This window comes from Vicia villosa, unplaced genomic scaffold (assembly GCF_029867415.1).
Source record: "Vicia villosa cultivar HV-30 ecotype Madison, WI unplaced genomic scaffold, Vvil1.0 ctg.002339F_1_1, whole genome shotgun sequence".
Classification (NCBI taxonomy): domain Eukaryota; kingdom Viridiplantae; phylum Streptophyta; class Magnoliopsida; order Fabales; family Fabaceae; genus Vicia; species Vicia villosa.
Genome location: NW_026705899.1, coordinates 264827 through 336915, shown reverse-complemented (window position 1 = coordinate 336915; position 72089 = coordinate 264827). Strand labels below are relative to the sequence as shown.

Here is a 72089-nt window from a genome sequence, read left to right as displayed (position 1 = left end):
TCAATTCAAGGCTTGCACTCCCTAAGATTACTAACCACACAAAAATATAAACAATATAATTAAAGCAATATGGGGAAGGGGAAAAAGAAACCAACGGGGGAAAGGGAGAATGAAGCCAGCGGGTTTGACATAAGTAATAATTAAAAGCAGAAAAAAATAAAAGAGATTGGAGTTTAGGGTTACCGACTATTTGAGCTTTGGCGGTTGGCAAACCCTGAAAAGGTGGAAAAATAGAAACCAACAAGAGTGAGTGCATTACTAACTCAGTAACAGGTATGGTTAACCCTAATCAAAATATAAGGATAAAAGAAAAAGGAAAAAGTATAAAAACTTAGCTTCGATTGATGAAGGTTGACATTCGGAGGTTACCTCGAGCATTGACTCTGATCATCTGAGAATTGACAGAAAAATAAAATACAGTGAGTGTATGAAAGTTCTTTCATTAACAAGGCAGAATAAATATTTAAAAACATAAAAGATAAAAATAATATGGTATTAAATATAGAAAGAAAGGAAAAAGAAATAATAATGGGAATTTAATCGGGACTTAGCTTTATGAAAGGCGTGGCGCGTAGTCGAAAGGCATCTGAAAAGTCAACCCTGAAAAAGACACAGAAAAATAATATTTTTAGTGTAGGGCAAATTCTCGTAGACCCTGATTCGGGCGTAAATTGAATAAAGCAACACAATCGATTTAATTAATTATTGGTTTTGCAACCTAATTAATTAAATCGAAGGAAAGAACATATCATCAGGTAAAAAACATTTTTATGATTTTTATGAAGGAGGATAAAATAAATAGGAATTATTAAAGATATTTAAATAATTATCTAATTACAATAAATAAATAATAAATATTAAGAAAATAAATAAATATAATAATGTAATAATAAATATAATATAAATAAATAAATATTTATAATAAAAGATATTATAAATAATATAAATATTATTATATATAAAATAAAAGTTTTTTGAAAAAAAAAACTAATTTATATTAGTAAAAAGAAGAAAAACAAATAAAATACAAATATATATATATATATATATATATATATATATATATATATATATATATATATATATATATATATATACACATATAAATATAAATAAATAAAAGAAATTGTGTAATTAAAAAGAAAAAATTTGAAAACTTATCCGGTCAATCCTGTGTGGCGCATGCATGGTGGTCTTTGGTGCACATGTGTCTCCATGGACGTTGGATCAACTGGGTAATCAGATGGATGGCTGTGAAGATGAGGGAGCACCACGCTAGTGTACGTCTTAAAGCATGGGATCTCTTCGTTTCAAACCAAAAAACGCGCGCCTGAACTGACCAATAGGAGCCTGACACGCCATCGCCCCCACCTCTGGCCGTCGTCTTAGACTCTACAACAGTCTATAGCGACGGTTCGTTCCATTGCTAAAAGTCGCTCTCTTACGAATACCTGCAAACGGCCATGGAAATATTTCGCGAGGGTGCCATTGGATTCGTATGATCCTTACGCGTCCCTTTATGGCTTCAATTTGGGAAACAAACACCTGCAGCAGAAAACCCTAAAAACAGAAACCTAATCTCTAACAATGGCATATCTCGATATAATCATGCATTCGTCCAATAAATTACCCAGAATCAATCTATACACCAAAACAAATCATAATATGCAATCAAGACGTATGTATATGCTATGAATCATGCAACCCGAATCAAAAAAATTTGTGACAAAACCTTGGCTTAGGGGAGATATTTCTGGGGGTGTTGATGGCGTGCAAGGGTCCAAATAGCTTCAGCAACTTCCCAGGAATGCAAATCGATCCTTAAATTGGCTGGAGAGTGGCTGCAACTCAGAATTGAATCTTGAATTTTTCTTCACTTTTCAACTCGGTTATAGGGTTCTTCAGAGCCAAAATTCGTAACCCTTGCATCTGAGTGGCTTTGATACTTATATTGGTTGGATTAGGGAAACAAAATTGTGATCAAATCTTCTTGAATCAATCTTTTGAACTGAATATATGGTTTAAATGATGATTGGAATTGGTTAGAAACCAGAACAAATCAAATCTCTTGTAATTATATGATTCATTTTGATTTTAATCACTTTTAATATGAATAAAAATTCATAATAAATCAAATAATTTAAGTAAATCCGTGGCAATTGATTTTTAGGTCTTGGGTAACTTGAGGATCAATATTGAACTAAAATTATTTGGGCCCATTTGCAAAAATATTCAAATTCTTTCACATTTTTCCCTCCAAAATAGTACAACTTTGACAAGGCCTATCTCCCTCAATTTTTGAGGTATGGAGAAGTTCTAGGACTTTTTGGAAACCTTGAAGAGTCCTCTAACCAGTGTTTTTGGTCCCATGTGAAAATAATTTTCCATGCTCCTTGTGTGTCCTTTTGAAAAAAGTGACTTTTTGTTGACTTTTGAAAAGGACCCATAATGTTTTGGTCCATATCTCTCAAATGAAGCATTTCTAGACTTGGCATGTGAGAGACAAATTTGTAGAGAATTCAATTTCCTTCAAAATGAGCTTTGGGATGGAAAATTTCTGATGTTCCATGTGAGAGTTATGGCTGGTCAAAGTTCAGTTGATCTTCTCCTATTCAAACCCTAATTTAGAAACTTTTTGAATTGTTGATTTTTGATCTTTCCTTGATGAACCATGATCAATTCTTGATCAAATGGTGAATGATATTTCAATATGAGGATCTTGACAAAAAATCAAGATCTTTGACTGTACTTTGACCACAGTTGACTTTTAGGTCAACCTAGTCGACTGTTGACCTTCTTAACAATTGAGTGATCAATCTTTTGAATTAAGACCTGAAACTTATCATGAAGATAATGTGAGACATCATGGACCATATGGAATGCCTTGGAGCTATTGGTTCATTGATTTTCCTTCAGAACAACAAAAACCCTAATTCTCTGATCTTTGCTTAGGAGAGTGTATCTTGGAGCTTTGTATCCTGATTTGACTTTTGAATAGGAGAAATAGTATGGGAAAATTTTGGGGTATGACAAAGACAGAAGGGTTTGCCTTGACGAGAGGTCATAACAGCTTCTGTAAGATGCTTGAAGATCATGAGAGGGATGTTGATCTTCCGTTTTTGCAAGGCGTAACACATAAATTGGACATCCCACATCATTATATCTTCCTGATTTTCCTTTCGTGGGAGAAAATTCCCCACAAGGAGTTGGTGCCAAATCCTACCCACAAAGGCAGAAAAAGCATGGTTATGGCCAGTGAAGATACTCTTTAAAACATCAGAAAGAGTTTGGCTGAAAGGATTGTCACAAAGGTCCCCAACGTTCTCACACTTCAGGACTCTGAAAATAATTGTCGCATAGATGACAATGCGGGAACCTGAGACTTCAGAGCAGATGGTAATCTTCCCTTCTCGGTCCATTTAAATGGATGCATGCATCCAGAAGTCTGCAAGCATATTAGGGTACACTGGGCCATCTAAAATGGTAAGATAGTGTCCCAAGTGTTGAGTGGCAAACATTTCATCAAGGTCAATGCCATACTTGTGAAACTCTTCAGGTGAAGGGTTAAATTCTTTGTGGATGGCAGAAATAATGTTGTTGAAAGTAAGAGACATTATTGATGTAGAAGAAAATAAAGAAGACGATAGAGTACGTGCAAGAGTTATGGGAAGGATGTGAAGAAATAATGAAGAATAGAAGAGGATTTTATAGAAGTAACCCACGTTAAGGTGATCACGCAAAAGCGGTAGTGGTGGGCCACGTGTTAGATCCCTAGAGGGAAGTTGTATAGTCCGCCGCGTTTGTGCCTTGGAAGTTGAAACTAAATCATCACACGTTCAGCGCACTTGAGAACTGAATGGATGTTTGGGAAACTGCGTCATGATTGATTGACGGTTACTTGCTTGGGGAACCCAAAAGTACAAGCTAGACAACAACAAGGGTTGACAGTAACTAAACCCTAGCCTTGACATTTGAATTAGGTCAAAAATACCTAGTTCTTTCCATAGCGGAGCTTTCTGGGTTTCAACTCTATCTAACCAAGACAAGTATGATTTATCCAAAGTTGGGCAATAGCGGAATGGCCTTAAATTGTCTGTTATATAGTCCAGTCGGAAAGCCTCCCTCATACCTTTGTTAGAATCCGCAGATTTCTGAGTTGAATCCTTTTTCTTAGACGAATTGGCTTTGCTCACTATAGGTTTTGTGTCAAAGTGACAAGGGAAAAACTTTACGCATTTTTCCAAGTGACCTTCTGGGGCTAACGACCCTAAAAACCCTAGTGTGCTTTCAGAAAGAAGAGATGGAATCATTACCTGAGAAGCCATGATAATCCTTTGTTCTTTTGTAAGTTTTGGGGGTGAAATGTTCTCCTGATTTCCAGTAGTCACGATCCTGCTTGTTGGAGTAGGTTGAAGATTGGAGCTTTTGGAGGAACCTATATTTGCGGTTTGCTTTGAATTCTTGGTTTGTTTATCAGAAGGCATGGTGATTTTTTAGGATTTGTATTCTGAAAAGGGTTTCTGGAAAAGAAGTGGAAAATCGTGAAGAAGAGAGAAGGTTGAGGATGAATTTGCGTGAAAAGAAAGTTGTGAGGTAATAATGGGCTTTTATAGAGTTTAGCTTATGAAGAGTAGGTTATAAATGTCAGAAGTGTTGGGTTACGTGCCAACCGTTTTTAAAGACAACTGTAATTTTACTATTGAAGTTTCCTCGGGAGTGGGAAGTTATGATGAGCTATAACTGCACGCACGTCTCGATAAGACGTTTTGAGAAAGCAAACCACGATTGATTGACAGTTATTACTGTAGAATCAGGAAGTGATCGAAATATAGAATTACAAGAAATGTCTATCTCTTCGTGAAATTCGAAATAGCCATTTATAGGGGGGAATTTGTTAGCTGAAGATTTCGATTAAAAGATTGTGATATCTTGGATTATTTGATTATGATGAATAAATAGTTCTCATGGAGCTATTTAAGGATTTTCTCTTTAAAGGAGATGTTATGTGACCAAGAGTAATGGTAGCAATTCGACAAGTATCCTTCAACATAGGCGCCAGTGTAGTCGAAACAGCAGAGCGGGAAGATTTGAAATTCAAAATGAAGCGGTTTCGTCCAGCAGACGCGTGGAGACATTTGAAGGATAGTAAACGTTCGAAGCGTCAAACGTGGCAGACATCTATGTAGTGACCGTTAGGGTTGAAGTAGTATAAATAGGAGTACTATTGTTTAATTTGATATATTCGAATCAATATACAAAAATTCACAAAATACACTCGAAGTACCGACGTGAGAGAAAAGAGTCTTTGCTGAAACAATGTATGTGTGAAGAACATCATATTTTCATACTTTATGTTATTTGTTCAATGCAAAGTTATACTTAAAAGTTCTTTGTTTATACATTTACTTTATTTCGCTTTAATGTTATTTACTCATTGCAATTTACATTAGCAAGTTGTATATTTTGCAAACTATAGAGATTATTGAATATGAATCAAATCACTAAAACACTATTCGACAATGTCCTAGGATCAATCTAGTCGATCCTGCGAGTAACCAGATTGTTTAAACACTTTGGAAGACTAGCGGTTGTTTGTCAGAAATTACGGGTAAACAGTATCTCATAGATCAAAATTTTTAATCTTTATTTTCTACCTCTAAATCAATATTTTTCATTTTACTTGTATATTCATAAATATTCATTTTCATTTGGATTCAAAAAATATGTTCAAGAACTCTCATGAACTCAAGAACACAAAAATGACAAAATCATGATTCTTAATCATTTCGAGCAAATAAATACACCAGTAAAAGCGAAATTTCACCACGAACATGATTCTATACTTAGTTTTTCATAAAACCTCATAACCAAGTAGAGTCGAGTGTGTTTGTGTTTGACTTTCACGCAACTTTCTTGCTTTGATTTGTCAAATTCACGGTTTGTTTTCCAATTTTGAATACATATTTGAAATCGTGGGGAAATTTCGATTCCAACGGTATATAATTTGTGAATTAATTAGTTGATTTGATTATTTTCGAATTTTTGTGTAAGAACTCTCATGAACTCAAGAACACAAAAATGGAAAAGTCATTATTCTTAACTATTTCAAGCAAATGAATACACCATTAAAAGTAGAATTTCACAATGAACTCGATTCTATAATTAGTTTTTCATAAAACTTTATAACTAAGCCGGATCGAGCGTTTGTGTTTGAGTTTCACGCAACTTTTTTTCTTCGATTTTTCAAATTCACAGCTTGTTTTGAAAATTTGAACACATATTTGAAATCGTGGTGAAATTACAGTTTCAACAGTCTATAATTTGTGAATTAATTAGTTGATTTGGGGATTTTCAAATTTCTTGTTCATGAGATATAATTGAAGATGATCAACACAAGATGGTGATTTCGGGTTTTAAACTGGGTTGAAGTGACTCAACTAAAGGTTGAAGATGATAATTAAATTTTTTTATAAATAAAATAAAAAATAAACTCACTGTTAGATTAATCTAAAGTATAAAAATTACACATCTCTTTTGTAACACTAGATCCATTCCCAAATGACTTTTTAAAGTTGTCATTTTTGTAACTTTACCATAGAAAGCTCCTTTAAGTTACACCTGCTTCTGAAAGTATTTTAACTTTGTCCCTTAAAAGTACCAGAGCTACATCTCATTCATGGACTCAACAGATTATATATCACTATAGTCTATATAATATAATCAGTTTATTCTTTCTACTTCACAAACTGAATCAGAAAAACTACTTCTTATTATGCTTTTGTATTTCAAGAGTAGCTGATAATAATCAAGAAAAAATGGTTGAAACAAAGTTAAGCAGCGTGAAGTATAAAAGATGGTCCGTGGAAGGCATGACTGCGTTAGTGACAAGAGGAACCAAAGGCATTGGGTAATTTCGCTATCTTACTCTTACTTCAAGTATATATATATATATATATATATATATATATATATATATATATATATATATATAGTAGAAATTTATTTATATTTTTCTATTATGATTCTTGAATTAGGTACGCAATTGTTGAAGAGTTAGCAGAATTTGGAGCAGCGGTGCATATATGTTCACGTAATGAAGATGATATTAACAAATGCTTGGAAGAGTGGAAAAACAAAGGATTAATGTAACAGAATCAGTATGTGATATACTTAGTTATGAACAACGCAAGAGATTAATGGAAAATGTTTCTTCTATCTTTCACAGAATGCTCAATATTCGTGAACTGCAGTGAACCAAACTACAAAAATGGTCCAGTTTAGATTTTAATAACCACAATAATAATAATTGAGTTAACTAGTAAAACAGTTTCAATTCAGTTATAAATTGGTTTAAACCGGTTTGTATATATAAACCGATTTAAAACCAATTTGTAGTTATAAACTAGTTTTACATTAAAGATTGTTTCAAAATCAAATTATTTTAAAAATTTGAAAAACTGGATTTTACTATATTTTCAAAAAAACTCAATTTTACTGTATTAAGAGAAATGATTTTACTGTCTTTTAAGAAAAACCCAATTTTATTGTATTTTTTGAAAAAACTTGATTTTAATGTATTAAGAAAAGTGATTTTAGTGTTTTTTCCGAAAAACCTGATTTTATTGTATTTTTAAAAAACTCAATTTTACTGTATTTTTGGAAAACTTGATTTTACTGTTTTTTTTAAAACTTAATTTGGCATTATTTACAAAAAAAAACTTAATTTTACTGTATTTTGAAAATTTTGATTTTACAATATTTGGGAAAAACTCGATTTTACAATATTTTCAAATAACCTTTTTTTACTGTATTTTCCAAAAGAAAAGTAAAATCGTGTTTTTGAAAATACAATAAAATCATGTTTTTTGAAAATACAGTAAAATTTACTTTTTCCAAAATTTCAGTAAAATCAAGTTTTTTAAAAATATAATAAAATCGAGATTTTTTAAAATACAGTAAAATCGAGATTCTTGAAAATACAGTAAAATCGAGTTTTTCCAAAAAAAAATAGTAAAGTCAAGGTTTTTGAAAATACTGTAAATCAAGTTTTTTGAAAAGTCAGTTAAATCGGGTTTTTACAAAAAAATAGTAAAATCGAGTTTTATTAAAAATACAGTAAAATCAAGTTTTTTGAAAATACATTAAAATTTGATTTTTTTAAAAATATAGTTAGATCGAGTTTTTTGACAATACAGTAAAATATGGGTTTTATTGAAAATACAGTAAAATTTACTTTTTCCAAAATTATAATAAAAACAAGTTTTTTGAAAATATAGTAAAATTGAATTTTTTGAAAATACAGTTAAGTCAAGTTTTTTGAAAATTTAGTAAAATCGAGTTTTTTGAAAATACAGTAAAATAAGGTTTTTTGAAAATAATGTAAAATTGGGTTTTTCCAATAAAACAGTAAAATCGAGGTTTTTTTAAAAGACGATAAAATCGGATTGTTTTGAAAAATACGGTTAGATCGAGATTTTTGAAAATACAGTAAAATAAAGTATTCTGAAAATTCAATAAAATCAACTTTTTCCAAATTTACAGTAAAATCAAGATTTATGAAAATATAGTAAAATCGAGTTTTTGGAAAATACAGTAAAATTAAGTTTTTTGAAAATACAGTAAAATCTGGTTTTTTAAAAATACAGTAAAATTGAGTTTTTCTAAAAATACAGTAAAATCTAGTGTTTTATGAAAAATATGAAATATTGATTAAATTTCTGAAAAATGTAAAACAAATATTCTACACAAAATATTTATTTAAAAAATGAAAAATTAATTTATCTGATTAAACCAGTTTATAAAAAGAAACTGGTTTTGAACCAGTTTTAAACTGAACTTGAATTGTTTAAATTAAATGGTTCAGTTTATTAACCATTTAAGTGGATCAGTTTTTATATGGTGCAATGCAATTCAATTCAAGTATACGATTCAGTTAACCATATTTTTGAACACCCCTAGCTAGTATAGTGTCTCAAGCGCCTATTAGTCGTATGGGAGAGACTAGAGAGATACCATCGTTAGTTGCTTTTCTTTGTCTTCCAGCTGCATCATACATTACCGAACAAGTTATTGCTGTTGATGGAGGTTACACTGCTTAGATTGATGCTATTAATTTCTTTGCCTTTGAGTGTTGCATATGTACCATTAGCTATGAATTTTAATTTTCCTTTCTAGGGGGTGGTTTCTTTTGATGTTAATAAAAGACATATTCAATTGGTCTATCAATTTTGTTCTTTAAGTTAGTGACCCATGTTTTTAGGACTTGCTGTTTTATTATGGTGGTGGTTCTATTTAGAATTCATGTATCTCATGTAAGGCTATATAATAGCCATTACTTCACAGTAATAACATAGTGTGTGATTGGTCTGATATGTATTTTGTTTCTTAACATATGGTATCTAGAGCCAGTCATTTTTTATACAACTAACTGTTCCTAAATTCAATGGGTACTATATTCAAATGTTCATGAAAATTTTCCTCCGTTCGAAAGAGTATTGGAGATTAATAGATGAAGGGGTTCCTAAGACTGCATTAGAAACAATATTGACATATTCATAAAAGAAGCGGCAAAATGAGTTGCAGCTCAAAGATTTGAAGGTCAAAAACTATCTTTGTCGAGGATTAGATCGTCCTTTCTTGGAGACAATTCTCAAGAAGGACACCGCAAAGGATATTTAGGAGTCCATAAAAATAAAGTATAAAGGGACGAATCGAGTCAGGATCAATTGCACATACTACGCAAGAAATATGAAATTCTACACATGAAGGAAGGAGAACTAATAAGGACCTTTTTTCGCTCAAATACTTACTACCGTTAATAAGATGAAAGCCAATGGTGAAAACAAAGATGACAGTGTTGTTATGAGTAATATTTTGAGGTCACTGACACCAAAGTTCATCTATGTTGAATGTTCTACTCAGGAGTTACCCAACATAATAGCACTAACCATTGATGGACTTCAAAGCCAGTTGGCTCTACGTGAACAACATATGTATCATTCGATTGAAGATGAGCATTCTCTGGTTGTTAGTTATGGAGGACAATGATGTGTTCGTGGAGTTCGAGGTAGAGGTTCTGGTAGAAAAAGTCATGATCGATCAAAACTACTACAAATAACACTTTTATGACGAAACTTTCACCTCGAACATGCTAAACACTGATAGTATAGGTCATGGGAGCGCGATGTTTGATTTTTTAAAGAAAATAAACAACCTTTTCCCTTGGTTTTCTTTGAGAAAACCGAGGTAACATAGCTATAATTGAGCGCCATGTTTTATCCATAAAAAATAATAAACCTCTTCTCTCGGCTTTTTGGAAAATTCGAGGGAATATAGCTACAAGGGATCTCGCTTCGAATCCCAATTCGTTCACTTAAAGTTTTTTTTAACAATATCTCACTTGGCTTCTTTTCAGATTCCATGTTTTTCTTTGTTAATTAGTAATTCTTAAAATCTTTGTCATATCAATAGATAAGAATATGTAATAATAAAAAACGAAATATTTCATTGATAATAAAAAATAGGACAACAGATAACTATTCCACATATTCAAACTTTTGACTCCATTCAACTTCAACATTATCCCTATTAACTATCTCTAACAGAGAGAAAAGCTCATAAAGAACTATTCCATATGGTATGAGGAAAGTCATTTCCTCCCGAGAGATAAATATCACTTCCTTTAAGAAGTTAAAAATTGTAAGAGAAAAATTAACTCTGATTCTGTGGGTAAGGAAGTACAAGAGATATTTGTCATCCCAAGTGTCGCACGCTCGCGAAAAATGAATGATCGGAATCAACAGAGTCTCCACCGAACTTTATTTATCTCGCGAAGGGAAGGGAAAACATATAGAAAACCCGAAAGAAGGAAAGGATAAGAAAAGGTCTTACGACCAAAGATCGAGTAAGGAAGTCGGTTACGCAAGGGGAAGGTATTAGCACCCCTCACGTCTGTGGTATTCCACAGGATCCACTTATGTTTGTTCTATTCTAAGGGTGTGTTAACTAGTGCTTACTTGCTAAGAGGGAAATGAAAGGATTATAAAAACTACGGGAGGAATAGAGTTATTTTAAATAGTTATGCTCGCTTAGGTCCCGCAACCTAATGCCTACGTATCCCCTTATGAGGAATCAGAGTGCCGTAGTTTGACTTAAATGTTTTTGTTTGTTTGTGTTTTTTAGTGGACGAAGTTACATTCACATTCTAGCATTAGGATAGCCGCTCGTTGAGTGGGGTCTTATGTGTTACCTGTCTGCGATCGAAAGGAAGTAACATGTCCCGATTAAGAAAGCCCTGAAGGCAGGAGAGAAGAGAGAAAATTGTTTTGGTAACTATAAATATTGGTTTGACTCAAGTGTGTTTTTTTTCTGTTGTGGACAGTTAGCAGAGTTAGGGATTAAAATGCTAGGTTCAATTGGTTTGAAGTATTTTGAGGGTTAATTGAGTGGTGCGAACTAATGTGAATCGGATGCGGTTTCAAATGAATAACCGTCTTGAGTTGGTTCCGTGATGTGTGTAACACGGTGGGAGAACTGGCTTTTTAAATGTGCAGATAGCAAGAGTCGCCACCGACTTTTATTTTATCCAATTGGAAAGGCAAAAAGAACAGGAAAGACCTTTTTAAAGATTTTGAGTTCGGGGGGTAGGTTATACAAAGGGAAGGTGTAAGCACCCTTTGCATCCATGGTTATCCATAGGCTCTTAATTGCTTAGCTCACTTTTTGTTTGAATTGTTTGAAAAGAAAGTGTAGTGTGTGATTAGAAAACATTTTGAATAAGGACTTTAACTTGTAAATAAGTGTAGCCTTTTTGAAATTGTTTTGAAAAGAGGTGTATGAAAAGCATTTTGAATGTTTGAATTTGAGTAAGCAATTAAAAGCTACCTACCTTAAGCTAATCTTTCTTGTTCTTTAAGTCTTTCGTTTGAAGGGGCTATCCATACCATATGGAGGGTAGGTAGTCTTTTCATTAAATGTATCGGGTCATCGAGGGTCATCGTTTACCATAAATCTATCAATACTACGCCAAATTTGGCTTTTAGCAACACAGCTACGAAAGCGCTTTTAGGAAAAAGCGCTGCTATAGGTTTCCCTAAAAACAAAACTAAAAAACAAGGGAAAAAAGCGCTGGTATAGGTGATCCTACGAAAGCGCTTTTGAAAAGCGCTGCTATATGCTACCTTATGAAAGCGCTTTTATAAAAGCGCTGGTATAGGCTGGTTACAAAGACGCTTTTGAAAAGCGCTCTCGTAGCTAATTTAAAATTAAAATTTTTAAAACAAAATTAATTAAATAACAGAATAAAAAAAATAAAAATAAAAAGAAGAATAAATAGGAAAAGAGATTAGGGTTTGTGTTGGTTAAAACACGTTCTTTTCTTTTCCTCCTCAACATAAGAACGACACCCTTCATCTTCAACAAAACTGTGATGGCTTCTCTCTTCCTCTGATTGTCTTCCTCTTCTTCTCCGATCAATCACCGGTGACTCAAACCCTTTTTCGATTCCGTTCTCTTTCTCTGACGTGAATCTCCGTTCGTCCTCTTCTTCTCTTTGATTCGAAGCTTTCTCCGATTTCGTGGAGATGATGTTGCTGGGTTCGAAAGCTGAACGCCGGTAATGAAACTGTTCGCGAGTTGAAGATTGTTTTTGTGGTGTTGAACATTTGTGGTTGCTGCGTTTTTGTCTGTTGATACGATCTCCTTATTCTATAAGCCATTCAATTTCCTCTGTTCAATCCCAGGTATAAATCTTTTTTCACAATGATTTCTTGTGTTTATTATTGAAGATAACCTTTCATTTTCCAATCTTTATAATAGAGATTTGTATTTATTTTGCTTTTAGATCTAATTTGAGGTTTTGGGTTTTCTAATTTGAAATTTTGGGATTTAGGGTTTCTATTTCTTCAAATCTGATGTTGCAAGTTGTTATTTTGGATTATATGGTTGCTATCTACTCCTATAATTTGATGTTGCCTAGTTTTTTAATTTGATTCTTTAAACGTGGATGTTAGAGCTGCTACAATTGGACTTATATGTTGTGAATACCGAGTTATTTTACCTTTTGAATGTGGATTGTGATTCATAACTTATTTTACCTTTTATTTTTTAAAGTTTTTAAATATATTTTTGTGATAATGCGTTCAATTTTGTTTGCTTTAATTTTTCATTAGGTTTAAGCCCCATGGTGATAAAATTGGTATAAAGCTGTTGAAGATAGTTTTAAGGATCGAAGCAAGTCAAAGAGGCCCTTTAGTTTTCGTGTAAGTTTCGATGCTAAGCGTTTTCAGAATTTGTAGAACTTGCTATGTCTCTGACAAGTATGTCTTGAACATATATCCTGGATATAGTTGCTTATGAAATAGAGAAAATATAGTTAATATTTTATGGTAATGAAAAGTTTGGATACATACTTTCTTAAGAACTAATGTTTTTATTAAATTATTCTATTTAAAATTGACGTCTAGATAAATATATTTTGCGATTGGGAAGCCTTGTTTGTGTGCAAGCACACTTGGTAGATGTATATTGTAGAAAGAGTTTTTTATATGTTACAAAGTGTTCACCTTCATTAAATTTTCAAATTATTTAATATCTTTTAGAAAGCACCACTTACACATACTGATAGGAAGAAGCTCTAAGAGGAAATTGTCAAAATGAAAGTAATGGTTTGATTTGTTTCTGATTGCAGTTGCCTGTTTTGATGATATTTTATATGTGAATTCAAGGAGAGGTTCAAGAAGGAAACTAAAAATAACAAACCTGTTATTGTGGTGAGTTTTGTGATTTAGTGTTGTTCTCTTTTATTTATGTTAAATTTGAACTTTGTTTTATATAGTAAGAAGATAAGTGTGGTTTGGAAAAGATTGTATGGCTTTATATCAAACTATCTTTTTGTATAAATTTTATTGTAATTTAGTTATAACTTAATGCTAATGAAAAAGCTAATGTGAAACTTGGTTAATTTGTATCTTCCATGCTAGGATGCAGAAGGATTGACACTTTTTTAGGCAACCGATCACTATTGAGTTTAGTAGTTGATTGAACTATCATGGATAGTAAACCTAAACTAATCCTTTTCCTGTTCTTTATTCATATTATTCACCTTCTAATCTTTTTTCAAGTTTTCACGTAGTGACTTCTACATGTAATTTCCTAAACACAACGATGAGGTACAATGCAGTAAGATTTTGGTTTGGGCATGATTGTTATTGTCCCTAACTCAATGCTTTTAGATCATTACAAATTATAAATTAAATTGAATTTCCTTACTCTTAATAGTAAGTAATATAATGAAACTAGTTTTTGCATTGATTTTTAAGTCATATACCTTTTTTATATTAGAAATATAAATTTTGTTCTCATTAGTTGAACTAGTATGATAATCTTACTTACATTTCGAATACTTTATTTTGGTCCAGGTCATCAATTCATTGAAACTCAAAAGTGGACAGTTTTACAACACTCACTTGATCGGAGCTCATAAGTGAACAACTTTACACCACATAAGAAATATTGAGTTTTCAACTATATCATCACATTTTTATATGTGTGGTATTTGCTGTGAGGCTAAGTAGAGAAAGGAAGGAAATGTCTCAAGTTGGATTTTGGGGAAATTTCTTAGGGAGCAAATCAGTATTGTATTTTGTGTTTTGAGAATTTGATTGTAAACTTAGCTTCTAGAACACTTATAAAATTAGTGATGTTTTATTTGTATTTTGATAATAAATATATGCAATACTAATTCATAACTTGAGACTCGGCTTAGTGTATTACGTGATGAGGCCTCTATTTAAGCATCAAAACAAGAGTTAAAATGTTTCATATTAAATGTATTTTTAAAAAAATTTTATTTATTTAATATAATAAATGTATTTCTCAAAATATTAGTGAGAATTTGAGATATGTCAAAATATTATAAATTATAGGTCGAACTGGGAGGCTTAAATTACAAGTTGCACTTTAAAATACTGCGTTTAGCAATGACAGCGCTTTCAAAAACGCTCTTAAAGGGCTACCTACGAAAGCGCTTTATAATTAAAAGCGTTGCTTAAGATAAAAAAAAAGCATAAAAGATACAAAAAAGCGCAACCTACGAAAGCGCTTCTGGAAAAAGCGCTGCTATAGGGGGGCTACGAGAGTGCTTTTTTGGAAAAAGCGCTGCTATAGGGGGGGCTACGAGAGCGCTTTTGGAGTTTCAAAAGCGCTGTCGTTACCTACGGCAACGCTGGCTTTGGCAGCGCTTTTAAGCGCTCTAAAAGCCCAAAAAAAGCGCTTTAGAAGCCCTTGTACGTTGTAGTGCCATACCATAAGAAAGGCAGGAAGTCTTAGGAAAGGAAGTGAATAGTCATTTGTAGGCAACTAGTAAAGATACCTTAGCATTCAAAGGGACTATAATCAAGATCATTTATCGTAGGCAACATCGAAGGGACGAGATCTTTTTATGATGATCTTATTCGTAGGCAGCAGGCTAAGGTATCCCCATATCCGAGGGACTTGACTATTTAATCGAAAGGCAACATAAGAGGAATTACCTTAAAGGTGTGTGGGTGCACAATCATGTGAATTCAATTCAGATACTTTTATCTTGTATTTAGGCGAGCTAAATTCAATTTAAAGGTTACCACTCCCTACTTTACTAACCACACAGTTAATATAAAATAAAGGCAGAAATAAAAATTCCTACGCTATTATAAGGCTTCGGGGAGGGGAATACATAGCCAAAAACCCGGGGATGCGGAAAATATAAAGCAAAAATATAAACCTAATTACTATTACAAGAAAATTTATTGCGACCTATACATACTTTCTAGAATTGAAATGGCAAAAAAAAATTAAAGGCATGCGACATACACAGAGTATGGGATGAGAAGAGAAGAGAAGATCGCAAAGAAATTATAGTTAGAAAAATAAGGTTAGTGAGAAACCTAGATTAAATTACTTAGTTAAAAAACCTAGTGATTAAAAACCTTATGGCTAAAAACCTAATGGGTAAGATAAACCTAGAGGGTTAAAAGCCTAAGCGAAGGTTAATGGATGATACCTACCTAATGGGTTTATAGGGTTTTTAAGTTAAGTCTAACCCTAATTGAATTAGTTATAAACCTAAATTAACTAGTTAATTATTTAATCTAAAATTAGATCCTAATCACTAGGTTAATTAACTAAATGGAAACTAATTTTGAAATAATCTATTTACTAAATTAAACTTTACTAATTAATTAAAAATGTCAATCCTAATTAACTGAATTAAAAAAACTAAACCTAATTATTAAAATTAGCTGATCCTAATTAATAAAATTAACTAATTAAAAAATATAGTTAGTGGTTGTTAATGGGTTGATTTTAAATTAGTTAAATGTTAGTTAAAAAACATAAAAGAAGCAATTAAAAGAAAAAAAATCTAAAAAAACAAAAGAAGAAAAAAAAACATGGCTGAGGATTGCTGGATCAAGTGTGGAGATCCTCTGAGTGTCCACAGTAGGCGTGCGCTTTTGTCCTTTGGATCTTTGTTGCTAATGATCTTGTGGTGCCTGGAAGCGGGCGTACCGTGGGCATGCTTTGGTCATATGCACCGGATCTGCAAGCTAGAAAATACAAAGCAAAAATTGCACAGGCCAGGGTTCGAACTCGTGTCTTTGGGGACGGTCAGCAAAACTGACCACCGTCCGCGCTACACTCTTTAGTTGAAATAATTCTAATCAAAAAATATAATATATTAAATGTAAGCGATTCAAAATTTAAAACGGAATTCGCGCGCCCTTGTATCTTCTTCTTCGTTGGGTCTGAATTTTTACCTGTGGCTTAGCTACACTTTAGCTCCGAATCCTCATCGTAGCTAACCCCTGCAACATCAAAACTCAATAAAAACTAAACATAAATCACAATCAAAGACATAGGTCAAACCGAAATTCAACCCTGAATCCAATGGCAACCTTAGTTTGGGCCAATTTTTCTTAACTCCAGAATCCCTAATTCTAAGCTCTAGTAACCTAGCAATGGTGATTCACGAAACCTGCAATAAAACTCCAATCAAACGAATCGAGTGTGTATGATAGAACTCGAATTAAAAATTTTGAAGCATAAAACGTGAACATTTGGATACGTTTGAGTGTGTTCAGATTGATGATGATGATGATTCAGTTACATCCAAGAAGCTTTAAAGAATCGAATGGTAGGCTTTGTTTGATCTCCAACAAGATCGAACTCGATTCTCTATCTCCTATTGGTTCACGACTTTTTCAGCTCTGGAATAGGGTTTTGGCTCCTCCAAAAAACATATCCTTTGCATCTGGGATTGTTTCATATATATTGGATGCTATTAGGTCAATAACTTTGGACCAAATCTCCTTGAATCCAAGATTGGCAATTGTTGGAGATTTGATTTGTAAATTTCTAAAATATGCTCAATTTCAATCCAATCTCACCGATACTAATTTTCACGAATTTGACTTTAAAATATGGCCCTTAGATGATTGCAATTGATTGGGAATCAAAGGAAAATCAAATCTTTTGAATTTCCTTTCACTTATTTGATTTAAATGGTATTTTAAATGAAATAAAAATTCAAATAAAATAGAATAAAAATAAAATAACCATGGGCTTGAGTTTGGAGGTTCTAATTGGCTTGGGGAACAATTTTGGATCTTAAAATATTGGGCCCATTTGCAAGAAAATTCACTTTGAACCTCATTTTCTTCACATTTTTCTCCAAAAGTCGACCAACTCTGACAAGGCATATCTTCCTTAAATTTTAAGATATGAAAGTGTTATAGGACTTTTTGGAAAGCCCAAGGTGTCCTCTACAAGACACGTTGGAACCTTTTTTGCATTTGGAGATTTTATCTTCATGATATAGGCTTTGAGAAAAAACAGCTTTTTGCGAGCTTCTAGAAGGACCTGTAATGTTTTGGCTCATATCTCTCAAATGGTGCATTTATTGATTTTGTGTCCAATATCAAAGTTGTAGAGAATTGAATTTCCTTGAGAATAAGCTTTTGTTGGGAAATTTCTGATAAAGTATGAGAGAGATATAATCAGTCAAAGTTGGGTTGACTTTCTCCTAGAAACCCTAATTTAGTAACTTTAAGTTTGGATGATTTCTGAGCTTTCATTGATAAATCATGTTCAATCTTTGATCAAATGATGAATGTAACTTAAAAATGTTGATGTTGACAAAAAATCCGGAGTTTTGACTATAATCTGACCACAATTGACTTTTAGGTCAAACTAGTCGACCGTTGACCTTTTGAGTAGTTGACTGAGCAATCTTGTGAATCAGAGCTAGAAACTTGGTGTGAGGATTCTTTGAGTCATATGAGAGGCCTTGAAGTCCACTTGAAGTATCAGAAGTTGATTTTACTTGGAGAGAGGAAAAACCGTAGTTGTGGCTTGTTGTTTAGGAGAGAGGTAAGTGTGCCCAAATCTTGTATAGTCTTGAGCAGTTGAAAGTCATGTGAGCCAAAATATGATGGGAAAATTTTGGGGTATGACAATTGCCCCTGTTCAATTTTCTTAAACCTGAAGATGTAGATTGGCTTGTGTGCCAGTCAGAATCTAAAGGTGGAAGAGGATTGAACACTAAAATGCTCTTCTTTGAAAATTGGAGATATTGTTTATCTGCTTGTACCTGTATCCTGAAAAAGGTAAAGTTAGTCTTTTATGCAGTGTCATGATGCATGTATTATGTGATGAGGTTCTCAAAATAAATGAGAAACTTGTATATTACGCATGAGTTTATGAGATGCTACATGCCATTCATGGATATGTATGTGATATATGATGTATGAACACGACTTATGCCGTTTGGAGTATATTAATGATTTCTTCTTGATTGAGAAAAAAAATCTCCATAACATTGTGATTCTGATGCCTGATCTTGTTTTGAAGATATACAGCTGGGGATTTATGATTTCTGCTTGGGGATGAAAGCAATTTGAATGATTGATCCTAATGCACTCTGACTGGGGATAAAAGAGGTGAATAACCCTGTTTGGAGAAAAGAAATGTATCAGAGAATCGGCAGTGTCGAAGATGTAAACTCCGTTGAGGAACTAAGTCTCTGTTGGGACGAGAATATTTGTAGAAATCTTTTTCGAGGATTACCCTGTGGGGATATGACCCTGTGAAACCGGCTCTGCGGGAAGACATGGATGCCTTGAATGTTGCCCCCAGTGGTTATAGTAACTGTCATTCATGGACTTGTATTGATTGGGACACACCAATGAGTGTTGGTTGAAGTGTCAAACAGGCTTTACATAGCTTTGCCCCAGCTAGTAGGGAATTTGAAGAGATTTTCCTCGTGAGGGCCTTCTGAGATGTGTACTATGGGTGACTTGCCCCTAGTAATCATAAACTGAGGACAATGCCCCTGGTTAATTGGGAAGTATATTCAGACACATTTGGGTGCATGCCCCTGATTGTTTGGCATTTTTGAGAGATTCTTGGAATCTGGACCTAATTCCCCCAGATCGATTGGACAGAACATGTCATGCCCCTTGTATACATTGCTTCAGGAGTGATCTTGTCTGTCGGGATAACTGTTAGTCATTAGTCGTACCCTGTGCAGATTCTTCCTGATGCTAACATTTGAAATTATGTAGCAGAATATGTTTAATAATGAATTCATAAGATGCAATGCATATGTCTGTCTTGATTTTTGAAAAACATTAAAACAGAAGATGTAAAAGCGTGATGTTTGTAAAACCGTGATATCAACTCAGCATTTATAGCAAACCTTAAGGAGTCAGTATACCTTTTTGGTGCCAGTATGCTTTCAAAATAACCATGCTTCAGTTACGACTTTTAAGGGTTGTAACGTGGCTTGGTTCACGGTTTAAGAAACAAAGGATAATGGCTCAAAGTTTATTTGTACCCATCCCAATATTCATGCTGTTCTTCGATCCTATGCTTAGATAACTTTGCGTTTAAGTCCTAGCAGAGCTTTGAAGTCGTAACATTGACATTTGATGATGGTTTCAGCACCGACAGTTTATTTGGACAGGCAGTCATCCCTTTTTGTAATTCTTTTTCTTTTGTCGAGGATTTTTAGCAACCTCCTTTTTTTACTTTATTATCCCTAACTTTTGCCTGAACTGTTTATTTTGTGATTACAGTCAGCGGGAAGTTTCGATTTTGATAAGTCTCCTTTATAGGTTTTGACTTAACAGTTTTTCTTCTTTTTGATGGATATTGACTGCCTAACTTAATGGTTGCGGGGACCCATCATTTTTTGTGTAAATAACGGCTAGTATAATTGAGTTAACTGAGTAACTATCCTGCCCCAGGTTATGATTAAGGTTCCGATTTGCACGTGAAAGAAAACTCCTACACCTTAGGCTCAAAGGGGTTGACGAGGGATTATCATCCTTATATCTCCACTGTTTAGGAATTGATACAATGCCTGTACATACTCTGGTCTATTCTTATTTGGCGTTCTAATCAGTACTTGGTGGTATTCTCTCAGAAAATCAATGTCTGTTTGGTACTGTGGCCTATTCTTGTTTGGCGTTCTAATCAGTACTTGCCTGTCAACTCATTGAATCCATTGCCTGTTTAGAAAGTTTCAAACCCCAGATGTCTGATAATCTGTTTGCTCTTGCATTTGCCCATATTGGGTGAGCATCACTATTTCGAGTGCACCATGTCAGCGCCTCGGTGGATCTAGGCCAGTGAGAGATCCTCATTCCCCAGCCGAGTGCATCCAGATGAGGCTTTCTTTTGTTCCAAGATTCCCATCTCCTCAGCAAAGCACATTTCAATGAGATTTTCGTGCTTTTAAATTCTTGTTCCCCAGAGGAATGTTTTCTCTCTAGTTGAATCATGATGGAATGGTATCTGATTCCCCAGCAAGCTCTTAATGAGGTTCCTTGACCGAGTTCCTCATTTTCCCCAGTAAAGCGTTTCTCTCCCCAACAGATTGACCTATTTTCCGCAGGAGAGTCATCTTATTCCCCGGTGGAGGTGGTTTCATAAAAGGTTCTTACGCTAGATTCCTTATCCCCAACGGATTTCTTATCTCCTTAGTGGACCGTTATGCAGAAGTAGTCATCTTCCCCAATGAGGCATTCATCAGCAGAGATTCTCATGCATCCTCGGTAGAATCTATTTCCGTCAAGGATTTCCCCAGCGGGAGGCGTTCTACACGAGCAAGTCGATTACTCCCCATCAGAGTTGTTTCCATGACTTGTACTAATCTTCGTATCCCCAGTGGGTCGATAGTTTGCTTCTCTAGTGAAGTTTCCAGGGTATTCCCCAAATAGTCAATCAGGATTTCCTAATCCCCAAGCAGGGTTTATTCCCTAATCAAAGCTTGCAGCCAAAGTTGATTATCTCCAGTAGATTTCTGATCTATCTTTGCCAACTCGCAGTTTGTGACTTCTGGTCACTCATCTTGACCTCCCCACAGAGTTCCATAATCTCTCCAGGACTGCTTCAGTAATTCAGTGCTCCTCCATTGTTTCCCTAAGCAGTGTCTGAATCATGCATCATTTGCATATCATTCTCAAAAGCGTGTAGCTTCTTCCTTCTCGAGAACGTTATTCCATAAACATTCGTACATGCATCACGCATAAATCATATCATATATGTTTCTTTCTGCAGGAAAGTTATTAAGATACGAATGCTCCCACAGAGCAGTATTCGCCTAGTCATTACAAGCACTTATCCTGATATTGAGATCAGAAGGGGATTGTTAATTCACCAGTTGAAGACATTCCGTTCCCGGCACACACAGTTCGGATGAGATATCTGTCCTTATTCTTGATATTCAGATCAGTTGAAGGGACCGCCTCCGGATCTCATCGACCTTACGAAGGAGCCAGCCACTGATATCTAGATCAGATGGAGATGTCTGCCTGGTTGACTTTGTCATTCATAAGAGGATTGTTCTACTTATTTTCTGACACAACTCAGATCAGTTCAAAGACATTCCTATTCCCGATGCCCCCAGATCGTTGGAAGCTATTTGTTCCTATCCTGATATTCAGTTCAGTTTTGAAGGAACTGCCTCCGGATCTCTATCGATCTTCCGAAGGAGCAAGCCCTCTGATGCATCAGATCAGTTGGAAATATCTACTCCATGAAGATTTAGTTCGTTCAGAAGAAGAACTCGTCTGCCCAGTCTTGATGCCTAACTACCAGTTGAAGACATTTCCTTTACCCGGCGTACACAGTTCAGAAGAGATATCTGTTCCTATCCTAATATTCAGATTCAGATTAGTTGAAGGAACCGCCTCCGAATCTCTGTCGATCTTCCGAAGGAGAAAGCCATTGATAACATTAGATCAGATGGAGATGTCTACCTAATCGACTTTGTCTTTCAGATGAAGATTGTCCTACTTTTTTTCTGGCATCACGTCCAGATCAGTTTAAAGGAATTCTTTCCCCGGCGTACACAGTTCGGAAGAGATATTGTTCCTATCCTGATTTCCAATTCAGTTGAAGGAACCGCCTCCGGATCCCCGTGGTCTTACGAAGGAGCTAGCCGCTAATTCCCAGATTAGTAGGAATATCTACCTGATGATTTAATTGCATCAGAAGAGATGTCTGCCTTGATTCCCAGATCATGATTCCCAGATCAGAGATACCTATTACCCGTTGATGTCCGAATCTACCGATGTATCTCCCTTGATTCCCAGATCGACTTAAGACATTTGTCCAGATGAATGTTCGGAGACATCTGCTACATCTGATGCTCACATCAATCGAGATGTTCCTTCTCTTGATAACCAGATCATTTGAAGTGTTTCCCTTGCCCGTGGGTGCCCATTTCTTCGTATCACAAGTTGGAGCTTACTTAATTATCCAGGTCAATTGAAGTTTTTTCTCCCTGCTTGCGGCGCGGTACGTGCCTTCTTATTACAAGATGGAACCTTCTATTCATCAAGAGCGCAAATTTTTGAGTTCATTCTGGTATTCAATCTCCTTCCACCTCAACGGTTCGAAACTTTCGTTTCTCGCTCGTCAGGTTCAAGAAGTTTGAATAAGGGCAGCTGTTGCACCCCAAAATTTGCCCTCTTTATTTGAGCTATAAGTTATCAAAGACGTTTATTTCGTCGTTCGAAAAAGGGAGGAAAAAATAAAGAGTTTCTTATACATGGTGGCTGCAATTGTTAATTCAACTGAGATTCATTGGATTTCATGTTGAGGTGTTCTTATGTGCCTCAATTCTTATCTTCCTCAAGAATTCCTCAAAGCATTATTATTATGTCGGATTGAAGTACAGTGCATGTCATGGTGTGAGAGTTAAGACTTGTGGGTTCATTTTGTTCAAGGCGTGCTTATTCTTGCATTTACTTTTGGCTTGCAATATGAGTTCGACTTAACTTAGCAATTGAATATAAGGTCACATTCGGAGAATACAATGATCAAGATTTGAAGTTTGATTCAATTGATTCCATAAATCCAATTTAAGTTCAAGATTAATTGATTGAATCCAAGGTCTTAAGCATTTGATTGGTCAAAAAATTGATTCAGGTTAAAAGATTCATTCATATGGATTTTAGCACACACGTTTCAAGATTCAAGATCATTCAACCATATTCACAATTCATACATCCACAAGAAATTCATCCCTATCTATTTCAAAACCAAATATTACAAAAGTAAATCCATATCCAAATTACAAAAGCCCATTTACAAAATTACACTAAAAAATCATTTACATATCCATTACAAAAACTATTACAACATGGAATACAAAAGCAAAAAAAAACAAGTTCAAGCTGAGCCATCTCCACACATTTTAAGCCGCTATGCACCCTGCTTCAGACAAAATCGAACCAAATAAAACCATATCAAACCGAGCCTGCGGGGGGAGAGTGAAGCCAAAGTCGGTTCAAAAGAGGAAGAGGTAGACATCAGAAAAAAGAAATTGAGATTGATAAGAGAAATTCATCAGAGAAATTTCACAACAAAAATCAGCAAAAGAAAAACGTAACATAAAAGTCAGTGAAGAGAAACCTCATAACATAAACGTAACAAACTTTCCAGGATCCTCTCAATTCTCATCCATCTTCTTCAACATTTAACAATTCTCAGATCATCATCAATCTTCAACTTCAAACCTTCATCACATCATCTTCTTCCGTCTCTTTCCATTCATTAGATTTCTCCCGAAAAACAACCATAATCTTCATGAATTCTCAAACCTTCAATCTCTAATAGCTTCCCTCTGCATCGATTCTTGACCACAAAATCACTTCTCAGAAAAATCCTCTCTCTGAAAATTCTCTCCACGTTCTTCATCTTCAAGCCCACCTTCATCTTCATAAAAGGTGGATTCGTTCTTCGAGTTCTCTCGATTTTTAATCCACCGTTCATTCTCCACCTTGCACAAAGAGATAATTCCAAGAAGAAACTGAGAAGAGAACAAATTGGAATCATAAATTGATAGTAGAAATATTGGTTAACAAACCTGTAACAACCTTCAACTTCCTCGATCCATCAGAAAATCACCGAAAACCTTTAGTCAATAATCTTCGAACGTGATTCAATCTTCTCAGCATCATCTTCCACATCAATACAGTTCTTCAATCTTGTCTCTTGTCTCCATCTTGTATAATCTTCAAGAACAACTCCACTGCTTCTTCAATCGGCATCGGAACTTCATTGCACAACGTCTCCACGAAGCAATCGTCGTCGCCAAATCTTTATCACCTTCAACCTTCTTCAAATATTCTTCACTTCCGCCAATTCTTCACTTCACCAGAAAACTCTCTTCAACATCTCACAGCTTCATCGAATCTACTACGTTCATTAATCATCAAATCTCCGCAATATCGTCAACTCAGAAGCAACAACAAAGTCTTCAACTTCACGTTGCATCTATGACTCCACAAACGACATCCACGATTTCAATTTCAACATCAAGAATGTGTCGCAAAACCATAATTCAGAAAGGAAGAAAAATCAAAACAAGAAAGCGAAGAAATCAGAGAGAGAGAGATTTGAGATCGATAGCAGAAAGAGTTTGAGAGCTGATTCGAGATCGAGAGAGATGAGAGACGAGTTTAGAGTGTGTTTGTTTGGCGGGGGCGATTGAAGAATCTTTGACCGGTGAAGATGATGAAGCCTCCGCGCCGTCATGAGAAGGAGGGGTTCTGAGTTTTCATGTGAGAAAGTTAGTCCCAAACTTTAACCCTAATTCCTCTTTCTGTCTAGTTTGTTTAATTGAATTAGTGGATTATTGCAAACTTAATGGATATTAGTTAGATTAATTGAAATAAAATCTAGATTAATTGAGTTGGATCAAGAAGATTTATGGATTATCAACCTTGGGCCACGAATTCAGATATCACACCCCTCTCAGGCCCACGCACCATTCTCTTTTGGTGTAGATTAGGAGTGAACAAAAAAATATTTGATCGGGCCATGCTCAAACGAAATTGCCATTGTCCATACCCCCTGTGAGCCTGCTATACCTTCTTTTCTAAAACAAAAATGAGCATTAAAACAAATTGTTGGGCCACCAGGCTTGGGCCCTGCATTTTTACTCTGGACTGCACCACTAGTTTCATATTAAACCCCTCTGTTTCATTTTAATTCATATTAGATTTAGTTCTTTTTAACTAGTTTGTGTTCCATAAGTTTTAGTATTATAAAATGAATGAAAAACAATAATTGTTGTTAGATGTTAGCATGATAAAAACATGTAAAATTTCCTTGTTAGAATTTAAATGTTTTGATACATAGTTTAGTTCTATTTCTTTGATAAAATGTCATAAAAACAATTTAATCTTGTTATATTTTGTTTTAGAATTTAAGTAGAATTTAATTTCTATTATTTTTATGGCCGGTGCATGCCTCCTTGTTATTATTGACTCGATTGTTGAGATGTGCGAGATACTTCGAGAGAGCCTTCGATTGTGATTCGACTTGCTTCGTGTTCCACTTTATTTGTGGGACACGAATTCGCTTCTGGTGCGATTGACTTGCGTCGTGTTCCACTTTATTTGTGGGACACGAACTTATTCCCGATGCGATTCATCTGATCTCTCATTCATTGAGATGTATATTCTTGTGTTGTCTGACATGTGTTCTCTTGCAGGTTGCTCATGTGGTTATGCTCGACTTGTACCACAGGTCGCTCGTGATTTATTTTCACGACGACGCTTTCAGACTTGCTTTGCTTGATGACGGCTTACGAGAAGTATTCCGGACTTTGTTGCTTTTGCTTGCTAGCTCATTGCAGATTTGCTATCCGTTCGGTATTGTCTCCTTTTCCCTTTTACTCTTTCGCGCATCATATGATGCCATGAGAAATAGGGTAGGCATGAAACATCATTCTTAACATGAGAAGTAGGGTAGGAATTCATCTGGCCAGGCCCTCGAAAGAGGCTCTATTTTTGTTGGCATGTTTATGTTTGTGCTTGCAGGAAGTCCTAACCAAGACCATTGTAAGTCCTCAAGAAGGCAAGCGGAGAGGGTTCGTAATCAACCCCCACAACTTTCAGTCCCCAGGTTGTCCCTATGCTCACTTATTGCAAGTTTAGAGCTCTGGACAAGTCCCCAAGATCGTCGAGTCGAAGGCCCAATGAGTAAAGTGAAGCGGGTCCATGCAATCGGACCCTCGCATTTCTTCGCTCATGTCGACCAACATTGATGCTCGGTGTACGCACGCACCACTTTCCTTTTAGATCTGTGACGGCTTGGTTGCTGAGAGGAATTCGCTCCTCTTGTCTATGGCCCGATCTCTTTGCGCGAGGTCTAATACTTGGTTGTCTCGGGTGATCCGCTTCCCTTGGCTATGGCGAGACCGCTTTTCTACTACTTGGCCTACGCCAGTAGGTGTTTGCTTTACGAGCGAAACTCGTTTGTGTGATACTTTTGCTTGCATTCGCCTTTCCCCATATGTTTCTAGTTTAGAGTAGTCTTTCACCCTTTGTATGATAACATAGGTAGCAAGCTTTCTCCCTTAGCTTAGGTTTTCCTCATGCATTCTTTAAAACACAAACCACACTCTTTGATTTTCTTTTCTTAAGAGCTTGTTATTTCTGCTCCATTCCCAGCATAAGTCTCCAAAGGTCGAGCAGCGGAGTACGAATGTAACTCGTTCACCTAAAAAACACAAAAAAAGAAATTAGTTAGCCGATCTACGATACCTCTGATTCCTCAAAAAAGGATACGTAGGTAGCAGGGTAGGGCCCGTGCGAGTACAATTCTTTCTTTTCCCTACATTTTGCATGCATATTAGTCTAGATTAGCGCAGTTTGCTTACACACCCATAGTTTTAGACACAAGCGTGGATACCATCGAGTACGATGGGCGCGAGGGGTGCTAATACCTTCCCCTCGCGTAACCGACTCCCTTACCTTCTTCTCTGGTCGTGAGACCGGTGCTTTGTTTCATGGTTTGCTGGCATTCCTTTCCTTTTCAGGATAAATATGTTAGTGGCGACTCTGTTAATTTTCACAATAGCGACAAATGTATGCCTGATTATGGATGGAATGATTATTTCCAAGATACAAAGAGTGGATGGAGGGTGCCCTTGCAGAAAGGTTATTGCTTGTGGAAAGTTTTTGTGAAAGTGTTTAGCTCGACTACTCGACACTTGTCTCGATATCCAAGACTCAATTGAAGGTGAAGAAAGGGACTGTTACTGGCCTGTCCCAGCCTGCACGGTCCCTTGAGAAAGAACTCTGATGCGCCTGAATCACGGAGATTTGCAATGGTCTGCCCCAATGTTGATCATGGGATGAATGCCCTAGATTGAAAGGAATTATTCCAATTAATGTATTCTTCAGGTATTTTCTCCATGGATGACCAACCTTTTCCCCTGTAAGACTACTCAATGGAATTTCACTATAAAACTTTCCTTGGTATCAAGTACTTACTTTCAGATTAGAGACACTTCTTTTTTGAAAAGAAATGAGGATGCATTGCACATGTTAATCTCAAAGTCACAGTTTTTATTTGTCAAGAATGTTGTAATGATACTAACACAAATGACAAGCAACATTTTATGATTCAGTTTGACATGATTTTACTGTTTGTATGCTTTCAAAACAAACCCTGCTTCAGTTAGGACTTTTAAGGGTTGTAACATGGCCTGGTTCACGGTTTTGAGAAACAAAGGATAAAGGCTCCAATTCTACTTAACCCACCCATTCTTCATGATGTTCTCCGGTCATACGTTCAGCTAGTTCGACACGAGTATTCACCTTTCAGGAAGGATTGTAATGGACAAGGATCCTTTATGGTTTTGATGGAGGTGGCAATCACCCTTTGGTGCTTTTATTGATGGTCATAACAACTTGTCCCTTGGAGGATTTTTTTTGTCTTTTGCTTTCAAATTTTTTTTCTTTTTTTTTTGACTTGGCGGGCTATTGCTTCATTTTTTTTATTCATAATTTTCTTTCGCCCTTTCTTTTTTGTTGTCTCTTGTTCGGGAACAAGTTGTATGACTTTTGTGATTGGCTTGATGAAAAGGTTGTGGCTGCCTCATTCTCAGTAAGCGAGAGACGTCCATTGTGGATTGTACTATTCTACTTTTATTGTGAGAGATGGGATATGATTGATCTTCTGATGAAATACCTGAAAGTTGAGCGCTCAATCGAACTAACTAAAGACTACCCTGCCCCTGATTAAGATTGAGGATTTTATATTTTTGAAACGAAACTCCTACTCCTTAGGCTAAAAGGGGTTGACGAGGGTTTCAATCCCTTATAACTCCAATGTTTAATAACTGAAACAATGTGTGTACATCGTTAGCTGGATTTTTGTTACAAAAGCATACGGTTAGTAATTCATACATTTTTTATTTTCATCATTCTCCTTTTTTTGAATGCTTTAGACAAATGAGTTAAATCTCAATGAACATAATGACAAAAATAAATGATTTGAGAAAAACATGTACATTGCATTATTTTTATTTATTCAAACAGAATGAGTTTCTTACAATGAGCAGTACTTGATAACAACGAAAATAGTACAGTTGAAAATGCTTGAGAAATCTAAACAATGGCAAGATTGGCCTTATTCTGATGCAAATGAAAATTTCTCTGACAAACACAAACTCTTTAGGCTCCACTAGTGGAAGGTGCCCCATGAGGAGGCGTGGGGTTATCTGATAGTAGCTTGATTCGTTAGACCAATATTGAGAATCTATGTTCAGAATCTAGTTTTGATGATAACAAACGTATATTTTGTGAGTAACAATTTTATTACTAATGATATCATTGAGTGTGCAGATATTATGCTATAAGCCTTATACGACAACATCAGAAAGAAAAGCACAGCATCAGACAAGCACAACATCAAAAAGAAACTCAGACAAGAGTTATGGATTTAAACAGAAATATCAAGGTACATGAAGATTCGTTACAACAAGAAATCACATGATTAGAAGATCAGAAGTTCTGATAAAGTAACACAGTGACATACAAAAAGCTACAACAACAAAGTCACACGCGGACAAGAAAAGAAAATACAACCTCAGCCTACAAAGTGCAAAAGTTCATAATCAAAAGAAAAACCGTTACAAACATCATCATTAGCAAAACAGTTGCAAATAATTAATGGAACAACTCCCAAGGTTGATTGAAGAAGCAACCCACATGCAGCGCGTTGGAAAGACAAGCTTAACCAAGGAAACATGCTACCAACTGTTATCATCGCGCTAGAGATAAGATTCTGCCGTGAACAATACTTGTCATTACTGATTCAATCGAGACAAAGCATTCAAAACAATCTTCAAACAAATCTCAACGGCTAGATTCCAACGGTAACACATCAAGCTATATATATAGATCAAACTTCAAACTTGAATGTGTGCATCCAGAGTGTGTATCCATAATGCATCTATAGAGTACAACAAAAGAGAGATCTTGAGAGAAAATCTGTAGAAGAGCAGCTGAGCATGAAAGCGTAAAAGAAAAATGTGGAACCATGCTCCAGAAGTTACACAAGAGGCAACACATACTTAGTATGTGATGAATCAATCCATAGTGTTGTTATACACTAATTATAAGCCTATGTGAAGAAAACATAAAAGAGTGAAAAATAAATTTATGCTATTAAGCAGTATCCTCCAATGGAGTTTTAAGAAATCCACTAATACTTGATCAGTTTAAATATTGCTCACATTAAATGACTAGAGAAACTGAACACACTGAATTGCTGCTCGAAAGTGTTTCATGTTTGCTTATGATCAGTATTCAAGAAGAAGATGAATATCCACGCACAAGAAGCAATCAACATGAGAGCTATTGCTCCATATCTGCTTATGAAGAAGAAAAGAAGATGGTCTAACAAGAAGGAATTAGATTCAAGAGTTGAAGCACTAATCTCCTTAATCAAACCAGAGAAGACCAAACTAAAATTACAATTCAAGTAACTCACACGCGATGTCGTACTGGATGTTATGACATCCACAATCACACAGAATAATACTTTAAAACAAAAGTGCATAAAAAAAGTAAAGAACACAGCAAATTGTTCACCCAGTTTGGTATACAACAATACCTACTCTGGGGACTACCAAGCCAGGGAGGAAATCCAATATAAGCAGTATTATTTCAGAGTTAAAATCCCCCGTTTATAAATCCTCACTTAAGACCTACCCAATATAATTCCAATCTAATCCTAGACCTGAGTATCTCCGCTCACTCCCCCTTAATCACATTACTGATTACAAACAAACATTAATCAAATAAGAGAGAAGACACACATCAAAACACACCTTGATCTGCTTAAATGCTTCAATCAAGAGACACACACTCATGCTTATAAGCTTAGAGTGACAAAGTACAAAAACAACCTATTCCAATACAATCATCAAAAGACAATTGCTTGGAGTACAAGAGACTAAACACACAAACATATAACTACGGTTCTTCACAATTAACAAATATCTCTGCGTTCCAAATTAGGATTGCAGTCTTCTTATATGCATCTCTTGGGCCTCGGGCTTTCCAAGAAACAAATTAGGGTTAACCAAGTTAACCTAATTCACACGTCATCAGGCTGTTACAGAATGTGCTGTTAACGAAATCTTCTAGGAGAAATATTTAGCACACAATAAAATGTTTCCTAAATTGTAGATTGAGAGAAATCAGGAAACATAATAGTAAAACATAACAGCTCCTGCTGTCAACCATGAATGACATGACATCGGTCATGACATTCACTGACAAAACCTGTATTTCCTTAAACATATGCAGCCTGCATAACACCATATAAAGCATGTCATGACATTGGTCAAGACATTAAACACCCAGGTATGTTTTACCAAAAATGCAGACAACATGAAAACACTTACAATCTCCCCCTTTGGCAAATTTTTGGCTAAAACAATCTGTCACACCATATCAGAGAAACACTTGCAGTAGAAAACACACAACCATACACAATCAGAGCTAATACAATACAACATACCACACAAAAAGCATACACTACTACTACCATCCGTATGCATACATCAACCACAACTGCTGATACTTCTACACAACAATCATCAAAGCACATAACATGGCTACACTACCACTACAACCATACCACATGAGCAGCTGTCAAGTATAACAGAAATAAACTACTATACTACACACAATCATATTAATCAGATCAACACAAAATAAGCATCGGAAATGTTGATCACACATGCTTGTTGTTCCGGGGTGACATTTACTACCCCCCTGTTTGGCCACAAAAGTTGCCAAAGCAAGCAATCCCCTTTTATATAAAGAAATTTATGATTCCTCATAGATGCAGACTCCTAACTTGCTTCGCAAGTTTTCAAACTATGTTGCATCAAGAGCTTTTGTGAATATGTTAGCTAGCTGAACTTCAGTGGATACATGTTCCAAGCAAATCACTTTGTCTTCTACAAGTTCTCTAATAAAGTGATGTCTGATATCAACATGTTTGGTTCTACTATGCTGAATTAGATTCTTGGAGATGTTGATAGCACTGAGATTGTCACAGTACAAAGCCATGACATTCTGTGTAACATTGTATTCAGTCATCATTTGTTTCATCCAAACTAGTTGAGAACAGATATTACCAGCTTGCTATGTATTATGCTTCAGCAGTTGATAACGAGACACAATTCTGCTTCTTGCTAAACCATGATATGAGATTATTTCCTAGGAAGAAACACCCTCCAGATGTGTTTTTTCTATCATCAGCACTTCTATCCATGTCAGCATCACAATACCCAGTTAGGATAGGGTCACACCCGTGAGTGTATAATATGCCATGGTCAGAAGTTCCATTTACATATTTGAAGATTCTCTTGACTTGGTTTATGTGACTTACCTTGGGTTCTGCTTGATATCTAGCACATAATCCGACTGCAAATGCAATATCTGGTCTGCTGGCTGTTAGATATAGCAAACTTCCAATCATGCTCCTGTACAAACTCTGGTCAACACTTGTGCCCCCTTCATCTTTAGATAACTTTAGGTGTGTTGGAGCAGGAGTTCTTTTGTGACTAGCACTATCCATTCCAAATATTTTGACTATGTTCTTGGCATATTTGCTTTGAGACAAAAAGATGGAGTCTTCCATTTTCTTAATTTGTAGTCCAAGGAAGTATGCCAATTCTCCAACCATACTCATTTCAAACTCAGTCTGCATTTGAGTGACAATGTGTTTTACCATTCCATCTAACATTCCACCAAACACTATATCATCCACATATATCTGAGCAATCATGATCCTTCCAGCTTCATTTTTTACAAAGAGAGTTTTGTCTATTCCTCCTTCCTTGTATCCATTTGTGGTCAGAAATTCAGTTAATCTCTCATACCAAGCTCTGGGAGCTTGTTTCAAACCATAGAGAGCTTTTCTTAGTTTGTAGATATGGTCAGGAAGATTTGGATCAGCAAAGCCTTTAGGTTGTTCCACATATACTTCCTCATTCAAGTATCTGTTCAAAAAGGCACTTTTTACATCCATCTAATATAGCTTGAACTTCAAGATGCAGGATACTCCTAGAAGTAATCTGATTGAATCAAGTCTTGCCACAAGAGCAAAGGTCTCATCAAAGTCTACTCCCTCTACTTGAGTGTATCCTTGAGCTACCAGTCTGGCTTTGTTTCTAGTTATGAGTCCTTGTTCATCAGAATTGTTCTTGTATATCCACTTGGTACCAATAATATTGGTTCCTTCATGTCTAGGTACCAGTTCCCATACTTCATTTCTTTTGAACTGTTCAATCTCATCTTGCATGGCACTGATCCAAAATTCATCTGTCAAGGCTTCCTTCACATTTTTTGGTTCAATTTTGAACAAAAAGCAATAGTTGGCAATGGTTCCTCTTGATCTAGTCATTATACCACTGTTGAGATCACCTATGATAAGTTCCTTGAGATGATCTTTATGAATTATGATAGATGGATCTTTGTTAATTGCTTCAGGTTCAGGTTCTGAGGGAGGCTCATTACTGACTTCAGGTTGGTCTGACTTCTCAGCCTGAATTTCAAGGAATGTTCTGACATTCTCTATGACATAGAATTCTCCATTTTGGTCATCAAAAATAACATTGATGGATTCCATCAAGACTTGTGTTCTAGTGTTGAATACTCTATAAGCTCTGCTGTTTGTGGAGTATCCCAAGAATATACCTTCATCACTTTTGGAATCCATTTTCCTTCTTTGTTCACGATCTGTCAAGATGTAGCAGTTGCTTCCAAACACATGAAAGTACTTAACTGTTGGTTTCTTTCCTATCCACTGTTCATAAAAAGTAGAGGAAGTTCCTTTCCTCATTGTGACTCTGTTATGAACATAGCAGGCTGTGTTCATTGCTTCAGCCTAAAAGTACATAGGCAGCTTCTTTGCATGGATCATAGCTCTGGCTGATTCTTGTATAGTCCTATTTTTCCTTTATACTACTCCATTTTGTTGAGGTTTAATAGGTGAGGAAAATTCATGATTGATTCCTTCAGACGAGTAGAATTCAGCAAATTTGGCATTCTCAAATTCCTTTCCATGATCACTCCTTATTCTGATTACAACATTTTCCTTTTCTCTTTGCAGTCTAGTGCATAGGTCCTTGAACACCTCAAACACATCTCATTTTTCTCTAATAAAACTTATCCATGTGTATCTGGAGTAATCATCAACCACCACATATGTATACCTTTTCCCTCCAAGACTTTCTACCTGCATTGGTCCCATTAGATCCATATGTAATAGTTCCAGAGTTTTGGAAGTAGTGAGTTGATTAATCTTTGGATGAGACATCCTGGTTTGTTTTCCAGCATGACATTCTCCGCATACTTTACCTTCGTCAATCTGTAGCTTTGGAATTCCTCTCACAGCTTCCTTGTTTATGATCTTCTTCATTCCTCTCAGATGTAGATGACCCAGTTTTTGATGACACAGTCTTACCTCTTTTTCTTCTTTTGCCATGGTGTTAGCTGGAGATTTCGATTGAAGAAAATGTTTCTTGAAGAGTTGGAGTTCGAAGAAAAATGGCTTCTGATGGCCATGTGTGAGGATGTTATTTAAGATGAAGATGATTGAAATCGAAGCTGAATCAAGATAGATTGTCTTTGAGACTTAAGTGTTTTCTCGAAATACAAAGAGTACTGAAGCTTGGCGTATTTTGTGGCATCCTCGTTAAAGATCACGTTGCCATGTATCGAAAGAGAATTCAGGCGAGAGGATTTGAATTTCGACATTTTCTGTATAACCGAACGAGAACAGATGGCGCCCCAGGGATTCGAAGCGTATGCATGTGAGCAACGTGGCGTTTCGTTAGTGTAGGACCGCTAGGGTCGAATTAGTATAAATAATGGTCTTAGTATCAGGATCCAGTGTGTTCATTTTGTACAAATCACTCACAAATCACTCAAGTATCAAGTGTTAAGAGAAAGAGTTCGCTGAGAAATGTACGTATGACACCACACATTTAATATGTTTGTATTTCTATTACAGAATCGAAATGTCTTTTAATTTCCTTTACTTTTTCGCCTAGTCTTTCTTGTAGTTTAAGTCTCTTTATGTTCTTCGATAAATCTTTACATTTCTGCACTTTACAATTATTGCATTTTACATTCTTGTACTTTACGTTTCTGAAAGTTACATTCCTTTATCATTTCGTCAAAGTCTTTTTCTTACATTTATAACCAGTTTATGTTTCAATTGTGCACATTCTATGTTAGTTTATTTCGCAAGTTACTTATATGTTCATACTATAACCGAGTTTCGACGCAAAAGACCAACAAAAATGAATCAAATTATCTCAAGAGACAACTATTTGACTATGTCCTAGGATCAATCTAGTCGATCCTGCGAGTAACCAAAGTATATATTTATAGTTTGGAGGACTAGCGATTGTTTACCGAAAATCACCGTAAACAAATTGGCACGCCCAGTGGGACAGTGTCAAACAGATTGTCATTAATTTGTTGTTTTGTTTTTGTCTAGAATATATCAAGACCTTGTATGAATCTTAGGAACGGTAAATTAACCAACAGTGCACCACCGATTCCTAAACGAAGGTACAACAAGAAAATGGTCAATTTGTCCAGTGGAAGGGGAGATTAAGATCCCCCACAAGGGTCAGGAACAGTAGCAGCAAGTACTACAAATGTTTCGACTTCTATGTCAAAAGCGCAGGAGATACCCGAGCCATGCCCGAAAATACATCAGGGCCAACAGGAACAGTCCCAGTTTCCAGTTCGACCACTGTGCCTCACTTCACAAGCACGACAAAAATACCACATTTTGCGGCAAATTTCGTAAATCAACAACAAACCCCAAGGCCATCGTCATCATCATTCGAGGGTTGGAGACCTGGAAAACCATATGGAATGCCGTTTTCATATATGACAGGATTACATGGTGCAGGACCTACATATACTCAACCTGGTGCGACAATATTTTTGCCTAATGCATGTTCGATAGATTGAAGCGCGCAAAATATAGGCCCATCGGGCCAAATGCCTCCATTAACGACCAGCAGTCAAGTAGTATTTCGGCATGAGATGGATGCAAGTAACCACGATATGGTGGGTATTCTTGCTAGAGAAATAGGATCGATCTTTACTCCCTTAGTAGCAAACATTACCAGGACTAACCAGGATAATGTAGAAATATACCAAAAAATATCTTCACAAATAGGTCGAATGGCAGATTTCTTACGGGTCCCTCAAACTAGGCAAAGAAATAACCAATCTACCTATCGAGAAGGTGACCCAATCTTAGAACGAGTTCAAGATGTAGTTCCGCCACCTAGCCAGGTACCCGTCAAAAGAAATCAAGTAATAGATTTAGAAAATCAGAATCACGGGACCAATGCTGGCCAACAACAAGTTCCCCAGGAACAGCCTAGGCTAGTTGTAGTAGGTAGGGACGAACATCCATACGAAGTATTACACAGGGTTAGGAGAGATAATATGGCAACAGAAAATAACCTAACCGCCATGATAGAAAGAATTATGGCCAATAATGGCCTTAATACTGGACTTCGACGTCCAAATTACACTTCCCCTGTAGTGGAGTATATTATGCAAACGGAATTACCAAGAGGTACCAAAGTACCTAAATTTACGAAATTTTCAGGGGACACTAGTGAATCGACTGTGGAACACATAGCCCGATACATGACAGAGGCTGGTGATTTAGCAGGCAACGAAAACTTGAGAATTAAATATTTCCCTAGTTCGCTAACAAACAATGCTTTCACATGGTTTACAACCTTACCCCCAAATTCCATAGATGCGTGGGCACACTTGGAGAGATTGTTCCATGAACAATTCTATATGGGCCAAACCAAGATAAGTTTGAAAGAGTTGGCTAGCATTAAGAGGAAATTCACTGAACCCATAGATGATTATTTGAATAGGTTCCGTTTGCTGAAATCAAGATGCTTCACAGTTGTTCCAGAACACGAATTAGTCGAAATGGTTGCAGGAGGTCTAGACTATTCAATTAGAAAGAAACTGGATAATGAATATTTGAGGGATATGGCCCAACTAGCAGATAGAGTTCGACAAGTCGAACGATTGAAAGCCGAAAAGGCCAGGGCGAACAAGAATTATAAGAAGGAGAGAGTGGCATACATTGAGGCTGAAGATGCTGAAGGCGAGGCCTTCGAAGATTCATATAGTTTTGAAGAGGTCGAAATAGACTTAGCCGAATTAAAAGAAGCGCCACCCTATTCTTGTAAATTGCTCACCCCTTCGAATGGGAAAAATCCAATCGAGAATGACAAAAGTGATAAATTTCCAAAGAAAACTTATACTTTTGATGTCACTAAATGTGACGAAATATTTGATTTACTAGTAAAAGATGGCCAGATGATAGTGCCTCCCGGTTCCAAAGTTCCTCCATTGGAGCAATGGAAGAAACGAGGCTTTTGTAAATATCATGGTGTTTTAGGCCATAAAACCTCACAGTGCTTTCTTTTCAGGGATCTAATTCAGAATGCTATCAAGGATGGACGTTTGAAGTTCGCAGATAAGACAAAGAATCACATGAAAGTCGATGCTGATCCCTTGAACGTTGCTGACACAAGCTACGCTGAACCAGTTGACATCAATATGGTGGATGTGTCTGAAGCTGACATTGCTGAATCGGAGATGGTTTCAACCGAAAAGCAGGCAACTGAGAGCCTAAATGACAATGTAATCTTCAATACTGATGTTGAAGAGTCCTTCGAGGCAGAAATCACTGAAGAAAACTAGCGAGGCCACTGAAGACCTTAGGGTGAAACTTCAACAGATACAGATCTCTAAAGCTCCCCTAGCAGGCGTAAACATGGTGAATGTTAGGCAACCTTTATCTGAAATAAAGGAACTAGAGAAGTGTCTGCTGAGAGAAAAGGGAAACTATGGAAGTCCACAGACAGGTGGAAGTTTGAAAGATTATCTCTGGAGGTGTCTTGAGAAAAATGCTGGACGGATGCTAATGTGTTCAAGGTGCTCGATTATGCTGAATCGAAGGGTCCAAGATAACTATGAAAGGGCCCAACGAAACAAGATGCAGCAGCCCTGGAGGGAAGGAAACCAACTGTTGAAGGTTTATCCAAGGCCAGAAGAAAGCTTGGTGAGTTTCTTGGTTAGGTGTCACAAGAAGAAGACATAGATCGTATGTGTCCCAGATGTGGGGCAGTCTATGATAACCTTATGGAACAATCATTCGAAAGGGTGCTATTTACCACTGGTTGGGAGACTCAAGGACTCTGTCCCAACATGTATGTATTCGACAATCGAACACCATCAAAAAGGTCGGATAGTCCTCATCCTAAAGCTTGAAGAGTGACATTCAGACTTCCTGCAGACATACCCATGGATAGATGGACACAAGCTGGTGCAAGAAATAACAAATGGCGAAGTTGGGACCAAGGTGGACGAACTGCAATGGCTTATAGGAAGCAGTTCCAGGCATCAAATTAAGAGACGTACAGACTGGAGAATTACAAAGGAAGAAACCCAATGTCTAGATCTCAATGGAGAAGACACCAAAGAATGAAGAAAGCCCAGAAAGAATACAAGGCAAAGGAGGCCGGGGAGTCTAGCAGCACTAAAGTCCCAATGCAGGGGGCAAGGTCAAGCAAACCTCCGGTAGAATGCAAGCTATTCAGTTTTGAAAATGAGAAAGAAGAAGAAAGGATGCAGTCTAGTCCTTGGAAAGAAGATGATAGATTGACTAATGATTTCGACTCAGATGGAGTATCATCCATAAACTTCAACTACAATGTGGTTTCTGTACTTCCCCACGAGTTTTACCAAGAGACGGAGGTTGAAGACTGCGAAGAAGCTGATGTAGAAGAAATGGAGAAACACAGACCTGTGTGTTATTATGTGTTGAATAATGGGGCTGTTAAAGAACATAATACATTTTTTGAAAGACCTGACCAAGGTATGAGGAATCATTTGAAACCCCTTTATATAAGAGCTAAAATTGAAAACGTGGGCATTAACAAAGTCCTAGTTGATGGAGGGGCAGCAGTGAATCTAATGCCCCAATATATGCTGAAAAGGATTGGTATGTTCGATACCGACATAAGGCCTCATAATATGGTTTTGTCCAACTATGAAGGGAAGGTAGGACATACCTTGGGAGTAATCCAAGTGAACTTAACTGTGGGTTCAGTCACAAGGCCTACGATGTTCATGGTTATACCAGCAAAATCAAACTATAACCTTTTGTTGGGAAGAGAATGGATCCATGGGGTTGCTGCAGTACCTTCGACAATGCATCAGAGACTAACTATCTGGAGAGAAGATGGTATAGTGGAAAACATAGAAGGTGATCAGAGTTACTATATGGCTTATGTTAACCAAGTCAACAAGACTAGTTTCGACAGAAACTTAGCCAATATAGGGCCATGCAATGCAGCAGAAGATATATACGCTCCAATTAAAAATGCTATGTATTATCTATCCTTACACCCAAATGGATTCCAGTGGAACAGAGAAATAATGGACGGTCCAGATGACACAGAACCTGTCGAAGGATTACCAGGAATACGGCCAACTGGCTGGGACGAAGGCGGTAATTATGCCTGAGTCATCTGTCTTCGAAAAGATTTCGGCTTACATAGCCGAAAACAAAAGAAAAGCAGCTCTTGAGGCCGAACAAGCAAACATGGTTGTCGAAGCCATTCGCAAAGAATCAGAAGTACCAAGCCCGGGGATACACTTTATCCCACAACCACCTGACAACGAAATACATGACGAATAGGTTTCAAGCAAAGAAGCAAGTCAAATATTAGACGCAATCTATGATGAAGAACCTTTGGGGTTTGAAAAATATCCAATGGCTCCAAATATAAAGATGTTAGCTCAAGACCCACTCGAAGAAGTAAATCTTGGAGATGAAAGTCGAAAAAGGGTGACATACATTAATGCAAAGTTAGAGCCAGCCATAAAGTCAAAAGTTATTGCGTTACTAAAGGAAAATAAAGATTGTTTCGCCTGGGACTATGATAAGATGCATGGTTTAGGGAGAGATTTGGTCGAACTGAAGTTGCCTATAAAAGAAGGGAAGAAGCCCATCAAGCAAACTCCCAGAAGGTTCGCACCAGAAATCCTCTCAAAGATTAAAGCAGAGGTCGAAAGACTTCTTCGGTGCAAATTCATTAGGACTACGAGGTACGTCGAATGGATTGCTAATATTGTACCAGTTATTAAAAAGAATGGTTCTTTAAGGGTATGTATAGATTTTCGTGATCTAAATGCAGCCACCCCTAAAGATGAATATCCTAAGCCTGTGGCAGAAATGTTAGTAGACTCAGCCGCAGGCTTCGAATATCTAAGTATGCTAGATGGATATTTAGGATACAATCAAATTTTTATTGCAGAAGAAAATGTGTCCAAAACGGCCTTTCGTTGCCTTGGAGCAATAGGTACCTATGAATGGGTCGTTATACCTTTTGGCTTGAAAAATGCTGGGCCAACTTATCAAAGAGCAATGAATTCTATATTTCATGATTTTATAGAAACATTCATGCAGGTGTACATAGATGATATTGTTGTAAAGTCTGTTTCAGATGATAGTCATCTTGATCATCTCAGCCAATCATTCGAAAGAATGAGAAAACATGGCTTAAAGATGAATCCCCTTAAGTGTGCTTTCTTTGTGCAGGCTGGAGATTTCCTGGGCTTCGTAGTCCACAAAAAGGGAAGAGAAATTAATCAGAATAAAAAAAAGGCTATTATGGAAACAAAGCCTCCATCCACGAAGAAAGAATTGCAAACACTATTGGGAAAGATAAACTTCTTAAGAATATTTATCTCTAATTTGAGTGGGCGTACGCAAGCTTTTTCCCCCTTACTTCGACTGAAGCAAGGAAGATTCGAATGGCATGCTGAACATCAAGAAGCTTTTGAGAAAATCAAGCAATATTTGATGCATCCACCCATCTTATCCCCCCCAAATGGAAAGAAGCACATGCGCCTGTATATCTCAGCTTTAGATAATACAATAGGTAGCATGTTAGCACAAGAAGATGAAAATGGCATCGAAAGACCCATTTATTACTTAAGTAGAGTACTCAATGATGCAGAGACTAGGTATAGCGACATAGAAAAATTCTGCCTTTGTTTATATTTCTCTTGTATCAAACTCAAGTATTATATAAAGCCAGTTGATGTTTACGTTTCATCTCATTTTGATGTTATTAAACATATGCTATCCAAACCAATATTGCATAGTCGAATTGGCAAATGGGCTTTGGCCCTTACTGAGTACTCTCTAATCTTTGAACCTCTTAAGGAAATGAAGGGACAAATCGTGTCAGATTTCATTGTGGATCATGCAGTGGTTGAAAATCCTTAACAATACGTAGACTTGAAGCCTTGGAAGTTGTACTTTGATGGTTCAACACATAAAGAGGGAAGTGGAGTTGGTATTCTCATAATTTCTCCTGATGGAATTCCAACAAAGCTCAAGTATAAAATTGAAGGCCCTCTATGCTCCAATAACGAGGCTGAGTACGAAGCATTGATTGCTGGACTTGAAGCCTTGTTAGAATTGGGGGCAACCAGAGTCGAAATTAAAGGAGACTCAGAATTAGTGATAAAGCAACTGACGAAAGAATACAAATGTATCAAAGAGAATTTGATCATGTATTTTTTCATAGCAAATAGGTTGCTTAAAAAATTTGAATATGTGGATTTAAAACACGTCTCAAGGGTAAATAATCAAGAAGCAAATGATTTGGCACAATTAGCCTCAGGATACAAAGTATCAAAGGAAAAATTAGAAGAATTGATCGAGGTGAGAGGCAAATCAATGGCCACAAAGTTATCTCCAAGCGATCTGGATAACTCACAATTAGGCTTCGCCAACGAAGAGGAATTTGAAGTTTTAAATATAGATTCCTTAGCATACACGGATTGGAGGAGTCCAATTGTAGATTACTTGAGGGATCCTTCGACAGATACGAATAGAAAGGTGAAATATAGAGCCTTATCATACTTCTTGATGGGAAATGAATTGTTTAAGAAAACCCCTGAGGGAGTCTTATTAAAATGCTTGGGCGAAGCTGAAGCGTACTTGGCACTCTCGAATGTGCACAGTGGGGCATGTGGTGCTCATCAAGCGGGGCACAAAATGAAATGGCTTTTGTTCCGTTATGGAATGTATTGGCCCACTATGTTAAAAGATTGCATAGAGTTCGCCAAAGGTTGTCAGGAGTGTCAAGAACACACAAGTATTCAACATGCGCCTGCAAATGAATTGAGTTCAATCATAAAACCATGGCCTTTCAGAGGTTGGGCATTAGACTTAATTGGAGAAATCCGTCCCACATCATCCAAAGGCCAAAGATATATATATATTAGTGGGAATCGACTATTTCACAAAGTGGGTTGAAGCAATACCACTAGCCAATGTAGACCAAGAGGCTGTGATTGAGTTTATCCAAAAACACATATTATATAGATTTGGAATCCCAGAAAGCATAACCACAGACCAGGGATCAGTGTTTACTGGTCGAAAGATGCAAGAATTTCCGAAAGAGATGGGATTCAAGTTGTTCACTTCTACACCTTATTATGCTCAAGCAAATGGACAAGTCGAAGCAGCCAATAAAGTGATAATCGGTCTGATAAAGAAACATGTAGGAAAAAAACCTAAGAATTGGCATAAGACCTTGGACCAGGCACTTTGAGCTTGTCGAACATCACCAAAAGAAGCCACCAATACTAAACCTTTCCAATTGACGTTCGGACACGATGCAGTACTCCCAGTCGAAATATACTTGCAATCAGTCAGTATTCAGAGACAAGAAGAAATTCCCCCAAATGTATATTGGGAAACGACGATGAATGAGTTAGTTTATCTGGACGAAGACAGACTTCGAGCATTGGAAATGATAAAAAGGCACAAAGAAAGGGTGTCAAGAGCATACAACAAAAAGGTGAAAGGTAAAACATTTATTAACAATGACTTAGTTTGGAAAGTTATTTTGCCTATAGATCGAAAGAACCAAGCTTTAGGCAAATGGTCTCCACACTGGGAAGGCCCTTTTCGAATCTTAAAGTTATTTTCAAATAATGCTTGAGATAGAAGAGTTGGTAGAAGATCGTAGGATCTTAAAAGTGAACGGGAAGTATCTGAAAAGATACAAGCTAGTCATGCATGAAGTGAAGATTGCAAAAACGTAAACATTAAACATAGATGTTGTGAGCCAAAATGGTAAAACATTCGCCAAAATGGATTTATCTTTATGCAAGTCAAATAATATAAAGTAAGAAGACTAATGATGTCAAAATACATTCCATTATGTTAAAGGATTAAGGGTACATCCAGTCAAAATGGTTGCATGGTATGCAAACCAAAGTTACAAAAATTACTACTAAAATAAGTGTTCAAAATTATGGATAGCAAAGATAAAAACCAAGACCCACAACGCCTCCAACAATGCCTCCAACAATGCCTCCAACAATGCATCCTTCAGTTAATCCTATTTTGCAAACCCTCTAAGTTCAGCAGGGGCAAGCTTTCCGCTTCAAAAGGATCAAGGAATCCTTCCTTGCGCAACTGTTTTACTAACCCTTGTTTAATAAACATGTGGGATAGTAATCTTCCGTAGGGAAGACAAGAAGGTTTGTCTTGGCGAGAGGAAGCAATAGCAACGGCTTCGGTAAGATGTTTGAAAATCATCAGTGGTATGTTGATTTTCTTTTTCTGGAGAGCACATAGCATGAACTCCAGGTCTTCCACCATAATGCTTTCCTGATCCTCCTTTCGTGGGAGAAAGTTGCCCACTAGAAGTTGATGCCAAATCCTACAGAGGAGGTCGTTGAAGGGATCGTTAGCAAAGATGCTCGTTAAAACGGAAGAAGTACTCATGGTAAAAGAGTTGTCAACAAAAACTTCTCCAGAGTTCTCACATCTCAGCACTTCAGAGATGAATGATGGAGAGATGGTAATGCGGGATCCACGGACTTGGGAAACAATGGTGGTTTTCCCTTCTGAATCCATCTGGAGGGATGCAAACATCCAGAAATCCGCCAACATGTTTGGGTAAACAGACCCTTCTAGGATTCCTTGGTAAACTTGTAAGTTTTGAGAGGAAAACAGTTCATTAACGTTAACGCCGCTTTGATCAAACTCTTCGGCAGAGAGTTTGAACTCTTTCTTGATAGCAGATTTGATATTGTTATAAGATAGAGGTGTCATTGTTGCAAGAAAGTTCAAGAAAGAGAAAACCTTGATGAAAATATGGAAGAGGATGAATAAACGATAAGAATGGTAAGGTTTATATAGAGGACGTTGGTCTTAGAGAGTGGTTATGCTTTAAATTCCGATTGGACCGCGTGTGGTTTCCCCCGAGGGAAGATGTGGTGTCCGCCGTTTCTAGCCTTGGAAGTTGAAGTGTAATCATGTTAGAAACTGATACACGCACGTCTTAATTAGACGTTTTGAAAAAGTGATGTCATTATTAAATGATTGTTACGGCTAGTGGAGTAGAAACGTCAAATCAAAAACTAAGTGGCTGCGAAGGGTAATCATATCACGTGTATACGCTATCGAGGTCATTATGATAGTTGAAAAAATAGATTTTGACAATTTAAGAATTGTTAAAATTTTAGTTGTGACATTGCATGATAGGATATATGGATAGTTAAAAGACAAATCATACATATATTCATTGACCAGTCTGATTACAAAAGGTAGAACAAGTGCAAAACGAAAAGGCATTACAAAGGTTATCATAATTAATTGAAGTCTTCAGGAAGATTATTTTTCATTTTGGAATATTGGGATGCCTATAATGACAAACGGCGTTCGATTATTGCTTGCTGCTTCTTCAGCTCTTCGATTTCTGGTACTAATTTCTGCGCCGTTTCGAGATGTTGAATCCCCGTTTGCACCACTTCATCCAATTCATTCTGCTTGGATTGTTTGATTTCCTCTTGACGAGACTTGGCGGTTTTAATCTTCTCTTCGAGAAGTTCAATTTCTTGTTCCCAAGATTTGATGTCCGCTCCACAGGTTTCATACTCCTTTTGACGCTTTGCACGCTCAAGCTCAAGGGCACCAGCTTTGGTAGTTGCTTCATTAGCAGCTTTCCACGAAGAACTATGAGAAGTTACTTTCGTGTTGAGCTTTTGGTCAACATCTCGCTTTCGAAGGTTGTCAGCTTGAAGTTGATCAAGCAGAGAAGTTAGTGAAACAATCACTTGTGAGACTTCGTCAGAAACCTGGAGTAGATCCACCTTCTTTAAAAGATTGTTCAGCCCAAAGCAGCTGGTGGAATCTTTGCTCAGAACTTTGATAAGGTTAGTTTCAAAGAACTTTTTCTTTATCTGGCGAAGGAGGTTTGGAATATCATTTCCTGAATCACTTTCCACCAAGATGTTCGAAGAAGGCTCAACCATGGTGGGTGAAACATTTTTGGCATTCATCATAGCCTTGAGGAAATTTACAGGATCATTGGTTTTAAGTTGATCTAATTCAGCTGGAGTAAGTTCAAAAAAAGTTTTGGTTGAAGTAGTCGCAGGAGCAATAATAGTACCAAAGGTTGAAGTTTCAATATGACCTGATTTTTATAAACTAGAAACTTCATCCATAGCTTCATCCCCAAAGTTGGTATCCTCATTTCTGGTGGAGTGCTCAGATACGTCTCCAGTATTAGAATGTTGAGGAGGATCCTCCATATCTTCGCCTTGATTGATAACGGGAGATTCATCATTCGAATGAGTATCTTCAGTCTGCTCAGAAGAAGCAGCTTTGGTGCTGGGTTCATTTTCTTCGAGAAATAAAGAAAGGCTAGGAGATTTTTGTTGAGGAATTCAAAGCATATAAAGGTTTACCTTGGGGATTATCAAGATCAAGGTTGAGAATTGAAGCTTTGAAATCAGAAGTAGCTGTGCCTGCATCATCCTACAAATGCAAGGTAAAATATAAGCTTAGCATAGAAGGTTAAGCACAATGGAGTATTAAAGTCCAATATTTGATACCTTGAGAGGGATATTATCGGGGCTCGAATTATGACTTTCGACAACTGGGACATTACTAGTGGTTTTCAAAGGTAGTTCATCAGAGGATACTTTATCGCTTGACGAAGTAAGCTTTGAAGTTCCAGATCCCCTTTCTTTAGCTGAAGAAATGGTGGCCTTTTATCTTTTCTTCACAGCTTGTCTGGTACGAGGAGGAGATTTGTCTTCGTCATCTGAAGCACTGATGTTCGAATATTTTCGCTTTGAAGTTGGTGGAGGTTTCGAACTCTGAGAATATTCATACTGAGAAAAGTGGATAATATTCAGAATAAGCGCACAAGTTAAAATATGAGAATATATATATACCGTTGGTTTCTTGCCAGTGGTGATAGGATCACTCCCACTTGCTTTGTTGCTTCTCGATGCATCAACATCCTTTTGTGCAGCCGCCTCCTTAATTACTTTTTTTCGACCTACAGCTGTGAACAAAATAAAAGTCAGTATATAGGTAAGGAAAGAATGTTAATCGAAGGATTATCCAGACCCCAACCTTCAGGTATTGGAGTCAAAACACGAACGTGCTCAAGACTTATAAGATGATGTCCCTTGAAATTATCCAAGGTACGCTTAGTCGGAACCAATCGTTCAGCGCGTTTTTTGGATTGTTCGCAAAGGATTTTTGGGACATTCCCACACACAAACCAGTCTGGAAAAGGAGGACTTAAAGCCACACCAAAATCAGCACTAGATAGTGGAAGGAATTTTGGAGGATAAAGTTTGAAAGCCACTTCATAACGTTGTTCAGGTCGAACATACGTGGGCAATTTCAGCTTATCCAGTTTGGTGGAAAATTTTTCACGCAAAATGACCGCAGCTTTATGAACGGTCCGACTAAGATCATCAGGCCTATAGATAGTTTCAAAGAATATTTGAAAGTCTTGAATTTCTTTAATATGAGTCGAAGTACCTTTTTTGAAGTTCGCCTGCACATCAGCAAAAGCTTCAGTTAGTTCTTGTGAAAGACTTTCAGCATCGAAGATTTGCTTGGTATAATACTCTATCCACCATTGATGGAAATCTATGGTAGAATAGAAAGCAGGCTCGAAGGAAATAGGAGAGAGGGTCGTGATGCCGACATATTTGGAGATTTTAGACTCATAGTCTTCTTCAGATAAGTGCATAGTGTGCAGACACATATGATTTCTCTTTTCATACAGGCATTTTGGTTTAAGTTGAACCAATCCAAATTGTCTTGATACGAGATTTGGTTGGTAACAAAGGAGACAGCAATGACTCTTGGGAGATCGTAATCGATGGTACAGCAGTTTAGGTGTCAGAAAAGCCTCCCAGATAACCATGGATTCAGCTTGTTGATCTGGAGAAGTTGCTGGGAATTCTCGTGTGAAACATTCGGGACCTACTCCTCTTTTCACAAATGGAGCCAAAGAAGGACTAAACTGATAACGTTTAGCAAACATCATCATGTACGCTCGAAAAGTCTCCTGAAGCTTTCTTGGTTCTTCTTTGGGAGTTAGGTGGGCTAATCTAGTCCCTTTGACTGTTCGATTTCGGATTGCCATATCTTCTTCGTCCACAACACCTCTACGTGGGAGATAAGCTTCGAAAGTAGCATTGAGCCATAGCTATAGTAACCAGAAGGGTCCAGCGAAGATAAGAGATCCTGATTTGTATTCTTTGACGAGATCTGTTGCTTCGCCAAGATTTTCATAAAGGAACCCTAAAATTAACTGGCTTAATTTTAATTTCTTGCCAGCATTTATCTGGTTAGCCATACAAAGGTACCTCTTTGCCACTTGGAGAGATCTAGAACAAAAAAACGCATCTCGAAAGCCAGAGTGCCAGAAATGCAATATGTTCTTCATCTACGACTTCAGTAGTCGTTTGGACATGGTGTCTCTGGATGAAAGCAGTATAGGTGGCTTTGATTTCATTAAATTGGATGGTGTCAGTATCCATATAGTTGGGATCGAAAACTTCCCCAGTTGGTCGAAGCCCTATAATAATGGCTATATCGAAGAGAGTTGGGGTAATCATTCCACAAGGAAGGTGAAAGGTATTGTGAGAAGCATCCCAAAAATATACTGATGCTACTAACATGGTTTGGTTGTATTCTAAACCTGTTTTGGATAATTGAATTAGATCATAAATCCCTAATTCTTTCCAGAACGGAGCCTTTTTGTTTTCTACCTTAGTCAACCAAGCATAATACAGTTCAGGATCCTTTTCTAAAGGGATTGATCTAAATACTTTTAGGAAATTGGTCGCATAATTCAACCTAATTTTCTCTAAGGCTACAGTGGCTTCAGTCGAAGCGTCACCTACATTGGCAGTTTCAGCTAAGATTAGGTTACCATCTTCTTCTATTTTGTTCTTACTAACTAAGGGCCTAGTCTTATAGTAAACAGGAAAGAATTTACCCAGAGAAGAACTACTACTTCCAAGTAAGGGACCCATAAAAGCATGAGTTTTTCCAGAAAGAACAAAAGGGATGATTACCTGAGAAGCGTAAATGGCACGAGTTTCTGCTACGTTTGGGTCTGGAATGTATTGTTGGTTACCTATCTGTGTAGGGCGTTGAAACTGTTGAACAAGTTGGAGAGCGTTTGAAGTTCCCGACGTGGAGGTTTGAATGGTGGGAGACGCCATGGATGCGACTGCTTCAAGAATTAGGTTAGAAAACCAAAAAGGGTTTTTTGTGTATTTAGTCGCAGAAGAATGAAAGACAAGGTTGTGTGAAGGCTAAAAGCTTGAGTATTTAAAGGTTTAGTAAGAACCTTTTCAAGCCTTTTTGAATAGAGGTCAAAAGGACACGCGGCAAGAGATGATTTAATCTAACGGCGGTCGAACAGTTGTTAGCCTTACTCCTAGTATCTAGGAGCAATGATCACGAGTAATGACAAAACGTGGGAATGCATGTTTTAAAGAGACGTTTTTGAAAATGACAAGACGTTTTGAAAGGTAAGTCATAAATGATTGTGACGTTAGTCAGATGTCTTGGAACTCTAAAAACTGAGTAAAATGAAATCTCATCATGACAAGAAACGCCTATTTCTCTTGTTTTTTGAAACAGGCATTTATTGGGGGCAATTTGTTAGCTGGAGATTTCGATTGAAGAAAATGTTTCTTGAAGAGTTGGAGTTCGAAGAAAAATGGCTTCTGATGGCCATGTCTGAGGATGTTATTTAAGATGAAGATGATTGAAATTGAAGTTGAATCGAGATAGATTGTCTTTGAGACTTAAGCGTTTTCTCGAAATACAAAGAGTACTGAAGCTTGGCGTATTTCGTGGCATCCTCGTTAAAGATCACGCTGCCACGTATCGAAAGAGAATTCAGGCGGGAGGATTTGAATTTCGAAATATTCTGTATAACCGAACGAGGACAGATGGCGCCCCATGGATTGGAAGCGTATGCATGTGAGCAACGTGGCATTTCGTTAGTGTAGGACCGTTAGGGTCGAATTTGTATAAATAAGGGTCTTAGTATCAGGATCCAGTGTGTTCATTTTGTACAAATCACTCACAAATCACTCAAGTATCAAGTGTTAAGAGAAAGAGTTCGCTGAGAAATGTACGTATGACACCACACATTTAATATGTTTGTATTTCTACTTACAGAATCAAAGCATCTTTAAATTTCCTTTACTTTTTCGCCTAGTCTTTCTTGTAGTTTAAGTCTCTTTATGTTCTTCGATTAATCTTTACATTTTTTCTGCACTTTACAATTATTGCATTTTACATTCTTGTACTTTACGTTTCAGAAAGTTACATTCCTTTATCATTTCGCCAAAGTCTTTTTCTTACATTTATAACCAGTTTATGTTTCAGTTGTGCACATTCTATGTTAGTTTATTTCGCAAGTTACTTATATGTTCATACTATAACCGAGTTTCGACGCAAAAGACCAACAAACATGAATCAAATTATCTCAAGAGACAACTATTTGACTATGTCCTAGGATCAATCTAGTCGATCCTGCGAGTAACCAAAGTATATATTTATAGTTTAGAGGACTAGCGGTTGTTTACCGGAAATCACCATAAACACATGGAACATATAGATGGAAGACTTGCGGTTCTGGGTTCCCACAAGTAATAGTTGTCTTTGGATCTGACTCCTTTCATGACCTCCACATTCTCTTCATTAGTTACTACACATTCATCTTTGGTAAATCTGACTCTTAGACCTTGATCACACAATTGACTGATGCTGATTAAGTTTGCAGCTAGTCCTTTTACCAGCAGAACATTGTCTAGTTGAGGAGCTCCAGAATGTCCTAGTTTCCCTACCCCTTTGATTTCCCCTTCGGCTCTATCACCAAAAGTCACAGAGCTAGTGGAATGAGGCTTGATATCTTCTAACATGTTCTTCATTCCAGTCATGTGTATTGAGCATCCATTATCAAAATACTAGTCTCCTTTGGTTGACACCCTCAAAGAGGTGTGAGCAATTAAGGCAGAAAGTTTGGCAACCCATTTTTGTTTCTTGATAAGATCGTGCTGCTTGGGCTTGTCCTGAGCTGTTTGATAGGGGTAACCATACAGTTTGAAGCAAAACGGTTTTAGGTGACCAAACCTTCCACAATAGTGACATCTCCATCTTTGAAATTTCTTCTTTGTTTAGTTCCAGTTTCTCTTTCTATGATGTCATGACATCGGTCCTGACATCTGGTTGACCCGGTGAGCTGCAGGTTTTGACCTTTTGCATCCTAAATTAGATTCAGGTTTTCCCTTAAATCTTAACCCAGACATGTTGCCTACTTCCTGTCCAAGTTCCAGAATCTTTTCCAAGGAGTCAGTTCCATTGTTCAGCATTCTGATCGATCTTGACATCTGATCTAGTTTGAAGTTGAGCGTGCAGACTTCACCATTGAGATGTACTATGGTTGCCAGATGTTCTTTCTTCTCAGCTTCCAACTCTTCTATAAGTTTCCTTTGCTTCTCCCTTATTTTACCTACTTCAGTACTCTTGACACATAGCTCATTGTAAGAGGCTGCAAGTTCTTCAAAGGTAGGATCCTTTGTACTGGATTTGTATTCAGGTGTACATACACTAGTTAGTGCAGCACATTTCTCTTCAGTATCACTCTCAGAATCTCCATCAGACCAAGTGACAGACAACCCTTTCTTATGCTCCTTGAGATAGGTAGGACATTCAGCTCTAATGTGTCCATATCCTTCACATGCATGACACTGAACCCCTTTGCCTTGATTGGCTTCTCTTCAGCTTTGAATCTTCTGCTAGGATCATAGGTTTTGCTGATGTCATTGGAAGTATTCTTGACATTAAATCTCTTAGGCATTGATCTGAGGATCTTTCTTACCAGCTTTTCTTCAGACATTTTTTCTCCTCAGGCTCTTGAGGTATTTGCAATCTCAAGGATATTCATGTAGAACTAATGAATGGTCTCATCCTCTTTCATCTTGAGATTTTCAAACTTGGTGATAAGCATTTGAAGTTTAGACATCTTCACCTTGGATGTGCCTTCATGAGTTGTTTTGAGAATATCCCAAACTTCTTTAGCTAGATCACAGTGCTGCACAAGTCTGAATATGTTATTGTCAATTCCTTTGAACAAGGCATTTAGTGCCTTGGAATTGCCCAAAGCCAGCTCTTCCTTAGTTTTACTCCATTGTTCTTCAGGAATTAGAACAGTGGTTCCATCTTCCATTACCTTCTCAGAATGTTTCCATCCGTTTTCTACAGCTCTCCAGGCCTTGCTGTCCACAGACTTTAAGACAGCTACCATACGAGGTTTCCAGTAGTCATAGTTAGACCCATCCAGAATGGGTGGTCTGTTCCCAAACACTAACAATTCCTTATCCATAGTACTAGAGTTTTGTTGTCCCTAGATCTCACCCAGATGTAAACAGGCAGGGTGCCTGCTCTGATACCAATTGAAAATTCTAGTAACTCACATGCGATGTCGTACTGGATGTTATGACATCCACAATCATACAGAATAATACTTTAAAACAGAAGTGCATAAAACAGTAAAGAACATAACAAATTGTTCACCAAGTTCGGTATACAACAATACCTATTCTGGGGGCTACCAAGCTAGGGAGGGAATCCAATATAAGCAATATTAATTCATAGTTAAACTCCCCCGTTTACAACTCCTCACTTAAGACCTACCCAATGTAATCCAATCTAATCCTAGACCTGAGGATCTCCACTCACTCCCCCTCAATCACAGCAGTGATTACAAACAGACATTAATCAAATAAGAGAGAAGACACACTTCAAAACACACCTTAATCTGCTTAAAAGCTTCAATCAAGAGACACACACTCGTGCTTAAAAGCTTAGAGTGACAAAGTACAAAAACAACCTATTCCAATACAATCATCAAAAGAAAATTGCTTGGAGTACAAGAGACTAAACACATAGACACAAAACTACGGTTCTTCACAATTAACAAATCTCTCTACATTCCAAATTAAGATTGAAGTCTTCTTATATGCAGCTCTTGGGCCTCGAGCTTTCCAAGAAACAAATTAGGGTTCACCAAGTTAACCTAATTCACATGTCATTAGGCTGTTACAGAATGTGTTGTTAACAAAATCTTCTAGGAGAAATATTCAGCACACAATAAAATGTTTCCTACATTGTAGATTGAGAGAAATCAGGAAACATAATAGTAAAACATAACAGCTCCTACTGTCAACCATGCATGTCATGACATCGGTCATGACATTTACTGACAAAACTTGTATTTACTTAAACATATGCATCCTGCATTACACCATATAAAGCATGTCATGACATTGGTTAAGAAATTAAACACCCAGGTATGTTTTACCACCAATGCAACCAACATGAAAACACCTACATAAAAGGAGCAATCTAATACAAGAGCTGCTTCTCTTAATCTGCTTTAAGAAGAAGAAGATCATTTGAAGAAGCAACTCAAAACAGAGCTGTTACTCTAAATGTGCTTGAAGAAGAAATGAAGATCAAATTAGAAGCAATCTACAATAGAGTTGTTGCTCTAAATCAGCTTAAGAAGATTTGAAGACGAAGATCAGCTTGAAGAAGCACTCAACATATGAAGCTGATGCTCATATTCTGCTTATCAAAAAAGATACAAAGATCTCGTCAGAAGATGCAGACAAGAAGACTCAAAGATTATTTATTCACTTAAAAGTGATTACTTGTCAATGTATCAAATAGTTTGTACTTAGAATAGGAGAAAATATGCTTAACTAAGAAGCACACTTAAAATCTCCAGAAGATTGATGAACTTTATATCCTGATGGAATCACTGAACGGTTCATCATATATGGTTAGTCACGAGCAGTTGGCTTGTGCAGGGTTAGTCACAACAGTTTGGTTGTGCAAGGTAAGTCACAACAGTGGGTTGTGCAGGGGTCAATGGATCTTATATTTGTGGATCAGATCACTGAAAAGTCCATTGTAGTTAGTCACGAGCAGTTGGCTTGTGTAGAGTTACTAGATTCATGAACGTTATATCTCGCTGAGATCACTGAATGGTTCAGTCATCTAGGGGTTAGTCACTCGCGGGTAGCTTGTGCGGGAAGTTAGTCACAACAGTTGGATGTGCAGGAAGTTATTCACGATAGTTGATCATGCAGTTGTAATCAAGTTTCGTTATAATGGATTAAGTCCTCTGTGAAAAGGCAAATCACCTGAGGAGGGTGGACTGGAGGTAGCCTTATTTAGAAGGTGAACCAGGATAAAAATGAATATGTCTTTTACTTTCTGTACATTTCATTTTTAACTTAGAACATCAATGCATAAATCTCCAGAACTGTAGTGAGCCAAGTCAGAAGTTTTGATAATATACAGAAGTTAATATGAATGTCTCATGGTTATTCAACTCTACTTCAAATATGCTTCCGCAACATAAATCATAGCATATCCAAATAATGAGACACTAAAAGAAAGAAAAGATTTTAAAGAAAGGGAAATATGTTTTTGGAAGAACACAATTCAATCCCCCCCTTCTTGTGTTTTTCTCCACCTTCAATTGGTATCAGAGCATGGCTCTGTTATTGATCTCACGATCAAACACTTAACCGCGTAGAGAGATCCAGAAGGAGAAAAACCACACTGAGTAGAAATCAAAAGTCATACTCCATCACTCAGTATAATCAGAAGATGTCAAGGCAAGATCTCAATACTCTGAGAACATTATCTACACATCAAAAGGAGTTTTGTGGATCAATATCAAATCTTAAAGAGGCTTAAGACATCAAAAAGAGGAACCTGTGCTTAAATGAAGACATTCAAAATCAAAGACAAACAAATGTAGCTGACTCAAACCAAAATGATCAAAGTCAATCTATTGGATCAGTTCAAAAGTTAAAGACATGAAAAAACAAGACCTGAAGCAGGAACATCCAGAACTTCTACTTAAGAAGATGCTCTCTCTCATAAAAGACAGGAAGAAAGGTTATCTTCAATACGGTCAGATCTTTCTAAACCTTCTCTTTTATAATTCTGCTGATTAAAATATGTGTTATTTAATCACTCTTGCATGCTTAGATAAATAGCCTTCATAGCCACCTATTCTACCGTCAGCTCTTTTCTCCACAAACATGAATTAGCTATAAGTGTCTTTGTACAGTCTTTTCATTCCCCTCGAGAAAATAGCCAACCACCTCATTAACTCATCTGTCCAACATTTAAAATTCGATTCCCTTAGAAATATAAATTCATACATCATAGCTCTTCAATAAGCCGCTCCTTTCTCAAAATGCCTCCACTAACCTATCTAGGTAACCAAAATCTTCTTGAAGTAATCTTAGAAAATCAAGTTGAAGTCTCATCTGTTGAAAACATTTTTGCATGTAGTCTCATGGATGTAGTCTACTGTCAAAAATGGACAAGATATCTCTCAATGCTCAAGAAACCTATCTATGATAATCTTGTTAAATATTTCTGGAAACATGCCTCTCTTAACCGCGAGGATAACTCCATCTCATCCTTCATATCTGATATTCCAATTTCCATTAACTGTTTCTCTTTTGTTCTTGCAACTGGATGTGAGAACCTAGGAATTACTGTTAATTCTTTTGAGACTCAGTTCATTAATCCTGAGATGTTGAGGACTCTTCATGATGTTTCCTTAGGATACAATCCCACTGACCCTAAAAATCTTCTAACCATTCCAAACACCTGGTTCAAGCTCATTACTTCAAATTTCCTTCCCAGAAAAGAAAATCAAGATCTTCTAACTCATGGTGATCATTCATTCATCTATCTATTGATGAATGACATGCGCATTAATCTGCCTCAATCTATGTTCACAATCATCTATGGAATTCAATTTCTGACTCCAAAAATCGCACTAAGTCCTACATTCCATTTGGAAGAGTGCTGTCAGAAATTTTCATTCAAGATGGAATCGTGGAACTCATCAAAGAAATGATAGAAGAAGATGAAACTGAAACCTATCCTGAGAATATGTTATTATGGACTAAGGGTAATCACTTATGGAATTAGTAAAACAAAGCTAAGTGTGTAATCCTACTTTCTAAATGAAGTTATGTTGTGGTATTTGCATTATGCTTTATTCTTTTTACCTTGTTTACTTAGGCAATACCATAAGAAGTAAGACATTCTGATCTAGTTAAATCACTTAGGCATAAACCATATAAAAACATACTAAAATAATGTCTTCAGAATCAGGACTATGTGTGAAAATTAAACCAACTGAGTTAAGAAAACAAAAGATCAAAAGTTTAAGAAAATCTAGGACGTAACCCTGAAGTCATGAATAGAATATCCTACAAATCAGAAGTTCATGACATTAAAATCTCTCACCTACAAAGACATGTGATTTATGAACACGTGTTGAAAACCTCCTAAAAAGACGCATGCAGTCAAGCTACTGAGATAAAAACTCTAGGAAACTGTTCCAAATCTCTCAAAACACGTCACCCCTTCTGAAACGGTCAAATTCAATTAATGCCTGGAAATAATTGTTTTTAATTCACTATTTTCCTTTTATTTCCAATACACAGTCATGGCTGTTATAAACTCAAAACCCTAAACAAACTCATCTCCCATTTATTGCTCTACTCATTTACTTGTCACTCTTAAAATCCCTTCTTCAAATGGATTTCCAACCCAATCTCATTATCGTCAAAGAAAACTACATTGGACTAGCTGAAAGGAATGATTATTTTATGGAACTTCTAGAGAGACAAGGTTGGTTTAATTATACTGTCCTTCTAAATGGTCCAGTTTTCAGCAACCTCGTAAAGACCTTCTGGATGGAAGCATCCATCAGTGAGGACAATCGCAACATCACAGCCATAATCTATGGCATTCTGTTTATTATTACGGATGAATCCATTTCTTAAATGATTGGATATGCGCCCAACCCATCTACTATCAGTCTTGAGTCGTTTGATCGCTAGAATGCGAATCACACTGTGAGCAGAAATATCATACGCATCGTCAATAATGCGGAACTTCTGACTCATTTCAGACAAGTTCTGTTTAGGTTCATCTGGTCTAACATAAAACCTAAAGGAAACTTTCACCAAATCCTGTCAAATAGAGATCCTTTTCTCATTCACTGACTCGAAAATGGTCGTCCACTGGATCTTCTCAAGATCATCTTCTGTCACCTCAAAGAATCTTTCACTGCTTTTGGATATGGCCAAAGTTTTCATATGAATGGTCAATGTTCATTCTGCTTCGGAATCTGGCGTTTGTATGGTGAAGCAATAACATTAAGATCATTTAAATTGAATAATCAATCATTACGGGTTTGATAGTATGAATTTTTGCATTAGAGTTTATGAAAATACAAGAGTTGGATTGTCAAGAGTTATAAAATTTGAGTTTGTAACGACACAAGAGTTGTGCATCAGATTTGCAGAATTTTTTAATAAATAATAATAATTGTTATTGTTATTATTATAAGTTTTATATGTTTTATACTATAATAATAATAGTTATTATTATATTTAAAATGGATATTAAATGTTACAACAATAGTGGTTTCGTAAAAGCATATGTGAAGGATACAATATATGTTAGCATAAAAGTTATTGAACCAATCCGTAATGTGATGATGATGTATTGGTAATAAAACATAAGTCAAACATTGTCGTATGTACCGTGATGCCAAAACATTGTGTTACATTAGCCACATGGTTTTATCAAATTACTTTAATTAATATAATCATAATGGTTATTATTATTTGATTTAAATAGTTTGGTATACTTTTATAATAAGGAAGCAAATTACAGATAATTATATGTCATACCCCAAAATTTACCCGATATAATGCACATCTGTTGATTTATTAAGGGTGTTAAAAACTAAGAGCCATAGGTTTAATATATCCATTGTTAAACTCGATCTCTTATAAAACTCCCACATAAATCAGTCAAAATGAAATAAGGGTGTAAATAGCATATCTTTCTAAATAATACTAGGCCCATTCAGATTCCTTAAAGCCTTTTATAAATATTAATTTTTTCTAAAAAAACAAGTTAATATTTATTTAAAGTTTTTATCCAATCTAAATTAATATGTTAATATTAAAGCTAATCTCTTTTTAGCTATTTTTGATTTTAACTAGGTTTATTTCAATTTTCTTATTATCAATTATTATTATTATTATTTTAATATCATTGTTATTAGGTTAATAATTAGGATTACTAATATTAACCAAGTATTATTGATAATTAGTATTTTTTAATTCACTAATTGCTAGTACTAATGGTTTTAACTATTAACTAATTAGTTACGTAATTGATTAATTAATTAAATAATTCTATTGAGTTATTGGGTTTTTGTTATCATTTTTGTTATTTTGGGCCACAGAGCAACAGCAAGAAAAACCAGTTATTGGACTTGGTAATTGGGTCAAGAACATTGGGCCTAGTATGCTGGGTTACGTGTGGACTAAGGGTGGACCGGGTCAACCCGACCCAAGTCCTGTTCATCCTCGTCCCCAGCTTCCTAGCGCCGCTGCAAGCTTCACACAAACCCTAATTCAACAAGCCCAGATCCATGAAAAAGAAAATCTTCAATCAACAAATCAAATCTCAAAAATTGCAATATAATCAAATCTTAACAAAACGGAATTCAATCAAATTTGTAATAGAAATCAAAACTTATTGAATTCGTGAATGATACAATTTAACAAAATCAAATCTCAGAGTAATATTTACAACGAATCAAGATCAAAACCTAAATCTCTAATTTCCTAACTTAAACTAACCCTAATACTATAAATTGAAAAGAAGAAATTAGAAGAGAGGTCGGGAAAATTTTTCGGGAGAAGAACACTGAGAACGCCGCTTCAATCTTCACCTTCATACATGCGAAAAGAGAGAGAATAGGAGATTAGCAAGGGGGGCTTACACGTTCCAAAAACGAAAGACAAAAGGTAACTAAGATCTGAACTTAGCTTTAGGGTTTTTGATTTGGTGATTCCGGATTTGCATGTGTGTTTGCGCTGTTTGATTTGAATTCTGTAATTTTTTTGGAGTTTATGTTGTTGAAATCTGGGTTTTTGTATGAACGTGGGGGTGAAGGGGATGAAGATCATAAGAATCTTCATCGATCTGGGTAAATTCTGGGTTCGGGTATGAATGTTTGGGGTAGGGACGATGAAGGTTCATCGGAATCTTCATCGGGATACTGGGTTTTGTGGCGGTTTACGGTGGTGGGTGGTGGCTAAGGGCGGGTTTCTGGGGAAGCATTTGAGAGAGAGGAGAGAATGGAGAGAGGGCAGAGAAAGAAGAGAGAGAAAAAGAAACGAAAAAAGGGAAGGGAATTAGTGGAGCATCGTTTTTGTATCATCTGAGTCGTCACTAGATGATGACAAGTGGCCCCTCCATGGCCACTTGTCTGTGTTATTGAACATGATTCAGTACACCATCAGTATCACGCACCCTCAAATTCCAACGCATGCAGGCCGTAGGATATAGATCAGACAGCCCTTATCTTACTCGTACACCATAATCCATATATCCTCATCACACATGATCCCAACGAACCTCTAATTTTAATGGGCCAACCCTTTGTTACTTTCACACCCCTTAATTACTATCCCAAACATAAAATACACCCCTTATACAAAAATAAAAAAATAATAAAAAAATTTATTATTTAATTTTGTAAAATTTTAATTGTTTGTTTTTTTATTTAATCTAATTTTCTCCTCGAACCGACTATACCTATTAGTCGTATTAGGCGAGAAATAATTTTTTGATCAATTTAGTTTATTAATAATTTGACTAATTCTGGTTTAATTCTCTCCTTGACCCGACTAAATCTATTAGTCGCAATGAGGAGAGATAAAATAATAAAACGATAAACGCATAATCTAAAATCTATTTTATTTGCTGCCCGCGACGATCGAATCTATCGGTCAGAGTAACCAGCAATACCCCATTAATCCGTTAACTATAGTGGTCAAATCTAATGACCATCGCATCTAACGGTGACATATCAAATCAGGGTTGTATGCCAAACCTCAAAACTTTTTTTTTCATCTTCAAATCACAAATTCAAAACTACGATAGGCCACTCAAAAAGCCTTTAAAACAATTTCAAACCATATCAAATCAAATTCTGATTCTAAGGCGTACAACCCTGTGCCCGAACTACGTTGACTCTGATTCTTCATAAGGAGATACGTAGGCACTTGGCAACAAGGCGAGTCCCCCTCCTCAAAACTCTAATCATGTTCATAATATTTGCCTATTAACCTTAATACTTTCTGTCACCTTTCTTTATAATCTTGCCATAAACCTTTATTTTACAATGCAGCCTTTAGGAAAGGGTTGATGGTGCCTAACACCTTCCCTCAACCTGATTATAATAACTTATCCCAAATCTTTATACTGCGTAGGGTTTCCTATTCGCCCTTCAGAATAGGTGGCGACTCTAAACCTTTAATTTTAGGGCAGGTTGTTACAGCTGGCGACTCTGCTGGGGACTACACTTTCGGTTAATTATTATGCTCCTAAGGATTGAGAGGGTTTAGGTTTGTGGTCAATGGTTTAGGTTTTTTGGCGAATTTTAGGGTCTTGACTAATTCGCCATTTTTTGGTTTTGGGGAAGGGTTTGTGTTTTTAATAAATATTTAATTTTCTGCTTTATTTATTTATTTATTGTCTTTATTTTCATTAAATGTTTATTTGCCGTATTTGCATTAAAATGTTTAACTGTTATAAATTTGCACAGTTGGGTATATATAATTGCTATTAAGCCTAAGCGTGGGAATTATATTTAAGACCAGAGGGGAATTACATCGCCTACGAGTCTTATTATAATTCCACTCAGAGTGAGTTAAATATCCGGAAAGGTCTGATACGAGGCTCGACCTTGTTGAGGGCTAGACTTGGTATTTAGCTGATCTCTCTGAGAACCTACCCCTAAAATTCGAACCTCATGGATAAAATGAGCTGTTCTAAAATCCAAAGAGACAAAAAGTCTCGGCGGCTACGAACGACCCCATGAGACCTTCTAGAACATTCCCATGGGAAGGGTAGGCTCCCCGAGCTGTTACGTTGAACCTATGAACCTAGGGCCTATGTGATTATATGATAAATATGTGCTTATTATTATATTGTTTTTTTGTGTATAATTGTTTGCATGCATCATACATCATATGCATATTTTTTTATCATGTCTTATCCACAGGTAAAAAAAAAAGAAGAAAAAAAATAATAAAAAAAATAATAATTCTTTTTGGTGAATATTCAGGAAAATGAATGCTAAGAAGCCTATTGTCCACCTTACCATCTTAGTGCCTGATATCAAGAAATTAAGGATAATCAGAGATAAAATGTCATCGACTGCTTTGAACAGGTTTGTGGGCCGTTATGGTGATATTCTGGATTTGCTCAAGGTTAAGGTTCAAGAAGAAGTCATTACTGCTTTGATCCAGTTCTATGATCCTCCGCTTAGGTGTTTCACGTTTCAGGATTTTCAGTTAGCTCCTACCTTCGAAGAGATAGATGTTATGCTTGGGTTTTCAAGGGTTAAAAAGGAATTTTATACAGGTGCTGGAAAGAAAGTTGAGATTTATGATTTGGCCAAAGCCTTAGAAGTGCCCGCTACAGATTTAGAAGCTAATTACAATACTGATGGTAAAATACAAGGAATTAAAAGAACTTATTTAGAAGCTCAAGCTATGTCTTATGCTCAAAAGAAACAATGGGACATTTGTGGACATTTTCTAGCTCTCTTGATTTTTGGTGTTATTTTGTTGCCTAAAAAGGCGGAGTATGTGGATGATGCTGCTATTCATGTTTTTACCTCCTTCAGGAATTCAAATGAGGATCCAACTCCTACTATTCTTGCTAATATTTATTATACTATCCATGATCGATATGAAAAGAAAAGGGGAACGATATTCTGTTGTGTTCATTTATTGTACTCTTGGTTGACTTCTCATCTTTACAAGGCTAATTATTTAATCAAAGATTTGACTAGGCATGAATGGTCTCAGAAATTAAGAGCTCTCAAAGCGGATTCTATCTTTTGGTTTGCAAGGAAATTAAATTCTGAAAGAATTATTTATAAATGTGGGGAATTCAACAATGTTCCTTTCATGGGAACTTTAGGTTGCATTAATTACAACCCCGTGTTAGCATTGCGCCAATTGGGTCATTCTATGGATTGTGAGCCTTCCGACCAACAAGTGGAAGAGTTAATTTTGCATGACAATGGGAAAGGAGATCCAAGAACATTAAAGAAAATAATTCAAGCTTGGAAGCATGTTCAAACAAAGAACTATGGGCCAAAAAATGTCATTGCTAAGGAACCTTACACTAAATGGGTTCAAGAGAGAGTTGGAAAGATTTTGCTTCCTTTTGTTGTGGATCCCCCGTACAAGCCCGATTCTCCTAATCCTGTTTCTCTATCCATCGAAGATATAGAAGGAATCAAGGCTGCCCTAGAGGTGTCCCGTAAGGAAAAGGAAAAATTAGAGCTTGATATACATCGACTTTCCAACGAAAAGAGCCAACTACGCTTCGATCTTAAGGAGAAGATCCAAGAGCTTCAAGCCGCTAAGGAAGAGAATGATAGGCAAAGGAATAAAAGAAAGCGTGCAACCGAAGGAGTCCTAAGTGCTAACTTTGATTTAATTGCACATAATGAAAGGTTGGAACAAGCGGGTATAGAAATTGCAAGGTGGAGGAGGCGTTATGAAAAGGCTTCCCATGACAAAGCGAAATCCGAGAAAAATCTAGAAGCCGTAGTCTTTGAATTAACGGATAGGACTAAAGATCAAGAGGTAGAAATAAGGAATCTCAAATTTGATCTTCAAGAAGCTCGCAATTCTGGACAAGAAGAACGCACAAGGAGATTGACTACGGAGGAAGCACTTTTACAGCGCATCGGTGAGTACAATAGGGCACTTCAAGCTATGGCATCACTTATGCGAGTATTCATAAGGCAAAGGGAGATATATGAGGCGGCAAGGGATGAAGGGGATTATTGGAAAAGACAATAAACAATTGTTTCTACGGCAAATGAGCATGTGAGCATGGTTCCCAAGATGCTTGAAGAATATGAGAAATGTCGTGAGAATTATGATAAGCTAGTCTATTTGTGCAATGATTTAATCCTAGACATTCTGAAGAGTTTAGAAAGAGCGGAGTCTTCTCCCATCAACCTTCCCGAAGCAGTGAAAGAATTTATGGAGCATTGTAGAGACTTGGTGGACAAATTCAAGGAGGATATTCATAAGCGTTCTTAGTCATTTATAGTTTTTTTATTATTTAGAAGTTTTATTTCTATTGGTGTTTATTTCCTTTCGCAATGTTGAACAATTTAAATTGTACTTTCTTTAAAGTATTTTAAATTAATAAAGTGTGTTTATTTCCGCATTATTCATTTTTCTTCGCAATTATTCACCAAAAAGGATTAAAAAAAAGCAGTTTTACTAAAAAAAAAAAGGGAAAGGAAAAATAATATATATATATATATATATATATATATATATATATATATATATATAAATATATTATAATAGTAATGTGGATAAGACATGAGCACAGCATAAACATAGCATTAATAGCACGCATATCATTTTATTTTTTGCAAAACATTAAAAAAAAACTGCCTTTATCTCCAGTCACGCCATTGCAACCATACCGCCCTACCAGACAAGAGCTCAAAAGAAGAAAGCAATGGAACAACTAGAGCAGAATCAAGCCGCCCTTTGGAAGAAGTGACACAATTAAAAGGTACTGTGGAAGAAATCAAGGGAGGAATGACACAAATGCTGAGCTTCATGAAAGATCTCAAGGATAAGCAAGACAAGGCTAAGGAAGTTCATGATCAGTATGAGGAAATACCGAACGATGGCAACCCGTTGTTGGGATATGTTCGAGGCTTTGACCCTCACAAAGCAAATGCTCACTCCTCTAAAAGAGTCATCACAACCCATGAGGAAGGAGAGGCTTCTCAGGAAGGATTTATCCCTACTACTCAGAAGGAGGGGGTGTCCCGCACAGTTCGCATCCCTGTCAACTATCCTCCTAAGGATGAAGATTACTTGGATCTACAGTATGGGTACGCGGAAGACACAAACCAAGCGCCCCAAAACAAGCTGACTTCCCCTAACTCCAGGGAGGATTCTAAGGATAGTGGACAAATCAAGGCGTTGGAAGAGAGACTAAAAGCTGTAGAAGGGTATGATGCCTACGATGTGGATACCTTTGAAATGAGTCTAGTCCCAGATCTGACTATTCCACACAAGTTCAAGGTTCCCAACTTTGAGAAGTACAAAGGGCTCACATGTCCAAGAAATCACTTGCGTATGTATGTGCGAAAAATGGCTGCCTATGCTCATGATCAGAAGCTGATGGTACACTTCTTCCAAGACAGATTAAGCGGAGCATCTGTCGATTGGTACATGCAACTGGAGAAGTCCTATATCCGAAGCTAGAATGACCTTGCTAATACATTCCTGAAGCAATACAAATACATTCTAGACATGGCACCTAACCGAATGCAACTCCAAAATTTGTCACAGAAAAAAGAGGAATCATTCAAGGAGTACGCCCAAAGGTGGAGGGAAATGGCTTCCCGAGTCCAACCTCCCCTGATGGAGAAAGAGCTGGTGGACATGTTCATGGCCACATTACAAGGGCCATACTATGACAAAATGGTCGGAAGCGTATCTTTGGGATTTTCAGACTTAGTGGTTATCGGTGAAAGGATCGAGAACGAAATTAAAAATGGGAAGATACAAGGAGCATCATCTGGATCTTATCACTCAAAGAGGCCCACTCCCACCTTCGCAAAGAAGAAGGAAGGGGAGACTAATGCAGTGGTGCATCAAGAATCTAGACCTCCTATGTCATTCTCACCGCAACAAAACCGGTTCCAAGGCCATCAAAGGAGATTTGGTCCTCTGCCTACTTCCAAAAAGGAGATACTGAGATATTTGATCAATGAATCACTGGTAGAAATCAAACCATTGGCACCTCCTCTTCCGGGCAAGGCTACACCCAACTACAGGGCTAATGAAAGGTGTGAATACCATGCTAATTCTCCCGGACATACCTTGGAGAAATGTTGGGCTTTCAAGCACATAGTTCAGGATCTAATAGAGTCAGGGGCTATCCACTTTGACAAACCTAATGTGAAAACAAATACTATGCCTCACCATGATGGCACAGTCAATGTAATTGAGGTCGTTACTGAGCAAGAGTTGGTTCAACAAAGAAGCTCCCCCATAGATGCACTTAAGATGTATCTACTTATAAAGGAACGAGGCTTTTAAAGACACTCTGCAAAGGCTCATGGATCAATGGTTGATTCAGCTAAAAGAACATTCTGAGGAAGAATATGTGGCTATGGTGGATAGGAACGAGCCATTGATAATACCCAGTCAAGGGGCAAGGAAGCCGCTAATCATCCCCTGTGCTAAACCACCATTGATGATACCTATGCAAGAGCACACTAGGATCATCCCGAACAGAGATCCATATCCTTTGGATAAAATGAAAGCGGTGCCCTGGGAGTACAATTCTGGTACCAATCCGGCTGTGTCAAGCATTGTGGGACTTGGGGGCATGACTCGTAGCGGTCGCATATTGAAAGCTGCACAGGCGCAACCAAAGCCAAATGAAAACTTGACACAATCTAGAGATCAAGCTGTTATGAGACCAAATAACGAGGTTGACCCTAAGGATAAAAAAGCTACTAATAAGGATGCTGAGGAGTTTCTTGCTTTGATCAAGAAGAGTGATTATAGGGTGATGGATCAGTTACAACAGACACCATCTAAAATATCGCTCTTATCATTACTGGTACACTCCGAGAGGCATCGAGACGCCTTAATGAAGATTCTGAATGCCGCCCATGTAACTAAAGACATCACAGTCAACCAGTTTGATGGAATGGTGGCTAATTTAACTGCTGGGGCATGCCTAGGGTTCAGTGATCATGAGTTACCTCCACAGGGAAAGGCGCACAACAAAGCCCTACATATCTCTATACAATATGGAAAGGCTTATCTGGCCAGGGTTCTGATCGACACAGGTTCGTCATTAAACGTGATGCCTAAAGCTACACTCGATAAAATAGCTTTGGAGGGTCTTGTGGTTAGACCAAGCCGTTTGGTGGTTAAAGCTTTCGATGGATCACAGAGTCCGGTAATCAGAGTAGTGGATCTACCTGTTATAGTTGGTCCTCATACTTTCTGCATCAACTATGGAATTTCCATCCACGAATTTTATTTTCTGATGGAGAGTGGAGGTGACTGCCCCTGCTGCATGAATCCAAGGATGCCCTAGCAGGCAGGTGTAAGCTGGTTCATACAGGTATATTGAAGTTGGAGAAGGAGCGCTAGAAACGGCATTCCAAGCACTGGAAATTGCAACTGCTGTCACACTACCTGTGGAGAAGGTGCGAAGGGCGGTAACATCCTAGAGAAATCTACAAGACCTGAATTTGGAAGGCTGGGGCAAAGTACCAGAGATCTTAGAGAAGAAGGATCGCCTAGGGCTGGGATTCCAACCATCAAAGATCACAAGCACTATGAAGGAGGAACAACAATTCCCCCCGATCATGCAGACTTTCGTAACAGGCGGGTATGAACATGTGGCTATGGTATCCAACAAGGATTCTAAGGAGGGAACATCCAATTTCATCCGAAGGGTCATACCAGGAGAGCAGCTTCAGAATTGGACAAGCCTGGAGATACCGGAGATAGTTTTTATTTCAAAGTAATTTGCTTTTGTGTTTTATTTCCCTTTCAAAATAAAGAATAAACAATAACGCTCATGCCTCGCCCGAAGCATAGAGTTGGTTTGTAAGGGCCCCATTTACTTTCAAAATTTAAAGTTTATTAATAAAATTGTCTTTGCATTTGGTATTGAAAGCATTGTCTTTTCTCGCATTTATTTCTTTTCTTTCAAAATGACAAGTAAATTTCTTGCACAAAAAAGCACATTCATATCTGCATACTAAAAACAAAACATAAAACATGTGCAAATCACCTTCTAACACTACCGATAATAATACTGCCGAAACTCTATATAAACTTGAGGCTCTCGCTAATCAGTCCGAAGAAGGGGAGGAGGAAGACGATGAACTTCCAGACAAGTTGTCAAGGTTAATGGACAAGGAATCCAAAAGCATGCTCCCTCCTCATGAGGCCATTGAAATCATAAACTTGGGTACATACAAAGAACCCAAGGAAATCAAGATTGGGGCAACGGTGAACGAGGACGTGAAAGCAACGCTAATCAAGCTCCTCCACGAGTATGCAAAAATATTTGCTTGGTCATACCGTGACATGCCGCGGTTGGATACAGATATCGTCGTGCATAGGTTACCGCTCAAAGAAGGGTGTGCACCGGTCAGACAAAAGCGCAGAAGGGTTCGACCGGATATGGATAATAAAATCAGAGAAGAGGTGCTCAAACAGTTTGACGCCGGGTTTCTTGCTGTGGTTGACTATCCACCATGGATTGCCAACATAGTGCCAGTTCCTAAGAAAGACGGGAAGGTACGCATGTGTGTGGATTATAGGGATCTAAACAAAGCAAGTCCAAAAGAAGACTTTCCACTACCACACATAGATGTTTTGGTAGATAATACAGCGCAAGCTTCAGTGTTCTCCTTCATGGATGGGTTCTCCGGGTATAATAAAATCAAAATGGCTCCCGAGGACATGGAGAAGACTACCTTCATGACATCCTGGGGCACTTTCTGTTACAAGGTAATGCCCTTTGGGTTGCGAAATGCAGGGGCAACATATCAAAGAGCCATGGTCACACTATTCCATGACATGATCCACAAGGAGGTCGAAGTATATGTAGACGACATGATTGACAAGTCGTGTACAGAAGAAGAGCATATCACACACCTACAAAAGTTGTTCGAGCGCTTAAAGAAGTTCAAGCTGAGGTTAAACCCGAACAAGTGTACATTTGGTGTAAGGTCAGGAAAGTTGTTGGGATTCATTGTGAGCCAACGAGGCATAGAGGTAGATCCCGACAAGGTGAAGGCTATACAAGAAATGCCTGTTCCAAGGACAGAAAAAGAGGTTCGTGGATTCCTGGGTCGATTGAATTACATCTCAAGATTTATTTCACATCTAACGGCCACATGTGAGCCTATATTCAAGCTGCTCAGGAAAGATCAACCCATCAAATGGAATGACGATTGTCAAGTAGCCTTCGAAACTATAAAGAGTTACTTGCAAGAACCACCGATACTCCTACCTCCCGTACCAGGGAGACCACTGATCATGTACCTCACAGTTCTCGAAAGATCTATGGGATGTGTACTGGGGCAACAAGATGAAACTGGCAGAAAGGAACACGCTATTTACTATCTTAGCAAGAAATTCACGGATTGCGAATCTCGGTTTTCACCATTGGAAAAGACATGTTGCGCCCTAGTGTAATACGGTGAACTGACTTTTAAAAAAATGTTGCGGATAGCAAGAGTCGCCACCGGCTTTTATTTTATCCAATTTAAAGAAAGGCTAAAAGAACAGAAAAAGACCTTTTTAACAGATTTTGAGTTCGGGGGATAAGTTATACAAAGGGAAGGTGTAAAGCACCCTTTGCATCCATGGTTATCCATGGGCTCTTAATTGCTTAGCTCACTTAGTTTTCAAAATGTTTGAATTGTTTGAAAAGTAGGGTGTGAAAAAAAGATTCGTTAAGGACTTTAGCTTGTAAATAAGCGTAGCCTTGTTTTGAAAGTATTTGAAAAAGAATGGGAAAATATTTTGATTTGAATTTAGAGCAAGCAATTAGTAGCAACTACCCTAAGTTTTAAAATTTGTTCGTTTAGCTTTTCAGGGTGAAAGGGTCTATCCATACCATGGGAGGGCAGGAAGTCTTTCAATTGGATGTTGAAGGGTCATCGAGAGTATTATTCGCCATAAGACTGTCCCTACCATAAAGAGGGCAGGTAGTCTAAGGGAAGGATATAATAGTCATTTTATCTTTTTAGGCATCATGCGAGGATACCTTAGCAATTGGGACGATCATCTTTATAAGGCAACCTCGAGGGAGTTTCAATAACTTTAAAGACAACATTTGCTTTAGGTATCCTCGGAATCGAGGGACTTGACTATTTTTAGGCAACAAAATTAAGGCAACAAGGCAGCAAGTGATAAGGCAATAGGAAACAAGAAGGATTACCCTAAAGGTGTGTGTGTGCATAATCACGTGGTTAACTTCGTTGATATCTATAATATAAGAAAGTTAATGGTTGTGGAAAAGTCAAAACTACCCTTATTTGATTTTTTGCCATTACATTAAAATTGTGGTTTTTTGGTCTTTGCACCTTAAAGTTCTTAATTTTATTATTAAAATAATACAACTCTTATATTTTATCAAACTTATCAAATCTCTCTCATTCTCTATTTTTTTTCTCTTTCATCACTTTCTCACTTCTTTCTTCCAAAAAAAAATTTTATTATTGATATATACTTTTTTATATAAGAAAAATGATATTTATAATCGAAATATGTTTTAGTCAAAAATGATATACAGGAAAAATTTGTTCAAAAAATCTATTATTGATCTAAATATTTTTATATACGAAAATTTAATATTCATCCAAATATTTTTGTAAATGATACCTAAATAAAAATAATATTTGTATACCGAAAAAATCAATTATTTACGAAAATGGTATTTATGATCAAAATATTTTTTATTAAAAAATGATATACGGGAAAAAATCTACTATTGATCTAAATATTTTTATATACAAAATTTACTATTGATCCAAATATTTTTGTATATGATACCTAAACAAAAATAAAGTTTGTATACGGGAAAAAATCTATTATTGATTTAAATATTTTTATATACGAAAAATGTTATTTATGATTCAATTATTTTTTATTCAAAAAAGGAATAGGCCAAAAAATTTATTATTGATCTAAATATTTGTATATACGAAAATTTGATATTGATCCAAATATTTTTGTAAATGACACCAAAACAAAAATAATATTTGTATATGGAAAAAAATCTATTATTTACGAAAAATAGTATTTATGATCCAAATATTTTTATTCCAAAATGGTATACGCGAAAATAATCTACAATTGATATAAATATTTTTATATACGAAATTTACTATTGATCAAAATATTTTTGTAAATGATAACTAAACAAAAATGAGGTCTGTATACGGGGAAAAAAATTCTATTAATGATCTAAATATTTTTATGTACGAGAAATGGTATTTATTATCAAATATATTTTATCCAAAAATTGTATACGGGAAAAAATCAATTATTGATCTAAATATTTTTTATACGAAAATTTAATATTGATCCAAATATTTTTATAATGATACCTAAATAAAAATAATATTTGTATTATTATTTACGAAAAATGTTATTTATGATCCAAATATTTTTTATTCAAAAATGGTATACGGGAAAAAATCTACTATTGATGTAAATATTTTTATATACGAAATTTATTATTCATCCAAATATTTTTGTAAATGATACCTAAATAAAACTGAAGCCTCTATAAGGGAAAAAAAATTTATTGACCTAAATATTTTTATATACTAGAAATGATATTTATGATCAAATATTTTTTATTCAAAAATAGTATACGGGAAAAAATATATTATTGGTCAAAATATTTTAATATACGAAAATTTAATATTGATCCAAATAATTTTGTAAATGATACCTAAACAAAAATAATATTTGTATACGGAAAAAAATCTATTATTTACAAAAAATCGTATGTATGACCCAAATATTTTTTATTCAAAAATGGTAAACGGGAAAAAATTTATTATTAATCTAAATATTTTTATATACAAAATTTACTATTGATCCAAATATTTTTGTAAATGATACCTAAACAAAAATGAAGTCTGTATAAGGAAAAAAAATTTATTGATCTAAATATTTTTATATACGAGAAATGGTATTTATGATTAAATATTTTTAATCTAAAAATGGTGTACGGAAAAAAATCTATTATTGATCTAAATATTTTTTTATACGAAAATTTAATATTGATCCAAATATTTTTGTAAATGATACCTAAATAAAAATAATATTTGTATTATTATTTACGAAAAATGTTATTTATGATGCAAATATTTTTTATTCAAAAATGGTATACGGGAAAAAATTTACTATTGATGTAAATATTTTTATGTACGAAATTTACTATTGATCCAAATATTTTTGTAAATATAACCTAAACAAAAATGAAGTCTCTATACGGGAAAAAATTTATTATTGACCTAAATATTTTTATATAAGAAAAATGGTATTTATGATCAATTATTTTTTATCCAAAAATAGTATACGGAAAAAAAATATTTTTGATCAAAATATTTTAATATACGAAAATTTAATATTGATCCAAATAATTTTGTAAATGATACCTAAACAAAAATAATATTTGTATGCGGAAAAAAATCTATTATTTACGAAAAATGGTATTTATGACCCAAATATTTTTTATTCAAAAATGGTATACGGGAAAATTTTTATTATTAATCTAAATATTTTTATATACGAAACTTACTATTGATCCAAATATATTTGTAAATGATACCTAAACAAAAAAATCTACGAGAAATGGTATTTATGATTAAATATTTTTAATCCAAAAATGGTATACGGGAAAAAAAATCTATTATTGATCTAAATATTTTTATATACGAAATAATCAATTATTTATCTATTTTTTTTTCTTTTTTTCTTTTTTATTTAAAATAAATGATGTATCCAAATTTGCGTAACCGAACAGAACCCGTGCGTATGCACGGGTTTGTTACTAGTTTATCTTATAATTGGTGATCTAGATTCAGTTAACAGGCTTGCACTCCCTAGGATTACTAACCACGGCAAAAAAATAAAACAGTTTAATAGTCCTACACTATTACAATAAACACCTGCGGGGATGGGGGAAAAATAAAACCTAACCTATTACAATAAAACCCTTATAGGGTAACGGAAAAATAAAGGCAGAAAATTAATTTACACATCTTCAGCCTTGATCTTCCTCGAACCTTCGATTGACTCTGATCATTTGAGAATTAAACGGACAATAATAGGGGTGAGTGCATTACAAATTCATTGGCGATTTGGAACAAACCCTATTTTAATAAAAAGGCAAAAATTAAAATTAAAATGATATTTAAATAAAAGAAAAGGGAGTTAGAACTTAGCTTTTTGATCTGATGGCGCGTGGCTGAAGGATTTTGGCTACTCCTGAAAATTAGCCACGAAGAAGAAAAAAATGTTAGTGCATTAAAGTTCTCAACAATTATAACGTGACAGATCAAAAATTAAAACAGTAATAATTGAGGCACAAAAGGGTAAGGCAAAAACAAACCCTGAAAGGGAGCAGAAGTCCATTATGGTTAATAGAAAAAATATGTAAATAAAAAAACTTTGACTAAGGTTAATGTACAACACCTACCAATAACAGTGGTTAGTGATCATGATAAAAAAATAGTTGACAAAAATAAAATAAGGATTTAGAACATTAAAATAATTACTTTATAAAAAAAAAACTAATTATAAACCTAACCCTAATTAATTAAAATTATTAAATTAAATTAATTAAAATTATTTTTATATATAAAATAAAAAAGGAGGTTCAAAATCAAAAGAAATAGTTAAAATATTTTATATAAAAATAATTAAGTAAAAGGAAAAAAAATTATTAAATAAATAAAATAAAAAAAAGAATTAAGGGAACTTAACTCTGATCCTATGTGGACGCCTCCTGAGGGCGTATGGTAT

At 36.3% G+C, this 72089-nt stretch overlaps 1 protein-coding gene and 1 pseudogene across 1 annotated transcript; both read left to right on the top strand.

Annotated features, from left to right (window-relative positions):
- Positions 1-6815: 6815 nt before the first annotated feature.
- Positions 6816-7281, top strand: LOC131638596 (noroxomaritidine/norcraugsodine reductase-like; annotated as a pseudogene).
- Positions 7282-24984: 17703 nt separating this feature from the next.
- Positions 24985-52700, top strand: LOC131638597 (uncharacterized). The gene is made up of 2 exons (XM_058909165.1): positions 24985-25117; positions 26045-52700. Exon 2 carries the CDS (start codon positions 35886-35888, stop codon positions 37629-37631), a length of 1746 nt encoding a protein of 581 aa, XP_058765148.1. The 5' UTR covers positions 24985-25117; positions 26045-35885; the 3' UTR covers positions 37632-52700.
- The last annotated feature ends 19389 nt before the right edge of the window (positions 52701-72089 follow it).

What these genes read in the sequence shown, in the direction of transcription:
- LOC131638597 (XM_058909165.1), top strand. Translation starts at nt 35,886, where the DNA reads ATGCCTCCATTAACGACCAGCAGTCAAGTAGTATTTCGGCATGAGATG.